At 39.8% G+C, this 60,948-nt stretch overlaps 4 protein-coding genes across 4 annotated transcripts in view; 3 read left to right on the top strand and 1 right to left on the bottom strand.

Annotated features, from left to right (window-relative positions):
• The first annotated feature begins 8,906 nt into the window (after positions 1 to 8,906).
• Positions 8,907 to 13,552, top strand: LOC146633692 (uncharacterized). The gene is made up of 8 exons (XM_085352425.1): positions 8,907 to 8,979; positions 9,206 to 9,324; positions 9,404 to 9,476; positions 9,586 to 9,701; positions 10,025 to 10,099; positions 11,036 to 11,104; positions 11,353 to 11,421; positions 11,513 to 13,552. The coding sequence occupies exons 1-8, from the start codon at positions 8,907 to 8,909 to the stop codon at positions 13,550 to 13,552; spliced, it is 2,634 nt and encodes an 877-aa protein (XP_085208551.1).
• Positions 13,553 to 24,429: 10,877 nt separating this feature from the next.
• Positions 24,430 to 29,075, top strand: LOC146633691 (uncharacterized). Its single transcript, XM_085352424.1, has 8 exons — positions 24,430 to 24,502; positions 24,729 to 24,847; positions 24,927 to 24,999; positions 25,109 to 25,224; positions 25,548 to 25,622; positions 26,559 to 26,627; positions 26,876 to 26,944; positions 27,036 to 29,075. The coding sequence occupies exons 1-8, from the start codon at positions 24,430 to 24,432 to the stop codon at positions 29,073 to 29,075; spliced, it is 2,634 nt and encodes an 877-aa protein (XP_085208550.1).
• A 13,553-nt stretch (positions 29,076 to 42,628) lies between these two features.
• On the bottom strand, positions 42,629 to 46,722 carry LOC146633690 (uncharacterized). The gene is made up of 2 exons (XM_085351881.1): positions 46,644 to 46,722; positions 42,629 to 43,332 (listed from the first exon to the last, which is right to left on the bottom strand). Exons 1-2 carry the CDS (start codon positions 46,720 to 46,722, stop codon positions 42,629 to 42,631), a joined length of 783 nt encoding a protein of 260 aa, XP_085208007.1.
• Positions 46,723 to 51,366: 4,644 nt separating this feature from the next.
• Positions 51,367 to 60,948, top strand: part of LOC146633689 (nuclear GTPase SLIP-GC-like) — a 12,001-nt gene continuing 2,419 nt past the window's right edge. Inside the window, exons 1-18 of the mRNA XM_085352423.1 lie at positions 51,367 to 51,433; positions 51,707 to 51,819; positions 52,005 to 52,058; positions 52,361 to 52,453; positions 53,904 to 53,928; positions 54,085 to 54,168; positions 55,210 to 55,297; positions 55,576 to 55,789; positions 55,886 to 56,110; positions 57,097 to 57,297; positions 57,375 to 57,547; positions 58,204 to 58,258; positions 58,347 to 58,434; positions 58,524 to 58,645; positions 59,357 to 59,533; positions 59,625 to 59,779; positions 59,898 to 60,015; positions 60,147 to 60,255. Of these exons, the coding sequence (XP_085208549.1) occupies positions 51,367 to 51,433; positions 51,707 to 51,819; positions 52,005 to 52,058; positions 52,361 to 52,453; positions 53,904 to 53,928; positions 54,085 to 54,168; positions 55,210 to 55,297; positions 55,576 to 55,789; positions 55,886 to 56,110; positions 57,097 to 57,297; positions 57,375 to 57,547; positions 58,204 to 58,258; positions 58,347 to 58,434; positions 58,524 to 58,645; positions 59,357 to 59,533; positions 59,625 to 59,779; positions 59,898 to 60,015; positions 60,147 to 60,255 (2,161 nt within the window). The remainder of the gene's footprint in view (positions 51,434 to 51,706; positions 51,820 to 52,004; positions 52,059 to 52,360; positions 52,454 to 53,903; positions 53,929 to 54,084; positions 54,169 to 55,209; positions 55,298 to 55,575; positions 55,790 to 55,885; positions 56,111 to 57,096; positions 57,298 to 57,374; positions 57,548 to 58,203; positions 58,259 to 58,346; positions 58,435 to 58,523; positions 58,646 to 59,356; positions 59,534 to 59,624; positions 59,780 to 59,897; positions 60,016 to 60,146; positions 60,256 to 60,948) is intronic.

The following is a 60,948-nucleotide window of genomic DNA, read 5'->3' as shown; positions in this document are numbered from 1 at the left end:
CTACATTAATGTAACAGCATGCCAGAGTGTAAACACAGATCTTTGTCTATACGTTGAAACAAGGTTGTGCCTGAAAATTGTTACTTTTATGTGACATTTTATGTGAATATGTGACAAATGATGTTAGAATTATAATTAATTATAGAAAAAACAGTTTAAACCTTGGTGGGCAATGAGCTTAGAAGGATTATCTAGAAAATGACTTCAGGAAATGGTCGTGTTATAAAGTTGTTTTACAATCTGGACCAGTACAGACTTGCTCCTGACAGTTAAACTGTCCTGGGGGCACAAACCGTTTGTCCTTGGCTTGGTTTCAAGACTCTAGGAAAGGAATGCTGAATGTACAGTGGGGCAAAAAAGTATTTAGTCAGCCACCGATTGTGCAAGTTCCCCCACTTAAAATGATGACAGAGGTCAGTAATTTGCACCAGAGGTACACTTCAACTGTGAGAGACAGAATGTGAAGAAAAAATCCATGAATTCACATGGTAGGATTTGTAAAGGATTTATTCGTAAATCAGGGTGGAAAATAAGTATTTGGTCACCTCAAACAAGGAAAATCTCTGGCTCTCACAGACCTGTAACGTCTTCTGTAAGAAGCTTTTCTGTCCCCCACTCGTTACCTGTATGAATGGCACCTGTTTGAACTCATCATCTGTATAAAAGACACCTGTCCACAGCCTCAAACAGTCAGACTCCAAACTCCGCCATGGCCAAGACCAAAGAGCTTTCGAAGGACACCAGGAAAAGTATTGTAGACCTGCACCAGACTGGGAAGAGTGAATCTACAATAGGCAAGCAGCTTGGTGTGAAAAAATCAACAGTGGGAGCAATCATCAGAAAATGGAAGACATACAAGACCACTGATAATCTCCCTCGATCTGGGGCTCCACGCAAGATCTCATCCCGCGGGGTCAAAATGATCATGAGAATGGTGAGCAAAGATCCCAGAACCACACGGGGGGACCTGGTGAATGACCTGCAGAGAGCTGGGACCAAAGTAACAAAGGTCAACATCAGTAACACACTACAACGGCAGGGAATCAAATCCCGCAGTGCCAGACGTGTTCCGCTGCTGAAGCCAGTGCATGTCCAGGCCCGTCTGAAGTTTGCCAGAGAGCACATGGATGATACAGCAGAGGATTGGGAGAATGTCATGTGGTCAGATGAAACCAAAGTAGAACTTTTTGGTATAAACTCAACTCGTCGTGTTTGGAGGAAGAAGAATACTGAGTTGCATCCCAAGAACACCATACCTACTGTGAAGCATGGGGGTGGAAACATCATGCTATGGGGCTGTTTTTCTGCCAAGGGGACAGGACGACTGATCCGCGTTAAGGACAGAATGAATGGGGCCATGTATCGTGAGATTTTGAGCCAAAACCTCCTTCCATCAGTGAGAACTTTGAAGATGAGACGAGGCTGGGTCTTCCAACATGACAATGATCCAAAACACACCGCCCGGGCAACAAAGGAGTGGCTCCGTAAGAAGCATTTGAAAGTCCTGGAGTGGCCTAGCCAGTCTCCAGACCTCAACCCCATAGAAAATCTGTGGCGGGAGTTGAAAGTCCGTGTTGCTCGGCGACAGCCCCAAAACATCACTGCTCTCGAGAAGATCTGCATGGAGGAATGGGCCAAAATACCAGCTACTGTGTGTGCAAACCTGGTAAAGACCTATAGTAAACGTTTGACCTCTGTTATTGCCAACAAAGGTTATGTTACAAAGTATTGAGTTGTATTTTTGTTATTGACCAAATACTTATTTTCCACCCTGATTTACGAATAAATTCTTTACAAATCCTACCATGTGAATTCATGGATTTTTTTTTCACATTCTGTCTCTCACAGTTGAAGTGTACCTCTGGTGCAAATTACTGACCTCTGTCATCATTTTAGGTGGGGGAACTTGCACAATCGGTGGCTGACTAAATACTTTTTTGCCCCACTGTATGTAAATAACCTCTGGAGAATATAATCTGGAAATTGCATAAAGGGAAACACAAAATGAACCAAAAAGTAATAACATCCCACAGCCGTGTTTCACACCTGTTGGTAGTGGGGCATTTTGGCTTCTGCTGCATCTTTTTAGTCTGTGCTGGAGATTCACCAACCCTAAAGAAGTCCAAATACACCACTGATCACTGGATCTCAACAGCATTAATGCAAAACATGTGTTTCTATTTCTTGTCTTACTTCTTTTTCCTGTCCAGAGACCGATGTGTGGCAGCAGAAAGGGCCACTCTCTCTTTGGGGCACTTAGCTTTCTCCTGTAGGAGTGAATGTAGTTTATAGTTTATGAAAAAATAATCAGAATACTGAAGATGTCAGAGATTGTATCTTTTTTCCTTTTCATAAGTCATTAAAACCAAGTACTAAAACACTTTGATATGACTCAGAGAACTGAAAACTCAGCATAGATAAAGAAGGAACAATGTACAAATTGGTAACTATAGCCCAAAAGGCTGATTGTGTTCATCTGCGCGTAGTGTTTTCAGTGAGACAAATGTTTTGTCACTCATCCAAGTGACTTCTTCAGTCTCAACAGACTGCAGGTTTTCCCAAACAGTACATTTGGGATTTACTTACCTTGATGATTAAGCATGCATCTGGTAGTTAAAGCCCTTGAAGAAAAAAAAATGCAATGAATAAATCATACACACTTAAATATTGTATTTTGACCACAACTAAATTGTCTGACTGTCTGTATAAAACTGAACTTACAGCTATAAGCAGTTGATATTAAATATATGCATCACTAAAACATGACAGATAACAAAGCCAGAGTAATTAGGCACACAACTGTTTTTAAGTGTTTTCAATTTAGCTTCTTTTGACTTACATTTAACTATAGCTACTTATTTTTTCCTTCATTGACAATCAGCTGTTGACACAAATTATTTTGGCGAGTGGCAACAGTCAAACCAACAGCACTGTGATGTTTTTGTTCGTGAATATGTAGACACGCTGGTGCGAATGTCTTACTATACAGGCTGGTTCTTTAGATACAAGGGGAGAGTGCGCGAGTCAGAAACCCAGGGCACATAGATGATGTAAGTCTCATCAGAAACAAGCTTATTTCCAAACCAGGGAGGAAGAATGAAAAACAATTCTAAAAACAAGCAATAAAATGTTGTCATGGTACTAAAATCCCCAGAAATAAATAATCCCAATTTCAAAAAAACATATAAAACACAATGTTCTATGCTCGCTAAACTCCCACCCTGTCCCACAATGTAACTGTCCCACAACAAAGGATAAATGTTTGTTAGGTGTTCACAAGCAGGACCGAAATTCCTCCTTCAGAGCAGGGTCCAGACCAGCCTCGTCCCAGGCAGAAGAGGAGAACCCTCCTATCCCCATCTCATCCTGGAGTCCATTGCTCCACCGCGGCTCCCCTCACATCATCACACTGTAAACAAAAAAACAGGGGCCAGAACCCTTCTCCCAGAAGCTGGCCTGGCTAATAGCCATGGTGACCCTCTCACAATACGGCTCTACTCGGTGAGCAACAGTTCATTCATGTGAATTTTCAAAGCTAATTCAAGGACCATCGTGTGGTTAGCAGCATTGACTAAAGTCTTAGTGGTGAAAGGTTTGCATTAAAAGAGTAAAAACTCCAGTTAGGGCATGACTTTAAATACATTAAAGGCAGGGTGCGTCTGAAGACTGCTGCATTTATGAATATGTGACTGAAATAATGTTAGAACTGTAATTAATTATCTATAAAAAACAAAAAATGTTTAAAGTTTTGCGGACACTGAGCTAAGAAAGAATGACTACAATGTTTACTGGTACTATACTGGTACAATAATTACTGGACAAGTACAAACTTGCCCCTTACAATTAATGTAACAGCATGCCAGTGTGTAAACAAAGATCTTTATTTATACGTCGAAAGCAGGTTGTGTCTGAAGACTGCTACTTTTATTAATATGTGATGTGGAGCAGGGAAATTATTTTACTGCTATTGTTAAATAATTGTCATCATTACCATTGCATTAATAATATAATCTGGAGTTTATATTGCATTCAGGGGTTGAACAGTGTGTGTCTTTCAGAAAGGCTAAAAGTAATAGGACAGGAAACAGGCTTGGAGAGTTTTGCAGAAGTGGAAGTTATTTTGAGCAGCAGGCTAAGACGAGGCTTTAACAATGTAACAGATAGCTTTAAGAAGGCCTTAAGATGTTATGCATACAGTTATTATGTTGACCTTGTATTTCAGGTGCAGTTATGACTATTTCATACACAATGCATATCTGTGCTTATTAAAGAGTTGGAGCTCGGTCAATTAATTGGGGGTCGGAAGCTTTGTTCGGCGCGATGTTCGGACAATCTATTGTGCAAGTGACTTGGAGCCATAGAAGGAATTGCAATACATGCTTACAAAACACTTATATATCAGATCATTTTATATTAAGCTTTTAAGTAGAGGTTCTTGGTTAAAACATTTATTTAGTAGAAGACATACATATAGTCTCAGTGAGCCTCTGGTCTGGTAAAAGGTCAGAAGTGCAACAGGTGAATTGAGAAAGAGCATGTGAGGTCGTGACACACACACACATGAGTTAAATTTATTTAGAGGAGAGATTAGTTATGTCTGGTTGTAACTGCAAAAGTGTCTCGGTAAAAGAGGAACCGTCCTTGTTGTCTCGGCAAGAAAGAGGAACAATTTACTTTAAGACAAGAACGGAAAGTACCAGCCATGAAAATAGAAGATGATCTTCTGGGTGAAAAGCCATTGTGGTGTTGATCTGATCTATGTATAAAATGTATCTGTGACGCATGAAGGGGCGTCAATAAATCAAACCCTGATGCTATAAAATATCTGTTCATGCTTTGATTAAGTTGGAGATCACTTGCTGTCGGCGTACAGAGTGTTCTTCCCACACGTGTGTATTCATTAAAATCATTGTTTGACCAAGACCTTCTGGACCATGGGTGGTTTGTACTCTCCTTCCTCAATTTTGAACCTTAACATTTGGGGGCTTCGTCCGGTGGTTGAGGAGGGAGGATTGGAGGTTCAAAACCAGGCAATGGGTGTGTTATAATAGATGTTTTACAATCTGTACCGGTACAGACTTGCTCCTGACGGTTAAGCTGTCCTGAGGCACAAACATGTTGTCTTTGGCTTGGCTTCAAGACTCTAGGAAAGGAGTAATGAATGTATGTAAATAACTTTTGAGGACAATCATTTAGAAATAACATCAAGTGAAATTTAGAATCAATTAAAAGTAATAATGAAGTAATATCGTATTTGTTGGTAGTGGGGCATTTTGGCTTCTGCTGCATCTTCCTAGTCTATGCTGGAGACTCACCAACTCCAGTACCACATACACCACTAATCACTCGATCTAAAAAGCATTGCCATAAAAACATGTGTTTCCCTTTAATTTCTTACTTCTTTTTCCTGTCCAGAGACCTCTGTGTGGCAGCAGAAAGAGCCACTCTCTCTTTGGGGTACTTAGCTTTCTCCTGGAGGAGCGAATATAGTTTATGTCTGTGGGGGTTCTCAGCCATCCAGGTCATCGTAGTCTAAGGACCTTGGAAAGAAAAACGTCTGGACTTGAAGATGTTTCACCTCTCATTCCTGGGTCAAATGGTGGAGAGTCCCAGATTCAAGCCCTATTGGAGTATCCCCTAAAATGGACATGGACCCCCTATTGATCCTCTACCTAATCACATGAGCCAAGGTGTGAAAACAGGTGTTGGTCACAATCAGCCAAAGTTTCGGGTGAACTCATTGTGAAACCAAGCCCCACCCTATCATGTGATCTCCTGAGGTCAGAAGAGCCAGGATGTGCATAGGCACGGGATCTAGAAACTGGATCATAGATGGCAGACAATTGGTGTCGTAAGCCACCGCCTCTGTTCAAAGAGGGTAAACAGAGGGTAAAGCAGAGGGTAAACAGAGGCGGTGGCTTACGACACGGTCTACAACTGTCTGCCATCTATAATCCAGTTTTGATTCCCTTTACACCCATGGGGGACACTCCCATTGCTCTTAAATCTGGGACTCTGAAGAAGCTTCTCGGATGAGAGGTGAAATGTCTTCAAGCAACTTAAAGAAGTCCAGATGCTTTTCTTTCTAAGCTCCTTAGACTTTATAATTTATGAGAACATATTCATAATACTGAAAAAAGTCTTAGATTGTCAAAAATGAATATCTTATCTGACGATTGCTTTGGTGAAAAGGTGCTATATATTACAAACAATGTATTAATAACAACAAGATGACAGTGCTTTATAGACTGTTTTTGTGGAAGTGGAAAGGGCAAATTAACTCAAAGCCTTTTTCTAGAAGGGTGTTAGGTGTAAATGTGTCTGTGAATGTCCTGTGACACTATTATCCCCTCTCTCTTTTAATAATGTCAAAGATAATAGTGTCTTTGACACTATTGGACCTACAGTTTTAACCATTATTAAAACCATCCCAGCCGATCTTAACCATACCATAGTGAACCCATTTCTCAAAAAAAAAACAAAAAAAAAACAAAACAAACATCTCAATGCAACAGTGTTCTCAAATTTTAAACCAATCTCTAAACTCTCCTTCCTGTCCAAAATCCTGTCTTCCTTCAGTTCCAGGCTCTACTGGAAATTAACGATATCTCAGAAACATTTCAGTCTGGTTTCAAAGCGAAACATTTCGAAAGCGTAGAGCTCCCACCCAGGCAAAAGAAAAATAGAGCTATATCACATGTAATGTGAAAACTTTATTGTTCTCACAATATACTTTTCACATTTGAACAACATAATATCATGTTATTACAATATACATTATATACAATATACATTATATAGATATATATATATCTATATATTATATTTACATTACCACAGTGAGATGACTTTAGTCTCATGAACAACATTAACTAATTGTTATTTACTAACTAATCTTAAATGACTGTTCAGTACAGAAATGAAGCCCAACAATCATGTTTTACAGTCCCGTGGTCTCAGCCTCAGATACTCAACTAATCAAAGTGATGTCATGACAAAAATGAATGACCAACAAAACATTTTTCTCCTTCATTTCTGTCAAACAATGCTGTATCTCGCTGTTAGTATCATGGTTGCTAGGCAACCTGAACAGCGCGACGAAGCGTATACCGTCCCATTTCACAAACCTCTCACTTCCGCACTTCTCGTACTTATAGTACGCACCGTACGTAGTGCGCGTACTTCAAGCATGCAGACCCTGAATTGGGACACAGCCATTGTGAAACCTAGCCCCACCCTATCATGTGAGGTCAGAAGGCCCTATGATGTGTGTGGGTGTTGAGGTGTCTGGGAAGGGATCTCAAAACTGGATTATAGATGGCAGACAGTTGGTGTTGTAAGCCACTGCCTCTGTTCACTATTTGAACTCTCCCATAGGGCTTAAATCTGGGAGTCTCTGGGACTCTCCACTATTTAACCTTAGACCTGAAGAAGCTTCTCGGATGAGAGGTGAAACGTCTTCAAGCGAAGTCCAGACGCTTTTCTTTCCAAGCTCCTTAGTCTTGTGTAGTCTGTTTTCCTCGAAGATTCAGATCTCCTTGTTTGTTTGTTTTTTGTTTGTTTTGTTTTTATCTGAATTATTTTGCACGTAGTTCAAGTTAATAAGGTCACTTTTTAGTTTACCACTCCATCTTCCAAATGCTGCGTTTGGGTCCAACTCCTGATGTGCAAATAAAACCATGAACCTCTATTGAACCACTTGATCAGTCCTGTTGAAAATTGGTTCATTCATTCAAAGCTTTGTTCAGTGACATCTAGTAATGAAATAGGAGACAGCACATGAAATCTCAATTTCCATTTGCTGATTGTATCAAAGTATTTATATCATTCATTGTGTGAATGATATAAATACAATTTTGTAACGATGGATTGATTGGTCAGTTGATTCTGTAAACTTATGTAATGTAGCAGGTAGATGAAGGTGTCCTTGGTGGAGCAGGATGTGTTGGGATGGTAGGGCATGTTTCAGTAACTAGGGTGGGGTGTGATCATGTACATGGGACATGTGATTTTCCACAATGAAGCAACCTTTGAAATAGTGGTTCAAGGAAAATGTAACTTTGAGTTTGAAGCTTGTGTGGGAGCATCAGTGTCATACGGCCAACACTACTCCTGCCTGCCTGTCAGTCTTGACAGTGTCCTTCCTATTGTTTGTTTTTATTCCTGTTGACTATTAAGTAAGAAATGAAGGTTAGAGTAGTTCAGTTGCTTTTGCTTCCTTGTATGAAGAAAAAAGTATGCTGATGGTAAAGTATCAGGTCTTTAGTCTCTATAGTTTTAGTGCCAATGACAAAAATGCATGCTTTTGTCAACGTGTTGATGACAGCAAAGGTGAGTGGAGAGATTAAACAAGATATCACAAATACATTTTATATAAATGACATCTGGAGACTAAAACATTTTTTAAACAGTGCCTGTAGCACATTATGTGTATGTAAACTATCAACGCTGAAATTAATAAGATCTAATGAGATCTTTTAGAATATGTTTTTGTGAAAATGTCAATATGTTTGCTACAACAGTTTCCTGCTAATTTCACATTTTTTGCCCCTTAAAAAACTTTGGCTCTGTAAAAATCATATTATTCCAAATCAAATGAAATCAAATGAAAAATAAAACTTAAACCTTTGTATCAGTGTAAACACATTTCACTAAACTGGAAACTTTAGATATTTAGATGAACTCTACAGAGTGACATGAAGTCGCAAAAGTTGCAACAGTTCAATCCAGCTAAGAGACAAAAACATTTACCTCCTCTTGTCACATGAAAAAGGTTATTGAGATACATAGAAACTTAAACCTCTGACACTTCAGAACCCCACAGGAAAGTAAATGATCTTATTTAGTGAATAATACTTTAAATATGAATAAATCAGTTATTGCTGATTGTCCCCACAGCAAATTCCATGGAGACATCTGGATTTGTCCAGGACAAACTAACTGAATGGGGATTCAGTGAGTTCATGCAGAGATTTAAAGGTATGAGTTTATTATTATTATTTAATGGGAATTGTTGTATCTGTAATGGCACTAGAACAGCATCGTAATTTACTGATTTAGAAGTCAGTCTGGATATTCCTGTGATTTATGACTTGTAATAGAAAACAAAAGTCTTTCATATTCAAAGTTGATGAATATTAATGTTTTGCAGTGTTAGCTTCATCTGACTTTTGAATATTTTATTTTGTTGTTGGCATTATTTCAGATGAAGGCATTGACAAGGAGACGTTTCTAAACCTTGGAGATTCAATCCGAATTAATTTACTGTTTCCTAAAATTGGACCAAGAGTAAAGTTTAGAAAGAGACTGAAAGATTACTTACAGGTAAGGCATCTATTTTTTATTCTATATCAGCAGGTCTATTGTTTCATTAATGTGTGATGTGTTTGTTTTGATTCTGTAGATGGAGACATGTCATTTTGTCCAGGAAAAATTAACTGAATGGCATCTCAGTGAGCTGATTCACAGATTTGAAGGTATTTTATTATAGTTTGGTTTTGGTCCTTCATAAATTACTGCTGTACTGTAATTTCATATTGATATTTGTTTGTCTAATTTCAATTTGAATACTTCGTTTTGTTGCAGAGGAAGGTATTGACAAAGAAGCTTTCCTAAGTCTCGAGTCAGGCAGAATCAATACTTTGATTCCAAAAATTGGACCAAGAGTAAAGTTTAAAAGGAGGCTCAGAGAATACTTACAGGTAATGTTTTATTAAATGTTACAAAAAAATCCTGGAACATAAAGCCATAAAAGTTTAAATATACTGTTTTTTTTAATAAAACAAATGGCGGTTAAGATCAGTAGATTAATAGTCAATGCAATGCATCAGATTGGAGGTTGTGTGTGAGCGCTGTGACATTCAGAAAAATAACCTCACAATACTCGAGTACAAGATAATGTATTTAATGTAGCATTTACTGTGCATGTAATGCATTTCACACTGGCAGGTATCAATATAACAAAACTGATCACACTTCTTTTATTATACGAAATACATCTTAAATTTATCCCTCACCACTGCAGGACTTGAATAGAACAAATGATGATTCTGCTGACATGATGGAAACAAGCGCAGAGCAAGAGGACAGTCCAGAAATGGTATGATCTCATTGTGTCTGAACATGGTTCATTATTGAGTGATTAATCTTTGATCATTTTTGTTATTAATGTCATCATGTTATTATAGAAAAATTAATGTTGTCAGCGTTAATCTCCTTAAGTAAAGTAAGTAAGTAAAATTTTATTTAAATAGTACCTTTCAAGATAAAATCACAAAGTGCTTCACACAAGCAGAAATGGACATACAACCTCAAACAAACAAAAGCAACCAAAAGCAAGTTTAAACAGATACATTTTTAACTGCTTTTTAAATGAAATGACTGAGTCCACAGATCTCGAACTCAAAGGGAGCGAGTTCCAGAGTCTGGGAGCCATTGATACAAGCGCTCTGTCACTGTTTGTTTTTAACCTTGTATGCTGGAAAACCAGCAAGCCCTGGTCCCTGGTCACAAGACCTCAGGGACCTGCTGGGGCGATAAGGCAGAAGAAGATCACTGATGTAAGTTGGAGCTACACCGTGCAGGGCCCTATAGGTCATGATTATAATCTTAAAATGAACCCTGAACTTGACATGATGTCAGACTTAAAATGACATTGACGCCATAGCCGCATTAACGCAGCAAATCTACGTTAGCTGGTTACCGTGGATCTCCCCATGCGTGGAGCTGGACGCCGCTAAACAATAACAAGCTAACCGCTTACGCCATTAAGTTAAAATGACATTATGGCGTTAACGTCATTTTAAAGAGATTAATGCTGACAGCACTAATAAAAATACATTTTGATTGATTCAAGGACTCATATCTTTAGAGTAAAACAGGTGTCAATATGAGCAAAGTGAACCAGGTTAGCTGTTTACCTAAGTCCTCTGCAGAATTCTCCAACACAGCTCAACTGTTTTTCACAAACTGTGAGTAAACAACATGAAGGCCTGTGCCTTGTCTGGATAATTATTTGGTATTTGTTTTCACGTAGGAGCCAAACATTTTTCCTCAACATTTGGAATCTGCTTCAGCGTCTGACACAACAGATGGCAGAGACACGGTAAGAAATGAAGTCAGAAAAAATATTTTTAAACTGGTTGAAGATCCAGTGATTTACAATGATTTTATCTGCAGACAAACATTTTGTCTCCATAATGCTGCATTAAGAGGAGCAATAAATAATGAAGCTAACAAATGCAAACTGCTTTAAATTTGTTTAATATACATATCTGAAATGCACCTTCATCAAGTGAATATGAAATATTAAGAGTATAGGTAGGCCTGGCTGATGTTTTGGCCTTGTTTTAGATGCAGGACCACAACATTTTTCCATTTCAGTTGGAGTCTGCTTCAGCAGTTGACAGAGGCAGTGACACAGTAAGAAGGAATATTGATGTTTCTCCTCAAGTCATTTTGTTATGCCGATATTATTTGTGTATATAAAACACATGTTTGTTTGTCTTTTCAGAGTAACGAACCAATTCGCTCCTGGGCAACAGTGACACAAGGACAAAGTCCAACCACATTTACAATGTTTTACTGTCAAGAGTGTAAAAACTTCATGGGAAACAATCCTGATTCTTGTTGTTCTCACTGTGCCTCTGTGTTCAATAAAGCAAGCAGCATTCAAAATGGAAACTTCTTTCTGTACTCATCCCTGAAAGACCTTCTGAAAGGTATCCTTGAGAACCACAGCACTGAGTTGTTACCTAAAACAGTTAAAGATGAGCATGATAACATCAAAGATGTGATGGATGGGATGATGTACCAGAATCTCCTCAGAGAGGGTAAACTAGCTGCAGATGATCTCACACTGACATGGAATTTTGATGAAGTACCAAATTTTAGCACAACCAGATACTCAATTTGGCCCCTTCAGTTTGTTATTAATGAACTTCCTTACACACAAAGACAGGAAAATATGATAGTTGCTGGATTTTGGTTTGGCCAAGGAAAACCTCATATGAACACATTTCTGAAACCATTTGTGGATGAATGTTGTGATTTAGCCCAAAATCCATTTCAGTGGAGAGACAGCAGAGGCACTCTTCATTCATCAAAAGTCTTCTGCTTGGTTTGCTCCTCTGACGCTGTGGCGAGGCCACTTCTCCGGAATTGCAAACAATTCAATGGAGAATATGGTTGTGACTGGTGTTTACACCCTGGCACAGTGGTACCAAAGGGCTCTGGATCTGTGAGGTCATACCGATATGATGAAACTAAACAAGAATCAAGATCAAAGAATATGTTTGTTGAAAATGCAAGAGAGGCTGAAAGCTCCCATGAAAACACCTCAGAGTGTGGAGTAAAAGGAATGTCCTTACTTTCCAGACTTCCTTTGTTTGACATTGTGTTTGGATTTGTACCAGAATATATGCACTCAGTTTTAGTTGGTGTGACTAAGCAACTTATTGGATTGTGGCTGAACTCAGAGAACTCCATGAAAGACTGGTATGTAGGTCAACAGATTTCACAGATGGACTCTTATCTCCGAATGTTAAAGCCTCCATCAGAAATGAGCAGATCTCTACAGTCACTGAAGGGTCGGGACACTTGGAAAGCATCTGAGTGGCGAGCTTTCCTTTTATTTTATGCTGTTAGTGTCCTACCAGGCATCCTTCAGCCTTCATTTCTCCAACATTTTTTTTGTTTGTCGATCAGCATTCACATTCTGCTACAAGAATCAGTCTCCCAAAATGACCTTCAGCTGGCCCATGAGAACTTGGTACTCTTTGTTAGAAACATGGAAGAACTCTATGGTGAAGAAAATGTTTCATTCAACTGCCATCAGTTGATCCACTTAGCTGACTGTGTGCGTAACTGGGGGCCTCTCTGGGCAACATCAGCATTCAGTTTTGAGAGGAACAGTGCAAATTTAAGGGCACTGCTTAGCAACATAAACTACAATCCTCAAAAAATTCAAGACAAGTTTCTCTATTGGCAGCTTCTGCCGAGTCACCTTCGCTCCCTTGTTTCTAACGGAAATTCTCCGTTAGCCAGCATTTCACCAGTAAATGAAACCACTGATTGTTACGATCTGCTTGGAAATTCACGGCATCTGGCTATCACAGGATCCATAAAACTAGCAATAGAAGAGCTCTTAAATCGACCTGTTTCATTCAGATCAGTGGAAGCCTTTGACAGCTTCATCAACAGAAATACTGTTTACTCTATAAACCATGAAGAGGCAGACAGAACAGACTGTGTCATAAAACTCAAGAATGGCTGCTATGGAGAAATACAGTTCATCGTCAGGTTTAAAGAGAACTGTGTTTGCACATCCAACTGTGTGTGCTCGGCTATTTCAGTCATTGTGGTCCAGCTGTTTTATATCAAACGTGATGCAGAGGACAGCAGGATGATTCCTGACAGTGCATCAAGGACTATCTTTGTGGAAGTGGAAAGGACAACTCAGCCCAAAGCCTTCTTTTTGAGGGATGTTAGGTGTAAATGCATGTATGTGGATGGTTGGCTGGTGCCTTTACCAAACTCATATGAAAGATATTAAAGTTCCAGCACAGCTAAGGTGCTTTCTCTGTCTTGTATATCATGGCACATGGCTGTTTTTACTACAGTGAAAATCTTGGAAAAATGAACGATGATGAAGTTTTTTCAAAGGAGTTTGGAGTCATTTTGTTCATATGTGTGCGAGATCTGTGGCTTACGTTTTCTTTTGGTGTGACAGTGTGGACATAATGTAGTCAGTGTAATGTAGGATTATATCACTCAGTACTGTATGTGTATTATCTGTATATGGAGGAAATTATGGAGTGATTGGTAAACAGCCAAAAGCTTGCCTTTCCCAACTTTGTATTCACTACGTATTTATCATACATGTCAGTTTACCTCTATTCAATATGAAATGCAAATTATTGTGACACATAAACATTTTGTGAATTAACGCTAAAAATCCGGGGTGAGTGGATCAATGTGGTTTACTGCATCCTGATACAGATTGCTATTACTGAGATAACAGATCATAAAGCTTCATATTACCTCATATTATTGTGTAATGGCTGATGAGACTTATTCTGTTTAATGTTGCAATGTGTGCAAGTCTATTGAATATAATACAGATTGATTTGCTCAAGAATGTTTGTATCCTGCTACATAAAAATGATTATAATTAGTCTTATTACTTTAAATATGCCTGAAAAATCTGTTTGGCCTCCTTCTTCACTCTGGATTTGTGCTGCTATTCAGAGTCAATTCAAATTTTAGTGTCGTTCCTTAAAAAAAAAAGAAAAAAGGATGTGTAAATACAGTAAATGATGTTTAGAGATTTTTGAAAAATAAACATGACCACTGTTCATATGTGGCTTTATTACCTTATCATAGGCCAGAATTAAATATCTAAGTAGGACCCTTGTGTTACGATTCGGTGTTGTCAGTGTTTTGTTTTAGGCGTGACTGTTATGTGTTTCCTGCTTTACTTTGAAAGTCTGTCTTATCTCAGTGTGTTCAATTTACGCTTCCTTGTCTCGTCAGTTCTGATTTGCCCCAGCTGTGTTTCCCTCCTGTTGTCCATTCCCTGATTGCTCCTTCTATGTATTTAAGCCCTGTGTTTCAGTTTGTCATGGTCGTGATCTTCCCTCCCCCGGTTGTAAATAGTTTGGTGTTTTGATGTAAATAAATGTCCTATTTTGCTTTGAAGTAAATAGCTGTTGATGCTTTCGTTTTGGGATTTTGGTGGAGAACCGTAGTAGTTTTTTTGTTTTGTTTTTTTTCCCCCTATTTTTATTTTTTCTGTGTTGCACGCCGGTTGCCTAGGCCGGGGTGTAACAAAATGGCGGCTCGTCCGGGATACGCTGGAGGGTCCGAGGGGCCCGTCCGGCCTTCGTCTGTCTTCGCTGGAGGGTCCGAGGGACCGCTCCAGCCTTCGTCCGCCTTCGCTGGAGGGGTCCGAGGGACCGCTCCAGCCTTCGTCCGCCTTCGCTGGAGGGTCCGAGGGACCGCCTTCCGTTGAAGTAAATAGCTGTCAATACTTTCGTTTTGGGATTTTGGTGGAGAACCGTAGTAGTTTTTTTTTTCCTTATTTTTTTTTTTTTTTTCTGTGTTGCACGCCGGTTGCCTAGGCTGGGGTGGAACACTTGTTTAATACCATGTTAAACATGTTTACCGGGTCATGAACCATCGGTGAAGCAAACAACAGAAAAGAAGCTCGTATATAGACTTATGCCGTAAGTTGACCTAAAACTAAAAAGAAAAAACAATCTGACATTTTAAATTAAATCAAACATCGTTTAAAAGACACACATGGCAGTGTGGGAGAAAAAACTCAACACTGAATGCTACAAGTGCACAAATATGAAATCAGCGTGGTGCTGCAGTGAACGCATCAATTCACACAATATTACAGAAATACTTTTTATATAAATGTCTTATATTGTTTCTTGGTCCCATCAATTTCTTATTCTTCAGTCATTTCTGAAACAAAGTCCACACTGAATGCCTGCTGTGCATCTGTGGTTGTGTGAAGCTACATTAATGTAACAGCATGCCAGAGTGTAAACACAGATCTTTGTCTATACGTTGAAACAAGGTTGTGCCTGAAAATTGCTACTTTTATGTGACATTTTATGTGAATATGTGACAAATGATGTTAGAATTATAATTAATTATAGAAAAAACAGTTTAAACCTTGGTGGGCAATGAGCTTAGAAGGATTATCTAGAAAATGACTTCAGGAAATGGTCGTGTTATAAAGTTGTTTTACAATCTGGACCAGTACAGACTTGCTCCTGACAGTTAAACTGTCCTGGGGGCACAAACCGTTTGTCCTTGGCTTGGTTTCAAGACTCTAGGAAAGGAATGCTGAATGTACAGTGGGGCAAAAAAGTATTTAGTCAGCCACCGATTGTGCAAGTTCCCCCACTTAAAATGATGACAGAGGTCAGTAATTTGCACCAGAGGTACACTTCAACTGTGAGAGACAGAATGTGAAGAAAAAATCCATGAATTCACATGGTAGGATTTGTAAAGGATTTATTCGTAAATCAGGGTGGAAAATAAGTATTTGGTCACCTCAAACAAGGAAAATCTCTGGCTCTCACAGACCTGTAACGTCTTCTGTAAGAAGCTTTTCTGTCCCCCACTCGTTACCTGTATGAATGGCACCTGTTTGAACTCATCATCTGTATAAAAGACACCTGTCCACAGCCTCAAACAGTCAGACTCCAAACTCCGCCATGGCCAAGACCAAAGAGCTTTCGAAGGACACCAGGAAAAGTATTGTAGACCTGCACCAGACTGGGAAGAGTGAATCTACAATAGGCAAGCAGCTTGGTGTGAAAAAATCAACAGTGGGAGCAATCATCAGAAAATGGAAGACATACAAGACCACTGATAATCTCCCTCGATCTGGGGCTCCACGCAAGATCTCATCCCGCGGGGTCAAAATGATCATGAGAACGGTGAGCAAAGATCCCAGAACCACACGGGGGGACCTGGTGAATGACCTGCAGAGAGCTGGGACCAAAGTAACAAAGGTCAACATCAGTAACACACTACAACGGCAGGGAATCAAATCCCGCAGTGCCAGACGTGTTCCGCTGCTGAAGCCAGTGCATGTCCAGGCCCGTCTGAAGTTTGCCAGAGAGCACATGGATGATACAGCAGAGGATTGGGAGAATGTCATGTGGTCAGATGAAACCAAAGTAGAACTTTTTGGTATAAACTCAACTCGTCGTGTTTGGAGGAAGAAGAATACTGAGTTGCATCCCAAGAACACCATACCTACTGTGAAGCATGGGGGTGGAAACATCATGCTATGGGGCTGTTTTTCTGCCAAGGGGACAGGACGACTGATCCGCGTTAAGGACAGAATGAATGGGGCCATGTATCGTGAGATTTTGAGCCAAAACCTCCTTCCATCAGTGAGAACTTTGAAGATGAGACGAGGCTGGGTCTTCCAACATGACAATGATCCAAAACACACCGCCCGGGCAACAAAGGAGTGGCTCCGTAAGAAGCATTTGAAAGTCCTGGAGTGGCCTAGCCAGTCTCCAGACCTCAACCCCATAGAAAATCTGTGGCGGGAGTTGAAAGTCCGTGTTGCTCGGCGACAGCCCCAAAACATCACTGCTCTCGAGAAGATCTGCATGGAGGAATGGGCCAAAATACCAGCTACTGTGTGTGCAAACCTGGTAAAGACCTATAGTAAACGTTTGACCTCTGTTATTGCCAACAAAGGTTATGTTACAAAGTATTGAGTTGTATTTTTGTTATTGACCAAATACTTATTTTCCACCCTGATTTACGAATAAATTCTTTACAAATCCTACCATGTGAATTCATGGATTTTTTTTTCACATTCTGTCTCTCACAGTTGAAGTGTACCTCTGGTGCAAATTACTGACCTCTGTCATCATTTTAGGTGGGGGAACTTGCACAATCGGTGGCTGACTAAATACTTTTTTGCCCCACTGTATGTAAATAACCTCTGGAGAATATAATCTGGAAATTGCATAAAGGGAAACACAAAATGAACCAAAAAGTAATAACATCCCACAGCCGTGTTTCACACCTGTTGGTAGTGGGGCATTTTGGCTTCTGCTGCATCTTTTTAGTCTGTGCTGGAGATTCACCAACCCTAAAGAAGTCCAAATACACCACTGATCACTGGATCTCAACAGCATTAATGCAAAACATGTGTTTCTATTTCTTGTCTTACTTCTTTTTCCTGTCCAGAGACCGATGTGTGGCAGCAGAAAGGGCCACTCTCTCTTTGGGGCACTTAGCTTTCTCCTGTAGGAGTGAATGTAGTTTATAGTTTATGAAAAAATAATCAGAATACTGAAGATGTCAGAGATTGTATCTTTTTTCCTTTTCATAAGTCATTAAAACCAAATACTAAAACACTTTGATATGACTCAGAGAACTGAAAACTCAGCATAGATAAAGAAGGAACAATGTACAAATTGGTAACTATAGCCCAAAAGGCTGATTGTGTTCATCTGCGCGTAGTGTTTTCAGTGAGACAAATGTTTTGTCACTCATCCAAGTGACTTCTTCAGTCTCAACAGACTGCAGGTTTTCCCAAACAGTACATTTGGGATTTACTTACCTTGATGATTAAGCATGCATCTGGTAGTTAAAGCCCTTGAAGAAAAAAAAATGCAATGAATAAATCATACACACTTAAATATTGTATTTTGACCACAACTAAATTGTCTGACTGTCTGTATAAAACTGAACTTACAGCTATAAGCAGTTGATATTAAATATATGCATCACTAAAACATGACAGATAACAAAGCCAGAGTAATTAGGCACACAACTGTTTTTAAGTGTTTTCAATTTAGCTTCTTTTGACTTACATTTAACTATAGCTACTTATTTTTTCCTTCATTGACAATCAGCTGTTGACACAAATTATTTTGGCGAGTGGCAACAGTCAAACCAACAGCACTGTGATGTTTTTGTTCGTGAATATGTAGACACGCTGGTGCGAATGTCTTACTATACAGGCTGGTTCTTTAGATACAAGGGGAGAGTGCGCGAGTCAGAAACCCAGGGCACATAGATGATGTAAGTCTCATCAGAAACAAGCTTATTTCCAAACCAGGGAGGAAGAATGAAAAACAATTCTAAAAACAAGCAATAAAATGTTGTCATGGTACTAAAATCCCCAGAAATAAATAATCCCAATTTCAAAAAAACATATAAAACACAATGTTCTATGCTCGCTAAACTCCCACCCTGTCCCACAATGTAACTGTCCCACAACAAAGGATAAATGTTTGTTAGGTGTTCACAAGCAGGACCGAAATTCCTCCTTCAGAGCAGGGTCCAGACCAGCCTCGTCCCAGGCAGAAGAGGAGAACCCTCCTATCCCCATCTCATCCTGGAGTCCATTGCTCCACCGCGGCTCCCCTCACATCATCACACTGTAAACAAAAAAACAGGGGCCAGAACCCTTCTCCCAGAAGCTGGCCTGGCTAATAGCCATGGTGACCCTCTCACAATACGGCTCTACTCGGTGAGCAACAGTTCATTCATGTGAATTTTCAAAGCTAATTCAAGGACCATCGTGTGGTTAGCAGCATTGACTAAAGTCTTAGTGGTGAAAGGTTTGCATTAAAAGAGTAAAAACTCCAGTTAGGGCATGACTTTAAATACATTAAAGGCAGGGTGCGTCTGAAGACTGCTGCATTTATGAATATGTGACTGAAATAATGTTAGAACTGTAATTAATTATCTATAAAAAACAAAAAATGTTTAAAGTTTTGCGGACACTGAGCTAAGAAAGAATGACTACAATGTTTACTGGTACTATACTGGTACAATAATTACTGGACAAGTACAAACTTGCCCCTTACAATTAATGTAACAGCATGCCAGTGTGTAAACAAAGATCTTTATTTATACGTCGAAAGCAGGTTGTGTCTGAAGACTGCTACTTTTATTAATATGTGATGTGGAGCAGGGAAATTATTTTACTGCTATTGTTAAATAATTGTCATCATTACCATTGCATTAATAATATAATCTGGAGTTTATATTGCATTCAGGGGTTGAACAGTGTGTGTCTTTCAGAAAGGCTAAAAGTAATAGGACAGGAAACAGGCTTGGAGAGTTTTGCAGAAGTGGAAGTTATTTTGAGCAGCAGGCTAAGACGAGGCTTTAACAATGTAACAGATAGCTTTAAGAAGGCCTTAAGATGTTATGCATACAGTTATTATGTTGACCTTGTATTTCAGGTGCAGTTATGACTATTTCATACACAATGCATATCTGTGCTTATTAAAGAGTTGGAGCTCGGTCAATTAATTGGGGGTCGGAAGCTTTGTTCGGCGCGATGTTCGGACAATCTATTGTGCAAGTGACTTGGAGCCATAGAAGGAATTGCAATACATGCTTACAAAACACTTATATATCAGATCATTTTATATTAAGCTTTTAAGTAGAGGTTCTTGGTTAAAACATTTATTTAGTAGAAGACATACATATAGTCTCAGTGAGCCTCTGGTCTGGTAAAAGGTCAGAAGTGCAACAGGTGAATTGAGAAAGAGCATGTGAGGTCGTGACACACACACACATGAGTTAAATTTATTTAGAGGAGAGATTAGTTATGTCTGGTTGTAACTGCAAAAGTGTCTCGGTAAAAGAGGAACCGTCCTTGTTGTCTCGGCAAGAAAGAGGAACAATTTACTTTAAGACAAGAACGGAAAGTACCAGCCATGAAAATAGAAGATGATCTTCTGGGTGAAAAGCCATTGTGGTGTTGATCTGATCTATGTATAAAATGTATCTGTGACGCATGAAGGGGCGTCAATAAATCAAACCCTGATGCTATAAAATATCTGTTCATGCTTTGATTAAGTTGGAGATCACTTGCTGTCGGCGTACAGAGTGTTCTTCCCACACGTGTGTATTCATTAAAATCATTGTTTGACCAAGACCTTCTGGACCATGGGTGGTTTGTACTCTCCTTCCTCAATTTTGAACCTTAACATTTGGGGGCTTCGTCCGGTGGTTGAGGAGGGAGGATTGGAGGTTCAAAACCAGGCAATGGGTGTGTTATAATAGATGTTTTACAATCTGTACCGGTACAGACTTGCTCCTGACGGTTAAGCTGTCCTGAGGCACAAACATGTTGTCTTTGGCTTGGCTTCAAGACTCTAGGAAAGGAGTAATGAATGTATGTAAATAACTTTTGAGGACAATCATTTAGAAATAACATCAAGTGAAATTTAGAATCAATTAAAAGTAATAATGAAGTAATATCGTATTTGTTGGTAGTGGGGCATTTTGGCTTCTGCTGCATCTTCCTAGTCTATGCTGGAGACTCACCAACTCCAGTACCACATACACCACTAATCACTCGATCTAAAAAGCATTGCCATAAAAACATGTGTTTCCCTTTAATTTCTTACTTCTTTTTCCTGTCCAGAGACCTCTGTGTGGCAGCAGAAAGAGCCACTCTCTCTTTGGGGTACTTAGCTTTCTCCTGGAGGAGCGAATATAGTTTATGTCTGTGGGGGTTCTCAGCCATCCAGGTCATCGTAGTCTAAGGACCTTGGAAAGAAAAACGTCTGGACTTGAAGATGTTTCACCTCTCATTCCTGGGTCAAATGGTGGAGAGTCCCAGATTCAAGCCCTATTGGAGTATCCCCTAAAATGGACATGGACCCCCTATTGATCCTCTACCTAATCACATGAGCCAAGGTGTGAAAACAGGTGTTGGTCACAATCAGCCAAAGTTTCGGGTGAACTCATTGTGAAACCAAGCCCCACCCTATCATGTGATCTCCTGAGGTCAGAAGAGCCAGGATGTGCATAGGCACGGGATCTAGAAACTGGATCATAGATGGCAGACAATTGGTGTCGTAAGCCACCGCCTCTGTTCAAAGAGGGTAAACAGAGGGTAAAGCAGAGGGTAAACAGAGGCGGTGGCTTACGACACGGTCTACAACTGTCTGCCATCTATAATCCAGTTTTGATTCCCTTTACACCCATGGGGGACACTCCCATTGCTCTTAAATCTGGGACTCTGAAGAAGCTTCTCGGATGAGAGGTGAAATGTCTTCAAGCAACTTAAAGAAGTCCAGATGCTTTTCTTTCTAAGCTCCTTAGACTTTATAATTTATGAGAACATATTCATAATACTGAAAAAAGTCTTAGATTGTCAAAAATGAATATCTTATCTGACGATTGCTTTGGTGAAAAGGTGCTATATATTACAAACAATGTATTAATAACAACAAGATGACAGTGCTTTATAGACTGTTTTTGTGGAAGTGGAAAGGGCAAATTAACTCAAAGCCTTTTTCTAGAAGGGTGTTAGGTGTAAATGTGTCTGTGAATGTCCTGTGACACTATTATCCCCTCTCTCTTTTAATAATGTCAAAGATAATAGTGTCTTTGACACTATTGGACCTACAGTTTTAACCATTATTAAAACCATCCCAGCCGATCTTAACCATACCATAGTGAACCCATTTCTCAAAAAAAAAACAAAAAAAAAACAAAACAAACATCTCAATGCAACAGTGTTCTCAAATTTTAAACCAATCTCTAAACTCTCCTTCCTGTCCAAAATCCTGTCTTCCTTCAGTTCCAGGCTCTACTGGAAATTAACGATATCTCAGAAACATTTCAGTCTGGTTTCAAAGCGAAACATTTCGAAAGCGTAGAGCTCCCACCCAGGCAAAAGAAAAATAGAGCTATATCACATGTAATGTGAAAACTTTATTGTTCTCACAATATACTTTTCACATTTGAACAACATAATATCATGTTATTACAATATACATTATATACAATATACATTATATAGATATATATATATCTATATATTATATTTACATTACCACAGTGAGATGACTTTAGTCTCATGAACAACATTAACTAATTGTTATTTACTAACTAATCTTAAATGACTGTTCAGTACAGAAATGAAGCCCAACAATCATGTTTTACAGTCCCGTGGTCTCAGCCTCAGATACTCAACTAATCAAAGTGATGTCATGACAAAAATGAATGACCAACAAAACATTTTTCTCCTTCATTTCTGTCAAACAATGCTGTATCTCGCTGTTAGTATCATGGTTGCTAGGCAACCTGAACAGCGCGACGAAGCGTATACCGTCCCATTTCACAAACCTCTCACTTCCGCACTTCTCGTACTTATAGTACGCACCGTACGTAGTGCGCGTACTTCAAGCATGCAGACCCTGAATTGGGACACAGCCATTGTGAAACCTAGCCCCACCCTATCATGTGAGGTCAGAAGGCCCTATGATGTGTGTGGGTGTTGAGGTGTCTGGGAAGGGATCTCAAAACTGGATTATAGATGGCAGACAGTTGGTGTTGTAAGCCACTGCCTCTGTTCACTATTTGAACTCTCCCATAGGGCTTAAATCTGGGAGTCTCTGGGACTCTCCACTATTTAACCTTAGACCTGAAGAAGCTTCTCGGATGAGAGGTGAAACGTCTTCAAGCGAAGTCCAGACGCTTTTCTTTCCAAGCTCCTTAGTCTTGTGTAGTCTGTTTTCCTCGAAGATTCAGATCTCCTTGTTTGTTTGTTTTTTGTTTGTTTTGTTTTTATCTGAATTATTTTGCACGTAGTTCAAGTTAATAAGGTCACTTTTTAGTTTACCACTCCATCTTCCAAATGCTGCGTTTGGGTCCAACTCCTGATGTGCAAATAAAACCATGAACCTCTATTGAACCACTTGATCAGTCCTGTTGAAAATTGGTTCATTCATTCAAAGCTTTGTTCAGTGACATCTAGTAATGAAATAGGAGACAGCACATGAAATCTCAATTTCCATTTGCTGATTGTATCAAAGTATTTATATCATTCATTGTGTGAATGATATAAATACAATTTTGTAACGATGGATTGATTGGTCAGTTGATTCTGTAAACTTATGTAATGTAGCAGGTAGATGAAGGTGTCCTTGGTGGAGCAGGATGTGTTGGGATGGTAGGGCATGTTTCAGTAACTAGGGTGGGGTGTGATCATGTACATGGGACATGTGATTTTCCACAATGAAGCAACCTTTGAAATAGTGGTTCAAGGAAAATGTAACTTTGAGTTTGAAGCTTGTGTGGGAGCATCAGTGTCATACGGCCAACACTACTCCTGCCTGCCTGTCAGTCTTGACAGTGTCCTTCCTATTGTTTGTTTTTATTCCTGTTGACTATTAAGTAAGAAATGAAGGTTAGAGTAGTTCAGTTGCTTTTGCTTCCTTGTATGAAGAAAAAAGTATGCTGATGGTAAAGTATCAGGTCTTTAGTCTCTATAGTTTTAGTGCCAATGACAAAAATGCATGCTTTTGTCAACGTGTTGATGACAGCAAAGGTGAGTGGAGAGATTAAACAAGATATCACAAATACATTTTATATAAATGACATCTGGAGACTAAAACATTTTTTAAACAGTGCCTGTAGCACATTATGTGTATGTAAACTATCAACGCTGAAATTAATAAGATCTAATGAGATCTTTTAGAATATGTTTTTGTGAAAATGTCAATATGTTTGCTACAACAGTTTCCTGCTAATTTCACATTTTTTGCCCCTTAAAAAACTTTGGCTCTGTAAAAATCATATTATTCCAAATCAAATGAAATCAAATGAAAAATAAAACTTAAACCTTTGTATCAGTGTAAACACATTTCACTAAACTGGAAACTTTAGATATTTAGATGAACTCTACAGAGTGACATGAAGTCGCAAAAGTTGCAACAGTTCAATCCAGCTAAGAGACAAAAACATTTACCTCCTCTTGTCACATGAAAAAGGTTATTGAGATACATAGAAACTTAAACCTCTGACACTTCAGAACCCCACAGGAAAGTAAATGATCTTATTTAGTGAATAATACTTTAAATATGAATAAATCAGTTATTGCTGATTGTCCCCACAGCAAATTCCATGGAGACATCTGGATTTGTCCAGGACAAACTAACTGAATGGGGATTCAGTGAGTTCATGCAGAGATTTAAAGGTATGAGTTTATTATTATTATTTAATGGGAATTGTTGTATCTGTAATGGCACTAGAACAGCATCGTAATTTACTGATTTAGAAGTCAGTCTGGATATTCCTGTGATTTATGACTTGTAATAGAAAACAAAAGTCTTTCATATTCAAAGTTGATGAATATTAATGTTTTGCAGTGTTAGCTTCATCTGACTTTTGAATATTTTATTTTGTTGTTGGCATTATTTCAGATGAAGGCATTGACAAGGAGACGTTTCTAAACCTTGGAGATTCAATCCGAATTAATTTACTGTTTCCTAAAATTGGACCAAGAGTAAAGTTTAGAAAGAGACTGAAAGATTACTTACAGGTAAGGCATCTATTTTTTATTCTATATCAGCAGGTCTATTGTTTCATTAATGTGTGATGTGTTTGTTTTGATTCTGTAGATGGAGACATGTCATTTTGTCCAGGAAAAATTAACTGAATGGCATCTCAGTGAGCTGATTCACAGATTTGAAGGTATTTTATTATAGTTTGGTTTTGGTCCTTCATAAATTACTGCTGTACTGTAATTTCATATTGATATTTGTTTGTCTAATTTCAATTTGAATACTTCGTTTTGTTGCAGAGGAAGGTATTGACAAAGAAGCTTTCCTAAGTCTCGAGTCAGGCAGAATCAATACTTTGATTCCAAAAATTGGACCAAGAGTAAAGTTTAAAAGGAGGCTCAGAGAATACTTACAGGTAATGTTTTATTAAATGTTACAAAAAAATCCTGGAACATAAAGCCATAAAAGTTTAAATATACTGTTTTTTTTAATAAAACAAATGGCGGTTAAGATCAGTAGATTAATAGTGTATGCAATGCATCAGATTGGAGGTTGTGTGTGAGCGCTGTGACATTCAGAAAAATAACCTCACAATACTCGAGTACAAGATAATGTATTTAATGTAGCATTTACTGTGCATGTAATGCATTTCACACTGGCAGGTATCAATATAACAAAACTGATCACACTTCTTTTATTATACGAAATACATCTTAAATTTATCCCTCACCACTGCAGGACTTGAATAGAACAAATGATGATTCTGCTGACATGATGGAAACAAGCGCAGAGCAAGAGGACAGTCCAGAAATGGTATGATCTCATTGTGTCTGAACATGGTTCATTATTGAGTGATTAATCTTTGATCATTTTTGTTATTAATGTCATCATGTTATTATAGAAAAATTAATGTTGTCAGCGTTAATCTCCTTAAGTAAAGTAAGTAAGTAAAATTTTATTTAAATAGTACCTTTCAAGATAAAATCACAAAGTGCTTCACACAAGCAGAAATGGACATACAACCTCAAACAAACAAAAGCAACCAAAAGCAAGTTTAAACAGATAAATTTTTAACTGCTTTTTAAATGAAATGACTGAGTCCACAGATCTCGAACTCAAAGGGAGCGAGTTCCAGAGTCTGGGAGCCATTGATACAAGCGCTCTGTCACTGTTTGTTTTTAACCTTGTATGCTGGAAAACCAGCAAGCCCTGGTCCCTGGTCACAAGACCTCAGGGACCTGCTGGGGCGATAAGGCAGAAGAAGATCACTGATGTAAGTTGGAGCTACACCGTGCAGGGCCCTATAGGTCATGATTATAATCTTAAAATGAACCCTGAACTTGACATGATGTCAGACTTAAAATGACATTGACGCCATAGCCGCATTAACGCAGCAAATCTACGTTAGCTGGTTACCGTGGATCTCCCCATGCGTGGAGCTGGACGCCGCTAAACAATAACAAGCTAACCGCTTACGCCATTAAGTTAAAATGACATTATGGCGTTAACGTCATTTTAAAGAGATTAATGCTGACAGCACTAATAAAAATACATTTTGATTGATTCAAGGACTCATATCTTTAGAGTAAAACAGGTGTCAATATGAGCAAAGTGAACCAGGTTAGCTGTTTACCTAAGTCCTCTGCAGAATTCTCCAACACAGCTCAACTGTTTTTCACAAACTGTGAGTAAACAACATGAAGGCCTGTGCCTTGTCTGGATAATTATTTGGTATTTGTTTTCACGTAGGAGCCAAACATTTTTCCTCAACATTTGGAATCTGCTTCAGCGTCTGACACAACAGATGGCAGAGACACGGTAAGAAATGAAGTCAGAAAAAATATTTTTAAACTGGTTGAAGATCCAGTGATTTACAATGATTTTATCTGCAGACAAACATTTTGTCTCCATAATGCTGCATTAAGAGGAGCAATAAATAATGAAGCTAACAAATGCAAACTGCTTTAAATTTGTTTAATATACATATCTGAAATGCACCTTCATCAAGTGAATATGAAATATTAAGAGTATAGGTAGGCCTGGCTGATGTTTTGGCCTTGTTTTAGATGCAGGACCACAACATTTTTCCATTTCAGTTGGAGTCTGCTTCAGCAGTTGACAGAGGCAGTGACACAGTAAGAAGGAATATTGATGTTTCTCCTCAAGTCATTTTGTTATGCCGATATTATTTGTGTATATAAAACACATGTTTGTTTGTCTTTTCAGAGTAACGAACCAATTCGCTCCTGGGCAACAGTGACACAAGGACAAAGTCCAACCACATTTACAATGTTTTACTGTCAAGAGTGTAAAAACTTCATGGGAAACAATCCTGATTCTTGTTGTTCTCACTGTGCCTCAGTGTTCAACAAAGCAAGCAGCATTCAAAATGGAAACTTCTTTCTGTACTCATCCCTGAAAGACCTTCTGAAAGGTATCCTTGAGAACCACAGCACTGAGTTGTTACCTAAAACAGTTAAAGATGAGCATGATAACATCAAAGATGTGATGGATGGGATGATGTACCAGAATCTCCTCAGAGAGGGTAAACTAGCTGCAGATGATCTCACACTGACATGGAATTTTGATGAAGTACCAAATTTTAGCACAACCAGATACTCAATTTGGCCCCTTCAGTTTGTTATTAATGAACTTCCTTACACACAAAGACAGGAAAATATGATAGTTGCTGGATTTTGGTTTGGCCAAGGAAAACCTCATATGAACACATTTCTGAAACCATTTGTGGATGAATGTTGTGATTTAGCCCAAAATCCATTTCAGTGGAGAGACAGCAGAGGCACTCTTCATTCATCAAAAGTCTTCTGCTTGGTTTGCTCCTCTGACGCTGTGGCGAGGCCACTTCTCCGGAATTGCAAACAATTCAATGGAGAATATGGTTGTGACTGGTGTTTACACCCTGGCACAGTGGTACCAAAGGGCTCTGGATCTGTGAGGTCATACCGATATGATGAAACTAAACAAGAATCAAGATCAAAGAATATGTTTGTTGAAAATGCAAGAGAGGCTGAAAGCTCCCATGAAAACACCTCAGAGTGTGGAGTAAAAGGAATGTCCTTACTTTCCAGACTTCCTTTGTTTGACATTGTGTTTGGATTTGTACCAGAATATATGCACTCAGTTTTAGTTGGTGTGACTAAGCAACTTATTGGATTGTGGCTGAACTCAGAGAACTCCATGAAAGACTGGTATGTAGGTCAACAGATTTCACAGATGGACTCTTATCTCCGAATGTTAAAGCCTCCATCAGAAATGAGCAGATCTCTACAGTCACTGAAGGGTCGGGACACTTGGAAAGCATCTGAGTGGCGAGCTTTCCTTTTATTTTATGCTGTTAGTGTCCTACCAGGCATCCTTCAGCCTTCATTTCTCCAACATTTTTTTTGTTTGTCGATCAGCATTCACATTCTGCTACAAGAATCAGTCTCCCAAAATGACCTTCAGCTGGCCCATGAGAACTTGGTACTCTTTGTTAGAAACATGGAAGAACTCTATGGTGAAGAAAACGTTTCATTCAACTGCCATCAGTTGATCCACTTAGCTGACTGTGTGCGTAACTGGGGGCCTCTCTGGGCAACATCAGCATTCAGTTTTGAGAGGAACAGTGCAAATTTAAGGGCACTGCTTAGCAACATAAACTACAATCCTCAAAAAATTCAAGACAAGTTTCTCTATTGGCAGCTTCTGCCGAGTCACCTTCGCTCCCTTGTTTCTAACGGAAATTCTCCGTTAGCCAGCATTTCACCAGTAAATGAAACCACTGATTGTTACGATCTGCTTGGAAATTCACGGCATCTGGCTATCACAGGATCCATAAAACTAGCAATAGAAGAGCTCTTAAATCGACCTGTTTCATTCAGATCAGTGGAAGCCTTTGACAGCTTCATCAACAGAAATACTGTTTACTCTATAAACCATGAAGAGGCAGACAGAACAGACTGTGTCATAAAACTCAAGAATGGCTGCTATGGAGAAATACAGTTCATCGTCAGGTTTAAAGAGAACTGTGTTTGCACATCCAACTGTGTGTGCTCGGCTATTTCAGTCATTGTGGTCCAGCTATTTTATATCAAACGTGATGCAGAGGACAGCAGGATGATTCCTGACAGTGCATCAAGGACTATCTTTGTGGAAGTGGAAAGGACAACTCAGCCCAAAGCCTTCTTTTTGAGGGATGTTAGGTGTAAATGCATGTATGTGGATGGTTGGCTGGTGCCTTTACCAAACTCATATGAAAGATATTAAAGTTCCAGCACAGCTAAGGTGCTTTCTCTGTCTTGTATATCATGGCACATGGCTGTTTTTACTACAGTGAAAATCTTGGAAAAATGAACGATGATGAAGTTTTTTCAAAGGAGTTTGGAGTCATTTTGTTCATATGTGTGCGAGATCTGTGGCTTACGTTTTCTTTTGGTGTGACAGTGTGGACATAATGTAGTCAGTGTAATGTAGGATTATATCACTCAGTACTGTATGTGTATTATCTGTATATGGAGGAAATTATGGAGTGATTGGTAAACAGCCAAAAGCTTGCCTTTCCCAACTTTGTATTCACTACGTATTTATCATACATGTCAGTTTACCTCTATTCAAAATGAAATGCAAATTATTGTGACACATAAACATTTCGTGAATTAACGCTAAAAATCCGGGGTGAGTGGATCAATGTGGTTTACTGCATCCTGATACAGATTGCTATTACTGAGATAACAGATCATAAAGCTTCATATTACCTCATATTATTGTGTAATGGCTGATGAGACTTATTCTGTTTAATGTTGCAATGTGTGCAAGTCTATTGAATATAATACAGATTGATTTGCTCAAGAATGTTTGTATCCTGCTACATAAAAATGATTATAATTAGTCTTATTACTTTAAATATGCCTGAAAAATCTGTTTGGCCTCCTTCTTCACTCTGGATTTGTGCTGCTATTCAGAGTCAATTCAAATTTTAGTGTCGTTCCTTAAAAAAAAAAGAAAAAAGGATGTGTAAATACAGTAAATGATGTTTAGAGATTTTTGAAAAATAAACATGACCACTGTTCATATGTGGCTTTATTACCTTATCATGGGCCAGAATTAAATATCTAAGTAGGACCCTTGTGTTACGATTCGGTGTTGTCAGTGTTTTGTTTTAGGCGTGACTGTTATGTGTTTCCTGCTTTACTTTGAAAGTCTGTCTTATCTCAGTGTGTTCAATTTACGCTTCCTTGTCTCGTCAGTTCTGATTTGCCCCAGCTGTGTTTCCCTCCTGTTGTCCATTCCCTGATTGCTCCTTCTATGTATTTAAGCCCTGTGTTTCAGTTTGTCATGGTCGTGATCTTCCCTCCCCCGGTTGTAAATAGTTTGGTGTTTTGATGTAAATAAATGTCCTATTTTGCTTTGAAGTAAATAGCTGTCGATGCTTTCGTTTTGGGATTTTGGTGGAGAACCGTAGTAGTTTTTTTGTTTTGTTTTTTTTCCCCCTATTTTTATTTTTTCTGTGTTGCACGCCGGTTGCCTAGGCCGGGGTGTAACAAAATGGCGGCTCGTCCGGGATACGCTGGAGGGTCCGAGGGGCCCGTCCGGCCTTCGTCTGTCTTCGCTGGAGGGTCCGAGGGACCGCTCCAGCCTTCGTCGTCTTCGCTGGGGGTGTCCGAGGGACCGCTCCAGCCTTCGTCCGCCTTCGCTGGAGGGTCCGAGGGACCGCTCCAGCCTTCCGTTTCCACTGGAGGATCCAAGGGGCCCATCCAGCCATCAGCGTCACCTGCAGAACAGCAGCCGGTGCCGTATGCGCTGGGCATGAATCAAACATTTTCTTTGGGGTTACATGTTTTAAATGTTTGATTTTTGGGTGGGGGGAACTGTTACGATTCGGTGTTGTCAGTGTTTTGTTTTAGGCGTGACTGTTATGTGTTTCCTGCTTTACTTTGAAAGTCTGTCTTATCTCAGTGTGTTCAGTTTACGCTTCCTTGTCTTGTCAGTTCTGATTTGCCCCAGCTGTGTTTCCCTCCTGTTGTCCATTCCCTGATTGCTCCTTCTATGTATTTAAGCCCTGTGTTTCAGTTTGTCATGGTCGCGATCTTCCCCCCCGGTTGTAAACAGTTTGGTGTTTTGATGTAAATAAATGTCCTATTTTGCTTTGATGTAAATAGCTGTCGATACTTTCGTTTTGGGATTTTGGTGGAGAACCGTAGTAGTTTTTTTTTCCTTATTTTTTTTTTTTTTTCTGTGTTGCACGCCGGTTGCCTAGGCTGGGGTGGAACACTTGTTTAATACCATGTTAAACATGTTTACCGGGTCATGAACCATCGGTGAAGCAAACAACAGAAAAGAAGCTCGTATATAGACTTATGCCGTAAGTTGACCTAAAACTAAAAAGAAAAAACAATCTGACATTTTAAATTAAATCAAACATCGTTTAAAAGACACACATGGCAGTGTGGGAGAAAAAACTCAACACTGAATGCTACAAGTGCACAAATATGAAATCAGCGTGGTGCTGCAGTGCACGCATCAATTCACACAATATTACAGAAATACTTTTTATATAAATGTCTTATATTGTTTCTTGGTCCCATCAATTTCTTATTCTTCAGTCATTTCTGAAACAAAGTCCACACTGAATGCCTGCTGTGCATCTGTGGTTGTGTGAAGCTACATTAATGTAACAGCATGCCAGAGTGTAAACACAGATCTTTGTCTATACGTTGAAACAAGGTTGTGCCTGAAAATTGCTACTTTTATGTGACATTTTATGTGAATATGTGACAAATGATGTTAGAATTATAATTAATTATAGAAAAAACAGTTTAAACCTTGGTGGGCAATGAGCTTAGAAGGATTATCTAGAAAATGACTTCAGGAAATGGTCGTGTTATAAAGTTGTTTTACAATCTGGACCAGTACAGACTTGCTCCTGACAGTTAAACTGTCCTGGGGGCACAAACCGTTTGTCCTTGGCTTGGTTTCAAGACTCTAGGAAAGGAATGCTGAATGTACAGTGGGGCAAAAAAGTATTTAGTCAGCCACCGATTGTGCAAGTTCCCCCACTTAAAATGATGACAGAGGTCAGTAATTTGCACCAGAGGTACACTTCAACTGTGAGAGACAGAATGTGAAGAAAAAATCCATGAATTCACATGGTAGGATTTGTAAAGGATTTATTCGTAAATCAGGGTGGAAAATAAGTATTTGGTCACCTCAAACAAGGAAAATCTCTGGCTCTCACAGACCTGTAACGTCTTCTGTAAGAAGCTTTTCTGTCCCCCACTCGTTACCTGTATGAATGGCACCTGTTTGAACTCATCATCTGTATAAAAGACACCTGTCCACAGCCTCAAACAGTCAAACTCCAAACTCCGCCATGGCCAAGACCAAAGAGCTTTCGAAGGACACCAGGAAAAGTATTGTAGACCTGCACCAGACTGGGAAGAGTGAATCTACAATAGGCAAGCAGCTTGGTGTGAAAAAATCAACAGTGGGAGCAATCATCAGAAAATGGAAGACATACAAGACCACTGATAATCTCCCTCGATCTGGGGCTCCACGCAAGATCTCATCCCGCGGGGTCAAAATGATCATGAGAACGGTGAGCAAAGATCCCAGAACCACACGGGGGGACCTGGTGAATGACCTGCAGAGAGCTGGGACCAAAGTAACAAAGGTCAACATCAGTAACACACTACAACGGCAGGGAATCAAATCCCGCAGTGCCAGACGTGTTCCGCTGCTGAAGCCAGTGCATGTCCAGGCCCGTCTGAAGTTTGCCAGAGAGCACATGGATGATACAGCAGAGGATTGGGAGAATGTCATGTGGTCAGATGAAACCAAAGTAGAACTTTTTGGTATAAACTCAACTCGTCGTGTTTGGAGGAAGAAGAATACTGAGTTGCATCCCAAGAACACCATACCTACTGTGAAGCATGGGGGTGGAAACATCATGCTATGGGGCTGTTTTTCTGCCAAGGGGACAGGACGACTGATCCGCGTTAAGGACAGAATGAATGGGGCCATGTATCGTGAGATTTTGAGCCAAAACCTCCTTCCATCAGTGAGAACTTTGAAGATGAAACGAGGCTGGGTCTTCCAACATGACAATGATCCAAAACACACCGCCCGGGCAACAAAGGAGTGGCTCCGTAAGAAGCATTTGAAAGTCCTGGAGTGGTCTAGCCAGTCTCCAGACCTCAACCCCATAGAAAATCTGTGGCGGGAGTTGAAAGTCCGTGTTGCTCGGCGACAGCCCCAAAACATCACTGCTCTCGAGAAGATCTGCATGGAGGACTGGGCCAAAATACCAGCTACTGTGTGTGCAAACCTGGTAAAGACCTATAGTAAACGTTTGACCTCTGTTATTGCCAACAAAGGTTATGTTACAAAGTATTGAGTTGTATTTTTGTTATTGACCAAATACTTATTTTCCACCCTGATTTACGAATAAATTCTTTACAAATCCTACCATGTGGATTCATGGATTTTTTTTTTCACATTCTGTCTCTCACAGTTGAAGTGTACCTCTGGTGCAAATTACTGACCTCTGTCATCATTTTAGGTGGGGGAACTTGCACAATCGGTGGCTGACTAAATACTTTTTTGCCCCACTGTATGTAAATAACCTCTGGAGAATATAATCTGGAAATTGCATAAAGGGAAACACAAAATGAACCAAAAAGTAATAACATCCCACAGCCGTGTTTCACACCTGTTGGTAGTGGGGCATTTTGGCTTCTGCTGCATCTTTTTAGTCTGTGCTGGAGATTCACCAACCCTAAAGAAGTCCAAATACACCACTGATCACTGGATCTCAACAGCATTAATGCAAAACATGTGTTTCCATTTCTTGTCTTACTTCTTTTTCCTGTCCAGAGACCGATGTGTGGCAGCAGAAAGGGCCACTCTCTCTTTGGGGCACTTAGCTTTCTCCTGTAGGAGTGAATGTAGTTTATAGTTTATGAAAAAATAATCAGAATACTGAAGATGTCAGAGATTGTATCTTTTTTCCTTTTCATAAGTCATTAAAACCAAGTACTAAAACACTTTGATATGACTCAGAGAACTGAAAACTCAGCATAGATAAAGAAGGAAACAATGTACAAATTGGTAACTATAGCCCAAAAGGCTGATTGTGTTCATCTGCGCGTAGTGTTTTCAGTGAGACAAATGTTTTGTCACTCATCCAAGTGACTTCTTCAGTCTCAACAGACTGCAGGTTTTCCCAAACAGTACATTTGGGATTTACTTACCTTGATGATTAAGCATGCATCTGGTAGTTAAAGCCCTTGAAGAAAAAAAAATGCAATGAATAAATCATACACACTTAAATATTGTATTTTGACCACAACTAAATTGTCTGACTGTCTGTATAAAACTGAACTTACAGCTATAAGCAGTTGATATTAAATATATGCATCACTAAAACATGACAGATAACAAAGCCAGAGTAATTAGGCACACAACTGTTTTTAAGTGTTTTCAATTTAGCTTCTTTTGACTTACATTTAACTATAGCTACTTATTTTTTCCTTCATTGACAATCAGCTGTTGACACAAATTATTTTGGCGAGTGGCAACAGTCAAACCAACAGCACTGTGATGTTTTTGTTCGTGAATATGTAGACACGCTGGTGCGAATGTCTTACTATACAGGCTGGTTCTTTAGATACAAGGGGAGAGTGCGCGAGTCAGAAACCCAGGGCACATAGATGATGTAAGTCTCATCAGAAACAGCTTATTTCCAAACCAGGGAGGAAGAATGAAAAACAATTCTAAAAACAAGCAATAAAATGTTGTCATGGTACTAAAATCCCCAGAAATAAATAATCCCAATTTCAAAAAAACATATAAAACACAATGTTCTATGCTCGCTAAACTCCCACCCTGTCCCACAATGTAACTGTCCCACAACAAAGGATAAATGTTTGTTAGGTGTTCACAAGCAGGACCGAAATTCCTCCTTCAGAGCAGGGTCCAGACCAGCCTCGTCCCAGGCAGAAGAGGAGAACCCTCCTATCCCCATCTCATCCTGGAGTCCATTGCTCCACCGCGGCTCCCCTCACATCATCACACTGTAAACAAAAAAACAGGGGCCAGAACCCTTCTCCCAGAAGCTGGCCTGGCTAATAGCCATGGTGACCCTCTCACAATACGGCTCTACTCGGTGAGCAACAGTTCATTCATGTGAATTTTCAAAGCTAATTCAAGGACCATCGTGTGGTTAGCAGCATTGACTAAAGTCTTAGTGGTGAAAGGTTTGCATTAAAAGAGTAAAAACTCCAGTTAGGGCATGACTTTAAATACATTAAAGGCAGGGTGCGTCTGAAGACTGCTGCATTTATGAATATGTGACTGAAATAATGTTAGAACTGTAATTAATTATCTATAAAAAACAAAAAATGTTTAAAGTTTTGCGGACACTGAGCTAAGAAAGAATGACTACAATGTTTACTGGTACTATACTGGTACAATAATTACTGGACAAGTACAAACTTGCCCCTTACAATTAATGTAACAGCATGCCAGTGTGTAAACAAAGATCTTTATTTATACGTCGAAAGCAGGTTGTGTCTGAAGACTGCTACTTTTATTAATATGTGACAAATTATGTTATAATTATAATTAATTATAATAAAAAATATTGAAACCTCGGTGGACAATGTACTGAGAAAGAATGACTTCAGGCAATGGGTGTGTTATAATCAGTGTTGGGTAAGTTACTTTAAAATAGTAACTTAGTTACATTACTAGTTACTTCTCTCAAAAGTAACTCAGTTACTTCAAGTTACTCGTTACTTTCAAAGTAACTAGTTACTAGGGAAAGTAACTTTGGTTTTACTCAGAATTCTCTTGTTAATGTGTTGCTTCCATAACTTTGCCAGTCTTCTAGCTTGCTTACTTGCCACAAGTGCACTGTGCCACCTACCAATAGAAAGGAAAAGATAATGTGCATATTTCCACGAGAGAAATCCCACGCCTGGACCGTCATTGACTGCTGCCATGATTCTAGCCTACGTCACAGCGTCATGTGCGTCTTTTACATCCAACACAAAAACTGCAGTCGTGGTGCTTTCGATTGTACTCAGAACTCGGAAATTCTGCCTTCTGAATAGGAAGATGTAGGCAACACCAGACTGCAGATGAGCTGCATACAGGGCTGGACTGGGACAGAAAATTGGCCCGGGCATTTTGACTAGAGACTGGCCCACCATTATAGGAAAAATCATAAAGCCTTTGAATGAAAATAAACGCTGTTGTGACAGTGATGTACACTGTTCTGATGGTATATATGCATCAATCTATCAATCGTTTGTTGTAAGATTCAGATAATTATTTTTTACAAGCTAGACATTTTAAATGAGAATAAGAAAGAAAAGTATTTCTTTGTGCCCCCCTCTCCCTGTTAATGCCCTACCTGCCCCCCTGGCAAAACTTTGCTAGACCCGCCCCTGCACAGTTACCAGCTGTCAGCTACATAAAAAAGGATCCTGGTGTTATTTGTCTCTCAGAAACAGTTCATAACTTCCCTTCAACTCATTCATGTCACCTAAAAGGTGAACCTGTTTCTCCATCACAGCTCTGATGATCCAGTAAGGACATCTCCTGGTTTCATCTTCATGTTTCCCTCTCACCAGATAACCAAACCATATCATGACCAGCAGGTTTACAGCTGTGGCTCCAGCAAACATCAGCTGATACTAGAAATTAATATTAAATAAATTCTAACAATAGCTGATCAAGCTTAAACGTGCTGCTGTTGTTTAGCGCGACATCCGCTGGTTTCCTCTTTCGGCGCAAAGTGAGCGATAAACAAACAAGAGAGAAAAGCCGATCAGCTGATCACTGATCAGTTTTCATGATTGAAACGGGAGAGGGAGGGGGGAGAATGAAAGAAGAAGAGACAGCTGTGCAGCGTAAAGACACAGAATAACTCCAGCTTTGTGCCTTTTTCATTGTAGCTGAATTAGGGGACAAACTGTTCCTTTTCACCTCAATAAGAAACGCGTAATATTTTCTCTGAATACCAGACGGGACGGTTGGCAACTCTAATAACTTATGAACAAAATAAAGTTCAACATCAGTAACATAGCACCCACCCAGCTGTATAGAAACTCCGTCATGCTAGCTAGCACGCAGTACGAAAAAGTCAGCACAACGAAAATAAACTCCAACTAAACTTGGTTCATATATGACCCAGAGAGACTGCAGGTTATAACTTCTTACCTGAAGTTCAGTTCACACTTGGACCGGCGGCCGCCTCGGGTCTCTTTTCCTCCTGCCTCCCTTTTCCTTCATCCACCTGCTGGCCTCCACCACTTGCTAATGTTACTGAATCTGTGGAAGCGCCGCGACAGCCACCACACGAAGTAACGAGTAACGACCCTATCTAAATCCCAGTAACGACTAACGCGTTCCTGATTTTGGCATAATAACTAGTTACCGTGCTCGTTACCACAATAATAACGTAGTTACTGTAACTGTACTGTAACTGTTAGTCCCAACACTGGTTATAATAGATGTTTTACAATCTGTACCGGTACAGACTTGCTCCTGACGGTTAAGCTGTCCTGAGGCACAAACATGTTGTCTTTGGCTTGGCTTCAAGACTCTAGGAAAGAAGTAATGAATGTATGTAAATAACTTTTGAGGACGATCATTTAGAAATAACATCAAGTGAAATTTAGAATCAATTAAAAAGTAATAATGAAGTAATATCGTATTTGTTGGTAGTGGGGCATTTTGGCTTCTGCTGCATCTTCCTAGTCTGTGCTGGAGACTCACCAACTCCAGTACCACATACACCACTAATCACTCGATCTAAAAAGCATTGCCATAAAAACATGTGTTTCCCTTTAATTTCTTACTTCTTTTTCCTGTCCAGAGACCTCTGTGTGGCAGCAGAAAGAGCCACTCTCTCTTTGGGGTACTTAGCTTTCTCCTGGAGGAGCGAATATAGTTTATGTCTGTGGGGGTTCTCAGCCATCCAGGTCATCGTAGTCTAAGGACCTTGGAAAGAAAAACGTCTGGACTTGAAGATGTTTCACCTCTCATTCCTGGGTCAAATGGTGGAGAGTCCCAGATTCAAGCCCTATTGGAGTATCCCCTAAGATGGACATGGACCCCCTATTGATCCTCTACCTAATCACATGAGCCAAGGTGTGAAAACAGGTGTTGGTCACAATCAGCAAAAGTTTCGGGTGAACTCATTGTGAAACCAAGCCCCACCCTATCATGTGATCTCCTGAGGTCAGAAGAACCAGGATGTGCATAGGCACGGGATCTAGAAACTGGATCATAGATGGCAGACAATTGGTGTCGTAAGCCACCGCCTCTGTTCAAAGAGGGTAAACAGAGGGTAAAGCAGAGGGTAAACAGAGGCGGTGGCTTACGACACCAATTGTCTGCCATCTATAATCCAGTTTTGATTCCCTTTACACCCATGTAAAGGGTCTACACTCCCATTGGTCTTAAATCTGGGACTCTGAAGAAGCTTCTCGGATGAGAGGTGAAATGTCTTCAAGCAACTTAAAGAAGTCCAGACGCTTTTCTTTCTAAGCTCCTTAGACTTTATAATTTATGAGAACATATTCATAATACTGAAAAAAGTCTTAGATTGTCAAAAATGAATATCTTATCTGACGATTGCTTTGGTGAAAAGGTGCTATATATTACAAACAATTTATTAATAACAACAAGATGACAGTGCTTTATAGACTGTTTTTGTGGAAGTGGAAAGGGCAAATTAACTCAAAGCCTTTTTCTAGAAGGGTGTTAGGTGTAAATGTGTCTGTGAATGTCCTGTGACACTATTATCCCCTCTCTCTTTTAATAATGTCAAAGATAATAGTGTCTTTGACACTATTGGACCTACAGTTTTAACCATTATTAAAACCATCCCAGCCGATCTTAACCATACCATAGTGAACCCATTTATCAAAAAAAAACAAAACAAAACAAAACAAACAAATCTCAATGCAACAGTGTTCTCAAATTTTAAACCAATCTCTAAACTCTCCTTCCTGTCCAAAACCCTGCAAAAAAATGTCTTCCTTCAGTTCCAGGCTCTACTGGAAATTAACGATATCTCAGAAACATTTCAGTCTGGTTTCAAAGCGAAACATTACGAAAGCGTAGAGCTCCCACCCAGGCAAAAGAAAAATAGAGCTATATCACATGTAATGTGAAAACTTTATTGTTCTCACAATATACTTTTCACATTTGAACAACATAATATCATTTTATTACAATATACATTATATACAATATACATTATAACAAAAAAATTTTTACAAAAAAACAAGTAGAGGTGACACGGGCTGTGAGATTGAAACACAGGCATTAGAGCCTCTAAATGTGTGTTTAGTTTGGGTTTCCACTGGCGTGGAATTACCAAAAACAGAGAGAGCATAGGCTAACATATGAAATGGGAAAAGACCGCTGTGTAATCCATTTATTTCAACAAAGTAACTGTATTCTGAATATCACCTTCTTAAATGGTAACTGTAACGGAATACAGTTACAGTTACTTTTTGTATTTTAAATATGTAATGCCGGTACATGTATTCCGTTACTCCCCAACACAATCTGCCCATGATCAGGTACCCTGCTGGGATAATAAGATGGCCTGGAGATAGAAGCCACTGACATCAAGACCAGGAAACTCCTAACCCTGCATGGAGGGTTTCACCCCAAGTCCAGCACCCTAAAGCCAGATGGATGCTAAGCAGAAAGAAGGAGGCCATGCCCTAGTGAGTGTCAAGCACCACAGTCCAGGATGAGACAACGATCATCCACAAATACATAAGGAAGATAGCCCCAACCAACTGCGTGCTCAGTGAATACCTAAGGGACCAGAAACCAGAGGAGGAAGAGCAGGAACCATCATGGAAGGACAGGCCCCTCCACAGTATGTACCACCGGCAGATAGAGGAAGTGGCTGACATCCAGAAATCCTGGCTGGACAAAGCTGGACTGAAAGACAGCAGAGAGCCACTAATCATAGCAGCACAGGAACAAGCTCTGAGCCCAAGATCCACAGAGGCTGGGGTCTTCCACACCAGGCAAGACCCCAGGTACAGGCTGTGTAAAGATGTCCCCGAGACAATCCAGCACATAACAGCAGGGTTCAAGATGCTAGCAGACAGGGCATACATGGAACAATAACCGGCATAGTGTACAGAAACATTTGTGCCAAATATGACCTGGAAGTCCAAAGGTCAAAATGGGAGATGCCTGGTGTGGCGCTGTAGTGTAAAGAAAAAAAAATCAAAATTACCTTAAACTAAGTCACAATAAATTGTTTTGGGATGTCCAGTATAATTTTATAGTATGTGATCAGCTGATCTTCGCTGATCTGGGATTTACTCCTGATTGTGGATTTACACACTGGAATTCAACAAGATACAAGCAAATATTACATGAGCTATCAAGCAAATATAAAGGTGGATCATCAGCTTAAATTTAGATTGATGTCTGATACGTTGTTACATGGAAATTCACAGCAATGACAGCCAGTTAGACAAACTTCATCACAGAACTGCAAATTAACCAGCTTAGCCTGCACTAAACTGCATTAAACTATCTAGTATTTTCTTTTTTTTTTTCTTTTTTTTTTTTTTTTGTATATAAAAAATTTAATTAACATTTCTTTTAAATTTAAGAAACACGAAACATTTCAAATGAGAGAGGAAGACAAGTATACAGAAGAGACGAAAATGACTAAGAAAACCCTAATTCCTTCTGTAACACCCATGTTTTTTTGTTGTTCGTCCTCCTTGTTTCTTATTACACATCACAACATAGCTCATGAATGTGTGTCCCTGTGACGCATTCTCAGTAGTACATTCATCATGTGTCTTCACTTCTAGTGGGAAAATATTGCTGGGTTTACTTATTCACATCTTGGTAATCTGATATGGAATGACTTTCATAACGCACTCCTTAAACTGCCTTGTCTTATCTTTGACATCAGTTTCCTGTCAAGACAGAGCTCATCATAGCAGAAAAGGAAAACCACAGAATTAGTTTGGTGAAAATGGAAAGGTTTAAACTGCAACTGTATCAAGATCAACAACCACAAATAACCATGTGCAGAATTAACAGAAGTCTACTGGAGAACATTATCTCTAAAGCATTACATCGATGCAATCGAATTTCACAACTTTCAAATATCACACAATGAAAATAAATATAAACATTTGATATAAGATTTTATGGAAAAAAGTTTATACTTGTTTTGACAGCACAGAGTGAATCTGGAGACGTCACATGTGTACACATCTTGTGTTCAACATTTTCACACCCACAACCAAATAACGCTGACAGGAAATGCTAGAAAGTAGCATTCAATAGTCAAGGTGTTAAGCTCAGTTTTCCACCACGACAGACACTTTTGCAAACCAGTTTTTGTCACAAACTATGCTCACGACGCAACACCTGCGTACGGGGTTGTGACAGTAATATTGAGCAATATTTTTCACAGACCCAAGCAGACAGGACACTGGGCAGAGTACAGCACCTCAACTTTAACTATAAGTTATGAAGCTGGATAACATACAGTGCTGATCTTTACAATTATTGATTTTGGTTTATGCCTGCTGTAATAAACTTTGATAATATGAATAAATTCAATAAAGGCAACAGGTAATGAAGTTGATTTTACTGGAGAACTTTGTTGAACCTTTCTGTTTCTGGTTTCTGCATTGCCCAGTTACTGCATTGATTGTGTAACTTTTTTTTTATGTTTATCTTCCATTTCTTTTCATCTTCCTCCTTTCATAGTTTGCTGAAGAGTAATAGGAACTCTCACTGAATGTTGTCAGTGCTGTTGTCAGGAACAGAACTTCTCTGCAGGGTAATTTTACTTTTATGGCCACGTAACACTGGAAATGTCAGGTTAGCAAGCAAGAACGGACTGCTTCATGTAACTGAACCGTCCTGCAGAAATGCAGCGATAGACTGCTGAGTTAACATCAGGTGCAGTTTTTTTGCTGTCGTGGTGGAGATCACCATGCAGGTGTTTCGTTTCATTCCGGTAAAGTTGTTTACATTCAAAACACTTTAGAGGTTTGCAAAAAGCAGCTCATTGTGAATGCTTGCATCTATTTCCTGAAAAAACAGCTGAATAAAGTCGTGGGTGGCAAACATAAGGCCCAGGGGCCCGAATCGAACCAGCGAACACTTGAATTTGGCCCACAGGACAGTTTCGGAAAATATCAAAAAGTGCATAGATTTTGAATTTCAACTTTGATACGATTTACAGCTTTTCCTATTGATAAAGACTGGCCACACCCATACTATACCAATGTAATTGCCAAAGAGGTAAAAGATTAAACTATTATTAATGAGCCAACATAAAATGAACATATTTAGAATTTATAACATATTTTATAATTACAGGACAGCCTCAGTGAACTATCATAACTTTTTCTGTAATTTTAAACATTTATCATGTTGTTTTACTGGTTCAGCCATTTAAAGTGGATTCAGAGCTGCGTGAAATATACCAGCAATGACTGGCTGGATATTAAAGATCTCTGGTCGACACAACTTTGCATTTCTTTGTTGCAATTAGATGATTTTTTTTCTTATGCAGTGATAGAGCAGCATCTGCTAGACTAGATCAAACACTGATTAGTCCTCTGACTTGCAGCCTGTGGGTGCTTTTCTAGCACATGCACACATGAAACCATGAGGCCAAAATATTCCTTTGGTTACGACTAAACACCTAAACAAGTGTTCATATTATCATCAGGCAATTTTTTTTTATCACAATAACAAACTAAACCAACACAAAAACACAACAGAAAATGATAAAAATGCTAAACGTAAACATACTCTGTGTCTGATTTGGGTTGACGAGAAACTATGACCTCGGAGTACGTGACGTCGTCAACATACACGCTCTCTCTGAGTTTGTAATTGGTTAAAGGAGAGGCATCTCTGGACGGTTTCACTTTGATGTCAGAGTACACAACATCCTGGTCTCTCTCAGTTGCAGATGATTGCAACTCTCTCTCTGGACCAGTCGTATCAATGACGAAACGAAACCCAGCGGAAGAATGGCGTCTTCTAATGCGGATGAAATAAAGCATGGCCACCATGATCGCTAACAGCAACAAGACAGCAGTCACTATAGCAAGAACTATTCCTGCTGACAATGGTTTCGTTTCTCGAACAACAAGTTTGGTGGTTCCTTCAAATGTACCACTGGGAAAGGTGGAAATGCTGCAGGTATAGGATCCTGCATCTTTCATTTCTAGAGCCTTAATTATCAACGAATGTTTATCAAACGCCACTCTCTCCTTCAGTGGACTCTCAGAAATATTCACTCCAAACATAGTGTTGAAAACAATGAGAGTGACTTTCTTTTTTCCTGTTCCTTCTTCATCCTGGAGAGCCCACTGAACCTGAGTAACATTGGTATATGTTGGTCCTTGGATTAACTGACAGCTCAGGGTGACATCATTTCCAATGTATCCAGTCACTTCAGGTGAGACTTCGACTCTTTGTGCCACATAAACTGCTAAAAGGTAAATGACGACAGAAAGATGAGGGGGAAGAGAGACGAAAATAGAAAAGAGATCAGGTTTCAAACTGGTAATTATTCATGATGTTTTCAAGCATTTCTTTTTGTTTTTTTTTGTTTTGTTTTGTTTTTTTGTCCCGTTTGGATCTATAGCCATCAGAATTGTTGTCTTAAGGCCAAGAAAGATGCCAAGCGGATTTATTTTACCAAGTGGATCATCGTGGCCTTGCCATATTGGTCCATTTGATTGACCTTTATTATAATTATGAATTTATTTTATTTTCAGTTGTTACAAACGGGACAGACATGACTGTGGGATAGGACAGGGAGAAAGAATGAAAGAAAGAGAGGAAGAGAAAGAAAACCAAAGGGGAGAAGAGAAGGTGAGAAGGGGGGGAAGAGAGAAAAAAAAAACAAACAAACAAAAAAAACAAAACACCTGGGTCACCTGTATGGAGAAAAAAAAACAGAAGAGAAAGCAAACAACAAAGAGCAACATAATAAGAAAAAAAAAAGCACCATCACAATAAACTAGCTAGCAGTAGATAACAGTAGATACTAAATAATAAACGATATTGTGCAGCACGCAAGATAGACAGCGCACAATGTGCTTTGAGGCAGCAGCCAAGAAAGCTGTAGTCCGCGTCTGTGAATACCCGTGTGTACACCTGTGTGCATACCTGTGTGGATCAGCATGCTTGCATTCCAAAGGTTTCTCCATGTAACGATCTGCTAGGGAGTGTGGGGAGCCACAGCCCTGTCCTCTATGGTATGAAGCAGGTATGGAGGAGATCAAAACTCCAGACATCCAGAGGCCCCCAGAACACAAGAGACCAAGGAAGACCCACAGAGGGGCAGCCGCGCCACTGTCCCAGTAAGAGCTAAGGAGAGTCCCAGATGAGGGCTCATTCAGCAGCCGCGGAGCAGAAGCCAGGGGGGTTGCAGTGACGCGCCCGTGAGCTCCGCCGGCAGCCAGCTGTGCCTGAGTGACCGAAATGGCCCGAGCGAGCCCCAATAAGCGGCCGCCAAGGAGTGAGCCGGTGTGTACCCGGATGCCCACCCCCAGACACAAAGAACCACCAACGCACCGACACCTGAGGGAGTCCGCCACCGGCAGGGGAAGTGGTGGTGGGGGGAGATAGGCCCTCCAAGGTTTGGAGGCCTGAGGTGTCCCCAGAGAGGTGGCGTCTGATACCCAACCTGACATATAGACACAGACATACAGGCACACACAGACACAAACATCCATTCCCACCCTCATGCTCTCATATGCACTTACACCACACTCAACCGACGTGGAGACAGACATAAAGAGACGCTGTACACACGATCACACTCCCCAAGCGTACTCTACGAACCGGGTCTAGGTACCCTTGCCCCTGGAGGGGGGAACTGCACCCAGACCCAGGTGGTGTTACCCTTTTCCCTGCGGTGGGGAGAGGCAGACCGCCCCGACTCCGCAGCAGCAGGGAGGCCCCACACCCCAGACCGCAGTCGGACGGCCAACTCCTTCTAGCCCCCCCGCTCCAGCAGGCCGCAGAGAACGGGGGTGAGAGAAGACTCCAAACCTCCCTCCACCCGCTCATTGTAGTGTTGATGCATGTGTGTTCTAAGGTGCAATTAAAACCCAGAAGGGCATGGAGCTACCTGCCAGAGAGCAGCAGGTAAGCGCATAGTCCCTCCTGCTAGCCCTCAATGTCTACGTGTATTTAAAATTGAGAGGTGGGCAACGATGCCAGGGGTGAGGTGTACACCCTGATGGTAACTTGGACTCCGTGTATCGTGCCCACCCCCAAGATCCTATATGTATGTGTAATGAGGGTGTGAGTAATGTGAATGTCTAAATTGTGGGATAAAATTGAGGCAGAGGCAGCCAGAAGGGGACAGAGGGGGGGGTAGCCTCCTCTGCACCCTGGTGACACACCCCTACTCCAAGGCCCTGCATGTGTGTATCTAGTATTTTCATAAAACCTCAGAATAAGTTATTCAGGAGGATGTTCTTCCTAAATACAATATTTGGATTAGGTTAAGATGGATTTAAAAATGATTAAAAATTAAGTTCTGGTTTTGCAGGTAAACGAAGACATTCTTTCTTCTTGTTGTTCTTTCATTGGGGGGAGGGGCAGGGATAGCTCAGTAGGTAAAGTGGTCGCCCCATGATCGGAAGGTCGGCGGTTCGAATCCACTTAACGGCTACCCTGAGGTACCCCTGAGCAAGGTACCGTCCCTACACACTGCTCCCCGGGCGCCTGCTTAGTGGGCTGCCCACTGCTTCACTGAGTGAATGGGTCAAATGCAGAGAAAAACAAGTAATTTCCCCATGGGGATCAATAAAGTATCCATTATTATTATTGTTAATTCAGATGACTGATCACCATTTGAACTGCCTGTGAGATGCTACTCCGCCTGCCTCGCCCCCCAAAAAAGTAATAATAATAATCTGAAACACCAGACCTATCCCGCTGGGCGGGAGCCCCACTTCCCTCCAGTTGTTTATTAAGCCTCTCTCGGCCCGAGAGTGAAGGAATGGACAAATACATAACTGAATCACTCACGACAGGCATCATCTGCTCTTCATCTTCCCCTGTGGTAGCATGGGATTTTTTTTTTTCAAAGGCAGTTGCTGAACATCAGGTTCACGTGAGGCAAATCCTCCATCACTTCTTGGAAAATAGGCTTTTTGTGAAGGGGGAGAAATGTGAATTCCATGTGAACTCTGTGGCTTTTTTGGGTCACATCATTGAGCAAGGGAATCTGAAACCTGATCCAGTAAAGGTACATGCAGTGGTGTAGTGGCCCGAACCCTCCGATCACCAGCAGCTTCAGCTTTTTTTTTACCGGCATTTTATCAGAGAGTTTAGTAAGATCACACTTCCACTCACCAGACTAACCTCACCAAAAGTTCCATGTCAGTGGGACAGAGCGGCTCAGCAAGCCTTCACTCAGCTGAAAGAGAGGTTTTCTACAGCTCCCATCCTACAGCAGTTTATTGTGGATGTGGATGCGTCTAACTCTGGGGTGCGGGCGGTCCTGTCTCAACAAAAGGATGACAAGCTCCACCTATGTGCCTTTTTCTCTCGCCAATTCTCCCCCACAACGTATAATTATGACATCGGGGACTGGGAGCTGTTGGCTATTAAACTTTTATAGGAGGAATGGAGGCACTGGCTAGAGGGCCGCACAACCATTCATTGTATGGCCTGACCACAAAAACTTGGAATACTTTTGGTCATTCACACGTATCAACTCCAGGCAGGCCTGGTGGGCTTTGTTTTTCACCTGTTTTGACTTTTCTTTCACCTACAGACCAGGATCACGGAACGTGAAACCGGATGCGCTCTCCCAGCAGTTCAACACCACAGAGGAGGAGGAAGACCCCGGACTCATTCTCGCACCTTCCTACCTGGTCGGGGCCATCTTCTGGGAGACCAAAAATGCAATATATGCATTTCCAATATTTTCCATGTGTCCCAAGTCAAGCCTGTATGCTCCAGCCCGGTGTGCCCTCTTTCCAAGCCTTTGTTTTGGTTGTGCTCGCCCTCCCCCTCTCTTTCATCACTCTGCCTGGGTGGAGCTCATTGCGAGCTTTCCCTTTTGGCCCACGCACCTGCTCCTAAGCACACACTGGTGATTCATCTTGTTCTCTGGCCACTACTTAAGGCAGTGGCTCTGATCTCCTTGTTGCTGGACTATTGAGTTTGATAAGTTAGTGTAAATCCAGCTTGGTGAATTCTAGTGTGCTTGTGTATGTAACTAACTGTGCTTAGACATCTCAAACTGTGGAAAGAGTGTCGTGCGTGTGGATCTCTCAAGCGGAGAGAATGAGTGACAATGATTTGTTTCTCTCCCCCGACCCTACCCCGCAGACCACTGGAACCCCTGGCTTTCCCTCCCACCTGTATATATTCTGCACCTGGTGTTTTTGTGTAAATAAAAGAACAGTTAACTTGTGATTCCAGTCTGTCCCTGTCAAGATTCGGCTGTGCAGGCAGGAGTTGGACCCAAAATGCAGACTCCTGGACACGAGGGATGAACTCAAAAACTACAGCTTTATTGCAGGCAAAGGAAATGGCATACAACACAAAACTAAACTAAACTGGAAAAGAATAAACTAAACTCACGGGGAAACACGCAGAGAAACATAGCCATGATGGGACACACACACACACACACACACACACACACACACACACACACACACACACACACACACACACACACACACACACAACCCTGACACAGAGAAACACAGGGCTTAAATACAATGGGCAATAACGAGGGGACTGAGACATAGATAGGGGAATAGAGCTTGGTGAAATCAGACATGATGAGACCCAAGGGAAGTACATTCATGCAGGACACAGACCTTCAAAGTAAAACAGGAAACGTAACACAGTGACGCGGCCTTGACTTGGGGCTACAACTGACGGGAGACAGATCAACTGAGAAGCACAGAGACCAAACATAAGGGAGGCACAGAGAACACTAAATACTGGGAATGATTACAAATAACACAAAACACTGGGTCACACCCAGGACAATGACAGCGCCTGAGTCCGTGTCGTCCAATTGTTTTTGTTTTGAACTCATTTGCTGATTTTGTTTTTATGCCAGGCCAGCTATCAAATTTTTCAGTGATGTCACAATTCTTCCCTCTTTTTGTTCTTACTGACACAAATTCTGCAGTTTTTTATGCTCTATGTGGAAAAACAACAGTACTTTTGATTATACCCTGTTTTATTGAATGTTGTTAAAGACAACATGCAAAAATATTTCACATACACCTTTCATATATTTAAAAAAAAGTTGCAGTCTACGATCAACAAAATTAGGACTTAAATACTTGGCACTTTATGCTAGGACAGTAAATAAGACTAAAAGCTGCATGTAAGTTCTAAGATTTACAATTTTAAGAAAAGCCAATTATATACATATTGACTCAGTAGTGACTTCTCTTTCCTCAACATATTACTTTTTCATGCAATTGCAGGCTTCACTGAGTGGCAACACAGGTCAAGACATATTTGGCAATCAAGACAAACTGAGACAGGACAAAAAACAGATAGAAAATTGTGACCAAACAATATGCGCTTTTTCTTGTTCTTTTTTTTTAATGTTTTTATTTTGTCATATCTTTAAAATACATTAGCAAAACAAGAAAAAAAACCTAACATTTAAACAATAACATTGTATATAAACATTTTGAATTTCAAATACTGAAATTTTGTTTAGTTTTTTTAAATTCCTAAACATTTACACAAACATTCACAATGCAAACTCTTGAGAGCAAAACATACTCTGATTTTTAATTTCGACAAGAAAATAAACCATAAAACTTCTAAGGAACAATTTGAAATCTCGAATTGACACTATAGATATAACAATAAAGGTGGTGTACAAAAAAAATCTATTTTACTTATTTACAGAAAAGTGCAATAAAACTATTCATTTCAGTGATTTAAAAATTGCAGGCAGTGGCAAGAGAAATTTCTTCTGCTAATGATTCAATCTTGTTTAAGCAGACTGTAAACCATGGGCAACTGAGGAATAACTTTTACTAACTGATAATGAAAACTAGGGCTGAACAATTCGTCGTGTTTTTGTACCTGAAATCAAATTTTAGTTATATTGTTTGGTCAAAGCTGTTTACTTTCAAATATATATTTCAAATCTAGTCTGAATTAGAATATATGTTATAACAATCGGAAATAATTTCAATAACTCATTCACCACTAAAAGGCATCAGGTATTGCACATTACTCTCCATAAAAATGGATCAGTTTGGTAATCTGTCCGCGAACCAGCTTGCCGGTTTTTGGTATTACTTTCTTTTTTTTTTCTTTTTTTTTTTTGTGTCCCGTTTGGATCTTTAGCCATCAGAATTGTTGTCTTAAGGCCAAGAAAGATGCCAAGCGGATTTATTTTACCAAGTGGATCATCATGGCCTTGCCATATTGGTCCATTTGATTGACCTTTATTATAATTATGAATTTATTTTATTTTCGGTTGCTACAAACGGGACAAATATGACTGGGGGATAGGACAGGGAGAAAGAATGAAAGAAAGAGAGGGAGAGAAAGAAAACCAAAGGGGAGAAGAGACGGTGAGAAGGGGGGGAAGAAAGAAAAAAAAAGATAAAAACACCTGGATCACCTGTATGGAGAAAAAAAAACAGAAGAGAACGCAAACAACAAAGAGCAACATAATAAAAAAAAAACAGCACCATCACAATAAACTAGCTAGCAGTAGATAACAGTAGATACTAAATATTAAACGATATTGTGCAGCACGTAAGATAGACAGCGCACAATGTGCTTTGAGGCAGCAGCCAAGAAAGGTGTAGTCCACGTCTGTGAACACCCGTGTGTACACCTGTGTGGATCAGCATGCTTGTATTCCAAAGGTAAAGATCTGCTAGGGAGTGTGGGGAGCCATAGCCCCGTCCACCAGGGTATGAAGCACGTATGGAGGAGATCCAGGCCCCAGATATCCAGAGGCCCCAGAGTACAAGAACCCGAGGAGGACCACCAAAAGGGGGGGAACCGTGCTCCCCTCCTGGGAAGAGCTGAGTAGAACCCCAAACGAGAGGTCACCCAGCAGCTATGGAGCAGAGGCCAGAGGGGGTTGCAGTGGCGTGCCCGCGGGCTCTGCCGGCAGCCAGCTGTGCCAGAGAGGACCGAGCTTCAGGCCCAGAGGCCAGAGGGCATCCCATCCCCCGGAAGGGGCCCAGCCGGGCCACAGGCGCCAGGCCCCGCCAATCAGCCACCAGGAGTGAGCCGGTACATACATGAGCGCCCAGCCCCAGTCGACAAGGACCACCAACACACCAACGTCTGAGGGCATCAGCCACCGGCAGGGAGTGTGGTGAGGGGAGATAGGCCTCCGTACTTTGGAGGGCCTGAGATGTACCCAGAGAGGTTGAGTCTAAGACCCAACCTGACATATAGACACAGACGAACAGGCACACGAGAACACAAACGTGCATTCCCACCCCATATGCACAACCAAATACTCAGCACTCACCCAACGTTTAGACAGACACAAATAGACACTGCACAGACAGTTGCACTCCCCAAACATACTCTATATCCCAGGTCCAGGTACCCCCGCCCCCAGAGGGGCAAGCCACACCTAAACCCAGGAGATGTAACCCTTCTCTCTGGGGTGGAGGTTTTTGGTATTTCAGTTTTGCAAAGTGACTAAATCTGACTTTGCAGCACCACGTCTGGGCCATTTACACATATAGTCAATGTGTCAATGCCTTCAACGCATGTGTTGAATTGAACCACATTCATCATAGATGTTATAGTTATATGTTAAGTGCATAAATGTGTTATCATTACAGCATCTAGTTATCATTAAAATACATTTGTGAGAAAAATGACTCCCTAAACCCAAATTAATGTTATAAGAACTACTTAAAATAGCAGATGGAACTCTAGAAAAAAGGTTTCTGAGGAGAAGGCTTTCATTTTAGTCGGTCTGACCCCAGTGCCATCCGTTAACACGGAGGAGGCGGGGTTTATGATCTACAATGCAGCCAGCATAACGGGGAGCTGTCAGGCCGCCCACATTTTCTACAGTCATTGGTCCACGCTCTTGGCCTGCGCACCTGCAATTATTCCACTCACCTGCTGCGCAGGGCGGCGGCTCTGTGTTACTTGTCGCTGGATCGTGGCGCTCGTGTTTCTGTGGATGTCTAACTTGTGTTCTCTTCCCGTGTACAGACCCTACTGGACGCTTCCCTATTTTCCCTTGTCTTTGACGTGAGTTAGGATATTCGTATGTGGACGTCGTGTATCGTACAAAAGAGGAAGTGTGAGGGACTGGCGATTGACAAGAGGAGTTTTGGACGTGTTCATTTTTCCCTGGATTCCCGGGAGCACTAATTGCCCTGCACTGTTGTTTATAGCGCCTGGTGTCACTGTAAATAAACTCTCTTTAATTAAAACCTTAGTTCTGCGCTAGAGTCCGCTCGTTCACCTTGACAGGATCAGAAATTACAATTTCTTTCAGTTTCTATTCTTGGTCATGGATGGTTTTGTGCGAAACAAACTGACTGAATGGAAACTAAGTGACTGGATTGAGGCATTTGAAGGTAAATTATTACTGTGCATCAGTGATGGGTACAGATATTGATACTTATACGTTTTGTTAACTCTGAAAAATAATACCTATTAATACACATTTTCATATTTACTACACAAAATGTGCAAGAGAAGATGTCCTAAGACTGGAAAGTGATACTTGCTTAAAATAAAAGGGAATTAAATGTGTTCAAATCATACATCAATGCAGAACTCCTTTAAAAAAGTGTTTCTGAAGTAATTTTATAAATAATCGTTATTTCTGCTATTTAACTTTATTACAGCTCAAGAAATTGATAAGGAAAGTCTGTATCTTCTCGATGAACAGGAAATTGATCAATTGATCACAAAAGCTGGACCTAGAGTAAAATTCAAGGATAAACTAAAGCTGTTAAAGGTAATTAAATCCTTTAAGATTTCTTTCCTTTTTGTCTGAAAAACCTCACTCGTGTTAAAGTTTACAGATGAATTTGTTGTAGAATTATTATTGTGCACAAACTACTTAACTATCAGTGTGTCTATGATAGCTATATTATTCACATATTTTGCCAATATGGATTTGCCATGTTTTCATTATGTTAGGAAGAGCAAAATACAACTCAACCACAAAAAGAAGCCGTCAATACTTCTGGTCAAGTAAGTCAAAAACAATTTTATTATAGAATAGATAGATGAGGTTTTTAAGTGTGGATAATTAAATAATAGTTTATTGCAATAGTAAATTGTGCCTCAGATGGACAGCAAGTGGAGAGTGATAAATGAGATGAGGAGATGGGCGGAAGAAGAGAGGCAAAGAGTGATTAATAGGCAGAGCCTAGTTTGTTTTTCACAGTTTTGTTGCCTTATGGTTGCTGACATGGCACTTTCACCAATCTTTTTATTATTATCTCATAGCACTTGTTTAATCAGCTACCATCTCTCCTATGGACTTTTTACAGTCTCCAGTCGCAGCTCAACACAGCCCGTTCCTCCTGCACTATCAGGAGCAGGATCAGCAGAAACTCCTCAACAGCAACATTGTACCCCATCAGGTAAAACAGTGATATAGTATGATGCGATTCTGTATTAGATTCTTAAAGAATGTGTGTTGTTGTTCAGCCTGGTTCTATGTGCCTGTTTTTAACTTTGAGCACCCGCCCCTTTAAACATCTCTGCATGGCCCTGGTGGTGGGCGGATCAAACCAAAATATAGATGCCAAAGTTTGTTTTGATATTGATAGGAGCATAATGAGACTGATATTAGTTTCTGTCTTGTTACATGCTCAATCATCCAGGTAAGTAAATCCCAAGTTTTCCCAACTATATAAAGTGCAAATGTTTATACGGTTGGGGAAACCTGCAGTTAGCTGAGACTGAAGAAGTCACTTGGATGAGCGATGAAACGTTTCTCCCACTGAAAACAGTCCAGATTAACAGAATAAACTTTTTGGGATACTGGTTTCTGTTTCTTTGTTACTCCTAGAATCATCAAAGAGGCAACCTGGCCATCTAAGTGCTGCTGCTTTCAAGTGTCATAATAACATTTATTGTAATTGAAACAAATATCCCGAATATATCATAACCCCTTTGTGTTAACTGTAAAAGGGATACTGTGCAGTTACTATATTTAAACTACAAGTAGATGTGATACAGACTTCTCATTATATGTTTTCTGTCCTTGGTTTTAATTAATAATCCAAAGAAAAGAAAATCCCCCAAACACTTACAGGTCATGAAAATTCATTCTGATTTAGCAGTTTGATCCACCATCCACCATAATTATTAAAAAGCATTAGTATCTGTATCAGAATCGTTGATACTGGGCCTTTATTTACTTAGTATAAAAGGAATACCAAATCCAGCAGTATCTCACACCACTAATGTGCATGGGGGAAATTCATGAAAGTCCTATTGTGTCACCCTGCTACATAGTGATAGCGACAGCTGATTTGGATCAGGTAAGGGTTATTGGAAATCAGATAATGAAGCAGCATGCCTTCATTCTTCATAAATATACGCTAAGGTGACCTGAGTCAAAGCAAAGCCCCAGTCACACAAGCCTTAAGACCACCCTGCGACTTAAAGTTCTTACAACCTCTACCAACCACTAAACAACTGATGTAGTTGCCTGATGTTGGAATACACATTTTACCCTAACAGCTGGTGGTTGCCAGGGATGGGGTGGTCACCAACTGGTCTCTAGGTCTGTGTCACTGGTGCTGAATTAGGCAGAAACATTGACTCATGGGATCATGTTTACTGAGAGGCAAGAATGCAAAAGTTTTCCTTTTTTTTTTTAATCACTGTGCTAGCTGAGAATATATGTACATATAAGTGTGTACATTTTAAAAAGTGCATGTGAAAGTTTTTGACAGTTTGTTAAAGAACAAATTGTTTCTGTACAGGAGCAATGATTTCTTCTATAAATTCAATTATGCATACATGTACAATTTATAATAATTTAACTTCATGTGAAAGTTGAATATGTATATGCTTCCACAGGATTATCCATCCATAAGTGAAAAAGGTGAGAAAAATGTATCTCACTCTCATTTTAATACATCTAATTTATTTATTTATTTTCACAGTATTATTTTTGCAACATCTAAAATACACCATAATCAGAAGTTTCAATATTCAGATTTTCTTTTTAAATTGTATTATTTTGTTTAAATCCAAAAAGGAAAAAGAAAGTCAGAACTTGAGTTGGGCGAATGGCAACCATCTCCTAAACGACAAGACAACTGTGCAGCAGGATCACAGTCAGGTACACACATATATGAAATCCTCACACTTATTCCTGCTTTGTGTCACCATTTTTAACTGAGTAGTCAAAATCAGTCAAATCCACAGTAATCTGTCATCCAAGGTCAAGGAAAAAACAATATTTCAGAATCTCCTCTTGTTGGGTTCAGTTAGGATCGTAAGGAGACTGGCAGTGGTAACTCAACTTAAAGAAGGAAAAACCTTCCACTCAGAATGAGACACTGACAACAACTTAAGGAAAAAAGTGACTTGAGTGTATTCAACATTTAAATGGTTCAAAACATAGACATGAACAAACCTTTAAATAATTTCAAACATGTAATCTTCAACAATGTACAACATATCACTTCAAGTGTCCATAAATGTGTCAGGCATGCTGTCCATTTCAGTTCAGTGCACTTTGTATTCAGTATGTGGTAAGCGTTCAAGTTATTTGAATTGTCTTTAGTCACTGTTTTGCTTTTTGGTGCATCAGGTTTTGTGTTAAGTGGAATCAGATCTGACCCAAAAAGGAAAAAAGTAGCAACATAAGGTGTCCTGAGAGCTCATTAAAAAACGTTAATCCTTAAACAAAATTACAAATCGTTGTATCCTACCACCCTCCAAGGAAACAGGTGGCCTTCAGATTGAGAACGTCCTTTCTAGGCACCTCTAGTGGCATCCAGTCCTTAGATGGCACCGCTCGGTCCTTGCAGCAGATTTCTACTACTTAAAAAAAACAGCCAGGATATTCTTCAAAGAAAACATTAATTCTGTAGCGCAACACGTTGCAGGACTGAATCTCCACACAGCTTTGCGCATCTAGCTCCATGCAGGCGGATGCAGTGAAAGAAAGTCAACGCGCACAGCGCTATGGTGCATTCATGGGAAAATGGGAAAACTCAACACTTAACAAAACAGTAACACTTAAAATTAGAATAAAAATAGAATACAATTGGCAATAAAATAACCATGGGTTACATTTGCATATCAGTGGACCATATTTGCATTACACTGGTTCCAGGTTCCTACTTATTAGGGTTTTTTTCTGTTTCTCTGACAGAAACAGAAATACTGTCTGATGTCAAAGACATAATGAGACGCGTCAGTCAAAGACTACATGGCCGTGACAAGCTCAGCGCTTTCCTAAAGTGAGTAATAAAGATTTTCTATTTTTGTTGGATGTTCTTCCAACCATTTCCCAGGAAGTTGGGACAGTCTGTAACATTTTGCTGGTATTTGGTATAATAAACATACTAAAGATTTAAACTCGGTCAGAGCTCAGCATGGAGCTGTGTAGTTTGTTCCAGTAGTAAGTTGAATTTTTTCAACACATTTTAAAAAACAATTTTTTTCTGATTTTACTGCATTTTCAGTTTGATATTTCTGAGAATGGGTCAGTTAATCCATATTTAAACTCGTTCAACAGGGATAAAATCAAAGATTTGGAGACAGAAAAGAGACACCTGGTTGGTGTCTTTGGTAGAACCGGGGCTGGAAAGAGTTCTTTAATCAATGCCATCATAAATAAGGAGGGCCTGTTGCCTTCTGGAAGTGTCAGTGCATGTACCTCAGTAATGATAAAGGTGGAGGCTACCAATGGATCAAAGTATGAGGCACACATCGAGTTCATTACAAAAAAGGTAGAATGAAATATGAATATGGTGATTTTTGAAGTAATGTGTTACAATGTAGATACAAAAACTGCTTTACTAAAATTAAGATATAATCTTTTTTAGGATTGGGAAAATGACGTGCAGTCCCTAAAACTGGCTCTTGAAGAAGATAATGATGATGATGGTGGTGGTGGTAATGGTGATTGTCTTGACCGTGATGAAACGTTATCAGCGCTGTATGGAGAAGAGTGGAAAGAAAAATCAACTCACAGCCTCATGGACAACAAATATTTCAGAGATATTCCAGAGTTTCAAATGTCCAAGATAAAAATTTTGGAAAGTGACTCAGTAAGTCTGCAGTAATACAGACCAAAATAAAATCTGGTTCTTCTTCTAGAACAAAGGAATACTTGCAGTTTAAAGCATATATTAGACCACAGTTTGGGTGAGATACATAGCAGTGTGTGGCTTATGAACATCACATAATGAGCAGTCAATAGTTACCCAAGCAGCGTTAAGCTACCCTGATGCTGCACCTTTGCAGCAGGAAGATGTCCACGCTATGTAATGCCACCCTAATGGAGAGTGCAGACAGAGACAAAGCATTGGTGAAGCAGATGTTGCTGCAGTTTATTGCTGAGCAGATATATGTCGGCGATATGTCGATGTGCCTCATTTCCAAAATGTTTGACATCCATCAAACAAGAAACAAAAAAACAAGTGAAATTGTGGTGGTTAAAATTTTATGGTTTACTATCCTGTTGCTGTCTGATTATCCTGTTACCATGGAGCTTGCAGTTTTCTTTGTGGAGGTGTTGAAGAGTTTAAAATTTGTAAAACTCCTGCTCAGAAGGTCGAGCAGGTCACCTACTAATCGGAGGGTTGGTGGTTTAATCCCTGGCTCCCTCAAGTCTGCATGCCAAATATCTACAAACCCCCAGTTGATCTTCGATGCATCCATCAGTGAATGAATGTGTGTAAATGTTAGCTAGAAATAACATACCCAGAAAAAAGTGCTTGGGGTAACGAGGCAAGTTTTATAAAGTGCTTCAAATGTTTACATGCAGTAAAATAAATCACTATATAAGAACCAGGCCACTTACTGTGATCCACAGTAAAATATGAAAAAGGTTTCTTTTTTTCTTTCTTTCTTTTTTTTTAAATAAAAAAATCTAATTACTTTGGATTTATTTTCCTGGTTTTCATTTCAGATTTTTGAGATAGGATGTCTTATTTTAATTTCCCATCTTCTTTTTCATGCAATCATTAAAATCTTTGTTATGGGCACATACATTCAATTGGCTTGTATTTATCTTGTTTGTTTGTTTTTGCAGGCTGAAGGGTTGTCTGAAAAATTTGTGAGATATACAAGAAGTGAGTCAAATGAGACAGAAGTAGTAAAGAGGTGGTACTGGCCACTTGTGAAGTGTGTGACTGTCAAAGTGCCAGACAATGATTTTCTTGATCATGTCACACTCGTGGACCTTCCTGGAAACGGTGACTCTAACAGAAGCAGAGATCAAATGTGGACAGAGGTAATTCACAGAAGTCATGTCATGTTTCTTCAAAGCATTAGTTATTTATAATTTACATACGTTCATTTCCTTTTCAGCTTATTGCCAGTTGTTCTACAGTTTGGATTGTGACTGAAATGACTCGAGCAGCATCAGAAAGAGAAGCCTGGGAGATCCTGGAAGGTGTCAGCAGCCTGCTGGGAAATGGTGGCGAGTGTCAGCAAATTCATTTTATCTGCACCAAGTCAGATAATGAAAAACCAGATGATATGTAAGTCAAATATACAAAAAAATCAAATTGCAAAGAAAGTTACACAGATAGTTACAGATACACATGGTGACCATATGATTCACTTTTGTTGCTTTAAAAGTTTAAAAGACTTTGTTTAAAAGTCATTATTAAAAGTTATACATTTAAAAAAAATCTATGTATATGTGTTTTAATAAGTTTTTAATTAGATAAATACTGTTGTGGAAATTTAATTTAATTCCACAGACACATTCGGCTGTAATGAACATTCGTTATTATCATGCGCATGAGAGAGAGCACACACAGTCAGGCGCCGTCATGCAGTCTCTGAAACAGAAGTGCAGCTCTCACCTTTATTTATTCCCCAAAAAAGTGAGGAAGTCCGAAAGTGATCATACAGCACATGACGCAGCTCGCTCTGAAACCTAACTGAACAATGCGTATCCTGTTTCGTGCTCTTGCCGTTATCACCACCTGCAAAAGGAGTTATTTTTTCAACTACTGAGGCTGAAATAAGTTCATCTAGTTTTAGACTGCTCAGTGGAAGTTTTCATTACGGTGCCACAACTAAGTATGCACACAAATGCTTGAACCTTAAATAAGAATAATTGAAATTTTCCATTACAATACTAACAATAAATTACTTTTACATCCAATTTTTATTTCCTTTCTAAAAGAAACAAAGTTAAGAAAGCAGTGATGAATGCATTCAAAAAGCGGGAAACGATTACGGTAAATTTATAATCTGACAGCAAAATCTAAAACAATTATCTTCTTAAACGGTCCAAAAATAAAAACTGACTAACAAAAATGTTCTCAGAATCACTTCAGTGAGCATAGTTTCCAAGTCTTCACAGTGAGCACCAAAGAGTTCCTCAAAGGGGAGAATGTAAATCCAGATGTCAATGGTAGGTGAAGTCACTACCAGTGATGGTATGTTTTTGTGTAACAGAAAATGTATTGCTCAGATTTATATTTCTTTTTCAATTTATAACAGAAATACTGAAACTCAAGGAAATTTTGAAAAATCTAAATGACGCTCATTCAGAGACCTCAAACTATGTGTCTGGAGCTCATGGGATTCTGTCTTTGATTCAAGGAGCCAGAAGCAGAGAAGTGGTAAGATCAGGCAATAAAGCCTCATTCATAATCTTCTTAAAGAAAATGCATAAAATAAAAATGTTCATAAAATGTTCACTAAAGTTTACTAACATATATTGTAAGACATGCTGACCTTCACTGAAAATGTGGGATACTGGACATCATAAATCTATATGTGGTAATTTATTATTAGTGATCGAAAGGAGAGAGATTATTTGGAAGAACTGAAAATTATTGAGATACAGAATTTGATTAAATAGTTATTTACCAATGAGACTCCAGTGAACCAATGAGAGCACAGAAATGATGGGAGTTAGGACAGGACCCAGAGAGTCTAGATTCTTGGGGTAGTGAAGATGGTAGTTTGGATGGTGCTCTGAGTGACCGCAGGAAGGTTGAGGTGAAGTTGGGGAGGGGGCAAGTTGCATGAATGAGAGTCTGAAAGGCAGAATGACAAAAAATCATATAAAAGCACAGAGAACAGAGGATGATTGATTTGCAGAAGGCAAAAAATGATCAGACTAGAGTAATGAGTTCAATAGTGTGGAAAAATGGAAGTGACATAACGAATAGACAGAGGCAGACAAATGATGACAGACCTATCTGACTGAACTTATGCATGAGATTCCTGTTAAAAGCCTGGGTTTCTCAAGACCGCCTCAAAAATGAGTAAAGAACCATTATGTGATGTTTTACTGCTTTAAATAATGATCTTTCTTTTTTTTTCAGGTTGAACAAAAAAACGAGGTGTGTGCAGTCCTTGAGGGAAACTTGAGCATCCAACATAATCGAGTCAAAAAAGCAATTGAAGATATTACAAAAGCTTTTGAACAACACCTACGGGACGGAGTTGAAAAATCCCAAAATTTGTGTGAAAGAAAACTGAGGTCCTTCTTATACCCCAGTGTATGTGCTTTAATTACAGGATCAAAACCTCAGGATACTTTGTGACCATGTGTTTAAAAAAAAATTAAACAAAAATTCTGTTTTGTTTCAGAAAACAAGTGGCAGATCTTTTCACAAGACACTAAAGTCTGCAGTTAGGAATGATGGCATCCAGAAACCAAAGAAAGGAAAACCTAAAAACCTCAACATGATATTAGCGTCTTATTTGACTGAAAGCATTGATGAAAAATTCAGAAAGACCTTCCCGTGAGAATAATCTAATTCTGAACAGCACCAATATGTACAACAATACATGTATCCAAATTGCACTATATCATAAACTTGCTAATACTGCTATTATAAACCACATCTTTGCCCCATTCAGAAACGACCTAAAATGTGGAAATTTCAATGGGGCCATTGATGCGTTTTCACTCAACACTGATTCACTGATTGAAAAGTACAAAAATGTCGAACTGCAACTGACATTTCTCCAGACCGAGGTAAAAGAACTTCCCTATCCATGAACCTGTTAGCTTAGCTATTATTAGAAAGTAATTCAAACACTGAACTTGTAGTTATTTTACCTTGATGTTGTCTTAAATAATGTTAATCTGTATTTCATGTTTCTAAGGAAAAAAAAATGAAGACAAAGCTCAACAAAACCATCCTCACACAAAAGAAATGGATCTACAACAGTCTGACAGAGACAATCAGGAGTAACATGAAAGGATGCTACAAAGGTAAGAAAGAGGTGAATTACCTTATTTTTCGCACTATAAGGCACACTTAAAATCCTTTAGTTTCTCAAAAATCAACAGTGGGCCTTATAATCCGGTGCGCCTTATGTATGAATTCTGGTTGTGCTTACTGACCTCCAACCGTTTCATGTGGTACACGGCATTCAAAAATCTGTCAAAAATGTTTTAGTACTACTTTGGTAAGCTACGAAGCCGCACCGCTTGATGGATTGTCGGAACATTACGGCTACCATAATCAGCAGCCTCGCAGAATAATCCCAGTCGTAATCCGTTTAACATCCAGACATCCATGAAAACACAATTTATTAAATTTAACCGAGTTAGAAGTTAGCAGGAAGTTAGCTCACTAGTTTCCACCTAAATATGATATACCACATATATATTTTGACTGAGAGATTTTTGAAAAAATCAAAACGTACAGCTCTGCTATCACTTCAGACATAAATGAAGAGAGCAAACTAAACAGCAGTGACTTTTGTAGGGTTACTGAATGTTGAGAAGTGTTAGGTGAGAGCTAGTTCTTTTAGGTTTAGCAGCTAACAAGATGGTGTATCGGTCAGGATACAGGAAGGAGGACAAGACACTTCCACTTTGCTGGATTGTCACCGCCGTCCGTTTTATTGCCAACTAGATGCTCAGTGTTGCCAGCAGTCTGTAGTAACAAATAAATTGCCA

The sequence above is a fragment of the Diplotaxodon limnothrissa genome, linkage group LG4 (assembly GCF_057381915.1).
Source record: "Diplotaxodon limnothrissa isolate DT_005_m linkage group LG4, D_limnothrissa_male_GT1.1, whole genome shotgun sequence".
Taxonomy (NCBI): Eukaryota; Metazoa; Chordata; class Actinopteri; order Cichliformes; family Cichlidae; genus Diplotaxodon; species Diplotaxodon limnothrissa.
Note: the sequence above shows the minus strand (reverse complement) of the source record. Positions and strands in the feature narration are given on the sequence as shown.

Bases quoted from the DNA above. Each gene is read 5' to 3' on its own strand.
- LOC146633691 (XM_085352424.1), top strand. From the start codon at position 24,430: ATGGAGACATCTGGATTTGTCCAGGACAAACTAACTGAATGGGGATTC. The intron at 24,848-24,926 runs GTAAGGCATCTA...TTGATTCTGTAG, and splicing joins GACTGAAAGATTACTTACAG to ATGGAGACATGTCATTTTGT. The intron at 25,623-26,558 runs GTATGATCTCAT...GTTTTCACGTAG, and splicing joins AAGAGGACAGTCCAGAAATG to GAGCCAAACATTTTTCCTCA.
- LOC146633692 (XM_085352425.1), top strand. From the start codon at position 8,907: ATGGAGACATCTGGATTTGTCCAGGACAAACTAACTGAATGGGGATTC. The intron at 11,105-11,352 runs GTAAGAAATGAA...GCCTTGTTTTAG, and splicing joins CAACAGATGGCAGAGACACG to ATGCAGGACCACAACATTTT. The intron at 11,422-11,512 runs GTAAGAAGGAAT...TTGTCTTTTCAG, and splicing joins TTGACAGAGGCAGTGACACA to AGTAACGAACCAATTCGCTC.
- LOC146633690 (XM_085351881.1), bottom strand. From the start codon at position 46,722: ATGAGTCCGGGGTCTTCCTCCTCCTCTGTGGTGTTGAACTGCTGGGAG. The intron at 43,333-46,643 runs GTCTGTAGGTGA...TTTACCTTTTAG, and splicing joins TTTCACGTTCCGTGATCCTG to CAGTTTATGTGGCACAAAGA.